Source organism: Diadema setosum, chromosome 3 (genome assembly GCF_964275005.1).
Source record: "Diadema setosum chromosome 3, eeDiaSeto1, whole genome shotgun sequence".
Classification (NCBI taxonomy): Eukaryota; Metazoa; Echinodermata; class Echinoidea; order Diadematoida; family Diadematidae; genus Diadema; species Diadema setosum.
The window spans coordinates 44966155-45038243 of record NC_092687.1 but is presented as its reverse complement, the minus strand read 5'-3'; the positions used below and the strand labels follow the sequence as shown (position 1 = coordinate 45038243).

The 72089-nt window shown below is 35.8% G+C and overlaps 3 protein-coding genes across 3 annotated transcripts in view; 2 read left to right on the top strand and 1 right to left on the bottom strand.

The window, feature by feature from the left end:
* The first annotated feature begins 35577 nt into the window (after window positions 1-35577).
* LOC140226415 (uncharacterized) lies at window positions 35578-44099 on the top strand. The gene is made up of 4 exons (XM_072306891.1): window positions 35578-35715; window positions 37761-37835; window positions 40480-40713; window positions 44040-44099. Exons 1-4 carry the CDS (start codon window positions 35578-35580, stop codon window positions 44097-44099), a joined length of 507 nt encoding a protein of 168 aa, XP_072162992.1.
* Window positions 44100-48559: 4460 nt separating this feature from the next.
* On the bottom strand, window positions 48560-51695 carry LOC140226414 (uncharacterized). Its single transcript, XM_072306890.1, has 4 exons — window positions 51540-51695; window positions 50466-50543; window positions 49184-49429; window positions 48560-48634 (listed from the first exon to the last, which is right to left on the bottom strand). Exons 1-4 carry the CDS (start codon window positions 51693-51695, stop codon window positions 48560-48562), a joined length of 555 nt encoding a protein of 184 aa, XP_072162991.1.
* Window positions 51696-70786: 19091 nt separating this feature from the next.
* LOC140246921 (uncharacterized) overlaps window positions 70787-72089 on the top strand; it is a 3049-nt gene continuing 1746 nt past the window's right edge. The window contains exon 1 of the mRNA XM_072326242.1: window positions 70787-70969. Within this exon, the coding sequence (XP_072182343.1) occupies window positions 70787-70969 (183 nt within the window). The remainder of the gene's footprint in view (window positions 70970-72089) is intronic.

Sequence of the window (72089 nt, the reverse complement as noted above, 5' to 3'; positions counted from 1 at the left end):
AAAAGCTGATGAGTTGTACATGTCATTTCATGGGTTGGCGATACTGAAAAAATGATTAAAAGATATCAAATTTCTTAATAAAGTAAACAAAGTAAATTTTCAAAATGACGTCATCAAATTTCAAATTCACTCGAGCGTATCTCACTTAAATTTCGCCAATTTTCACCCAGATTTCAGTATGTTGTAGCTTATGAAATGTTCTTTCATTAATGGAAAAACAATATTTTGATTGGATAGCGTCATCACCTCGTAAAAATGGATTGAAAGTATCCTTGTAAAATTTGACCAGTTTACGTGTTATCTCTATGGGAGAGCAGTTTTTCTGGCAGTGAAAATTGACATGACTATCTTTTTCGAGCACTAGCTCACTTATGCTTCGGTGAATTTTTGCCAGATTTTAGTATGTTGTAGCTGAGACTTTGGGCTATCGTAATGTGCCCTCCATTTTTTCATACGACGTCGGCATCACGTCGAAAAACTTGGTTGAAAATTGCATGTGGTTTCGATGCAGCGTCATTTTGCTTAATACACAGGGCCTATGGAGCATGAAATATGTCATTGCATAGCGCATCCGACTCGTAATCCTAAGGTCCCTGGTTCGATGCTCACCCCTGCCAGTTGTTTTTAAATTTTTTTAAACACTATTTTTTCTTCTTTTTCTTTAGTTAGTCTTAATCTCCTTTCCTAACTTTATCTTTTTCTGATTTTTTTCATGCTTCTCCTTCAAATTTCTATAAAAATAACACATTTTTTCTTTGTTTTTCTTTCTTTCTACTACTTTCTGTGCAATAGATGAACAACAACAATGGCTATTAATCCCATATTTTGCACATGTTTTGTTCATGTCACGTACATTATTTCATAAAATAACAATTACTTGATCGGACACCATCTTGGGTATGTAAATTAGGGTCAAAGGTCATAAATGTTTCATCCTGTATCTTGGTGAATACATGTCCTATCTCTCCCATATTTTGCACACGCAAAGACCATGTTACAAGAATCATTTCACAAAATAACCACTTTTTGCTCAGATGCCATCATGTCTGTGCAAAGTGCGGTCAAAGGTCATATATTCTTCTTTCTGTATCTTCATTATGACGTGTTATCTCTATGGGAGTGCAGTTTTTCTGCAAATGAAATTCGACATGACTATCTTTTTCGAGCAATAGCTCACTTATGCTTCGGTGAATTTCTCCCAGATCTTAATATGTTGTAGCTGAGACTTTGGGCTATCGTATTTTACCCTTCGTCTTTTTCATACGATGTCAGGATCACGTTAAAAAACGTGGTTGAATTTAAAGCTTATCTTCAATGTATTGAGATGTTTCTTTTCTTTCTGCAACTTTCTTTGCAATAACTCAAGAAAAACAACGTCTATCACCCTCAAATTTTGCACATGTTTAGTTCATGTCACGTACATTATTTCATAAAATAACAACTTCTTGATCAGACACCATCTTGGGTATGTAAATTAGGGTCAAAGGTCATAAATGTTTCATTCTGTATCTTAGTGAATACATGTCCTATCTCTTCCATATTTTGCACACGCAAAGACCATGTTACAAGAATCATTTTACGAAATAACCACTTTTTGCTTAGATGCCATCCTGGCTGTGCAAAGTGGGGTCAATGGTCAAATATACTTCATTCTGTATCTTCGTTAGAGTGTATACGGAATTTGGTACCAAAGATGGCAGGTCTGACTCGCATTTCTAAATGAGATTCCAAATATCACACGGCGAATGTCCCTAAACACAGATGAAACCTGTATGGTCATGCCTAAATTATGTATTTGTTGCTGTATCTTCGTTATCTAGTGTATACAGAATTTGGTACCAAAGATGACAGATATGACTCCCTTTTCTAAATGAGAATCCAAACATCACACGGCCAATGTCTCTAAACACAGATGAAACCTGTATGGTCATGCCTATTGCGATCAGACCTCGAATCATTGATTAAAAAAAAAATCGGATCACCTTAATTTGTCAGTAATGACAAATTACAATCTCTAGTTTTGACATTAGAGCTGAATTTTATTCCTTATTTCCATAAATTTGCAGGTTATGACTACAGGATGGTTTCTACTTCCTCATACCACATGGACAAAAGATGCTTGGCATTTACCTGCCTTCACCTTGTTAGGAGGGCTATCAGTATATACACCTGCCTATGAGGACTTGACCATCCAAAAAACTTATTTACACACCTGAATGGAAAATGATATTCTTTACCCATTCCTCCCGCTCGTATTTGTTAGAGTCTACAAAGCTACAAAAAGCTGTCACGTACCATGTTTGAACGCCCTACAAATGAAAGAAACAATAATATATCAAAACTATGAAATACATAAACTTGGTGTCAAAACTTAGTAATATTTAAACCTGGTTACGAGGACTAAAGCCATATACACCTGCCTATGATGACTTGGCTATATGAACCTGATCACCATGGTGTAATGTGATGAGACAAGTTGGAAAGCTAAAATGTCCTATTACATATGGTGCACTATATTTCAAGTCGTATCACACAAACCATCTTTTCCATCCAGACTTGACCATCCAAAAAACTTGCCACACCTGAATAGAAAATGATATTGTTTACCCATTCCTTCTGCTAGTATTTGGGAGAGTCTACAAAGCTACAAAATCTTGATTCTTTTACAGCGTTGACAGGGAAGTCACAAGTTGGTGAACCAGCTAATGTAAAGCAGTCAAGGATTACATGTATTCCATTTTCACAGGTAAAAGTGACATTAAACGATGCAAACTTTTGATCAGATGTGAGGTATCAACAGAGGGTGTGCTGATGGTTTCACAAGCTCTTGGTCACACAAGAGAGGCACCTTAATGAGGTCAGCAAAGGTGCAAATCTACTGAGCAGAGCCTTGAAAGCTGTCACGTACCTTGTCATAATGCCCTACAAAAGAAACAATGATTATAGTAATATCATGAAATTTGCCAGCTTGGTGTCACAACTTAGTAATATTTCCACATGCTTACGTGGACTAAGGGCATATATACCTGCCTATGAGGACTTGGGTATATTGAAATGATCACCATATATCTTATTTGACAAATTGGTCTACAAACCTGTGCTATCACAGATTGTAAAGTCGTTACTAAACAAATCATATTTTCATGGCTTTGAAGGGCGTGGCAATTGTCAAAGATCTAATAACTAATCTACCTCACATGAATACTTCTCAAGTCAATATCACCTAAGGACATTTTCGGTGTCATTTTGACATTAGAGCTGAATTTTATTCCTTATTTTCATAAATTTGCAGGTTATGACTAGAGAATGGATCTCTTTCCTCAGACCACGTGGACAAAAGACTCATGACATTTACCTGCCTTCACCTAGTTAGGAGGGCTAGCAGTATATACACCTGCCTATGAGGACTTGAGTATCCAAATACACCCGTTAACCCATTCCTCCCACTAGGTTTGTAGAGCCTACATTACTGCAATGAGAAGATTCTTTTAGCACATGGACAGAGAACAATAAGGTTGCTGATCCACCTGTACAAAAGCTGTCAAGCACTACATGCATCCCCTTTCTACTGTTAACTATCATGGCGAATCAAACGATGCAAACTTTAATCGAGTGCAAGGTATCAAAGTGTGTCCTGATGGGCTCAGAAACCCGTTTGTTCCACACAAGAGAAACACCTAAGGGGTCAGAAATGAAAAAAAAAATACTGAGCACTAGATCTGTGATAGCTGTCGCGTACCATGTTTGAACGCCCTACATATTAAAGAAACAATAATTTATCAAAATTATGAAATACATAAACTTGGTGTCACAACTTAGTAATATTTACACCTGCTTACGAGGACTAAAGCCATATACACATGCCTATGATGACTTGGATATATGAACTTGATCAGCATAGTAAAATGTCACGAAGTTAGTTGGCAAGCTAAAATGTCCTATCACAATCATATGGTACACTATATTTCAAGCCGTATCACACAAACCATGTTTTCCCGCTTTTAGAATATAGGGCAATGGAATCGTCAAAGAGCTGATAAATAAACTACCCACCATGGATACTATTATAGATATTAGCACATAGGGAAATTTCTATAGTTGTTTTGACATTACAGCTGAATTTAATTCCTTATTTTCCTAAATTTGCAGGGTATGACTACAGGATGGTTTCTATTTCCTAAGACCACATGGACAAAAAATGTTTGACATTTACATGCCTTCACCTTGTTAGGAGGGCTAGCAGTATATACACCTGTGTATGAGGGCTTGACCATCCAAAAAATATATTTGGCACACCTAAATATAAAATGATATTCTTCTCCATTATTCCTGCTAGTTTTATGGAGAGTCTACAAAACTACAAACGAAGATTCTTTTAGAGCGCTGATAGAAATAAGTTGGTGAGCCAGCTGGTATAAAGCAGTCAAGGATTACATGTATTCCATTTTCATAAGTAAAATTGACATTGAACAATGCAAATTTTTGATCAGATATGATGTATCAATAGAGTGTGTGCTGATGGTTTCACAAGCTCTTGTTCACACAAGAGAGGCACCTTAATGAGGTCAGCAAAGGTGCAAATCTCCTGAGCAGAGCCTTGAAAGCTGTCTTGTACCTTGTTGTAATGCTCTACAAAAGAAACAATGATTATAACGATATTATGAAATTTGTGAGCTTGGTGTCACAACTTAGTAATATTTCCACATGCTTATGGCATGGTGTAATGTCATGAAATAAGTTGGCAAGCTAGAATGGCCTATTACCGGTGCCCTATATTTCAAGTCCTATCACGCAAACCATGTTTTCACGGTTTTGTAGGGCATTGCAATCGTCAAAGAGCTGATAATTAAACTACCCTACCTGAATACTTATTGAAGTTAATAGCACATAGGGTCATTTCTGGAGTTATTTTCACATTACACCTGAATTTAATTCCTTATTTCATTAAATTTGCAGGTTATGACTACAGGATGGTTTCTACTTCCTCATACCACATGGACAAAAGATGCTTGGCATTTACCTGCCTTCACCTTGTTAGGAGGGCTATCAGTATATACACCTGCCTATGAGGACTTGACCATCCAAAAAACTTATTAACACACCTGAATGGAAAATGATATTCTTTACCCATTCCTCCTGCTCGTATTTGTTAGAGTCTACTAAGCTACAAATAGCTGTCACGTACCATGTTTGAATGCCCTACAAATGAAAGAAACAATAATATATCAAAACTATGAAAAACATAAACTTGGTGTCACAACTTAGTAATATTTACACCTGGTTACGAGGACTAAAGCTATATAGACCTGCCTATGATGACTTGGCTATATGAACCTGATCAGCATGGTGTAATGTGATGAAACAAGTTGGAAAGCTAAAATGTCCTATTACATATGGTGCACTATTTTTCAAGTCCTATCACACAAACCATCTTTTCCATCCAGACTTGACCATCCACAAAACTTGACACACCTGAATAGAAAATGATATTGTTTACCCATTCCTTCTGCTAGTATTTGGGAGAGTCTACAAAGCTACAAAATCTTGATTCTTTCACAGCGTTGACAGGGAAGTCACAAGTTGGTGAACCAGCTAATGTAAAGCAGTCAAGGATTACATGTATTCCATTTTCACAGGTAAAAGTGACATTGAACAATGCAAACTTTTGATCAGATGTGAGGTATCAACAGAGTGTGTGCTGATGGTTTCACAAGTTCTTGTTCACACAAGTGAGGCACCTTAATGAGGTCAGCAAAGGTGCAACTCTACTGAGCAGAGCCTTGAAAGCTGTCACGTACCTTGTCATAATGCCCTACAAAAGAAACAATGATTATAGTAATATCATGAAATTTGTGAGCTTGGTGTCACAACTTAGTAATATTTCCACATGCTTACGTGGACTAAGGGCATATATACCTGCCTATGAGGACTTGGGTATATTGAAATGATCAGCATATATCTTATTTGACAAATTGGTCTCCAAACCTGTACTATCACAGATTGTAAAGTCGTTACTAAACAAATCATATTTTCATGGCTTTGAAGGGCGTGGCAATTGTCAAAGAGCTGATAACTAATCTACCTCACATGAATACTTGTCAAGTCAATATCACGTAAGGACATTTTCGGTGTCATTTTGACATTAGAGCTGAATTTTATTCCTTATTTCCATAAATTTGCAGGTTATGACTAGAGAATGGATCTCTTTCCTCAGACCACGTGGACAAAAGAGTCATCACATTTACCTGCCTTCACCTAGTTAGGAGGGCTAGCAGTATATACACCTGCCTATGAGGACTTGAGTATCCAAATACACCCGTTAACACATTCCTCCCACTAGGTTTGTAGAGCCTACATTACTACAATGAGAAGATTCTTTTAGCACATGGACAGAGAACAATAAGGTTGCTGATCCACCTGTACAAAAGCTGTCAAGAACTACATGCATCCCCTTTCTGCTGTTAACTATTAAGGCGAATCAAACGATGCAAACTTTAATCGAGTGCAAGGTATCAATAAAGTGTATCCTGATGGGCTCAGAAACCCGTTTGTTCCACACAAGAGAAACACCTAAGGGGTCACAAATGCAAAAAAAAAAATAAATAAATAAATAAATACTGAGCACTAGATCTGTGATAGCTGTCGCGTACCATGTTTGAACGCCCTACATATTAAAGAAACAATAATTTATTAAAATTATGAAATACATAAACTTGGTGTCACAACTTAGTAATATTTACACCTGCTTACGAGGACTAAAGCCATTTACACCTGCCTATGATGACTCGGCTATATGAACTTGATCAGCATGGTGTAATGTCATAGAACAAGGTCGCAAGCTAATATGTCCTATTATATATGTTACACTATATTTCAAGCCCTATCACACAAACCATGTTTTTCCGGTTTTGTAGGGCATTGCAATCGTCAAAGAGCTGATAATTAAACTACCCTACACGAATACTTATTAAAGTTAATAGCACATAGCGACATTTCTAGAGTTATTTTGACATTACAGCTGAATTTAATTCCTTATTTCCCTAAATTTGCAGGTTATGACTAATGGATGGTTTCTATTTACTCTGACCGCATGGAAAAAAGATGCTTGACATTTACCTGCCTTCACCATGTTAGGAGGGCTATCAGTATATACACCTGCCTATGAGGACTTGACCATCCAAAAAACTTGACACACCTGAATGGAAAATGATATTCTTTACCCATTCCTTCTGCTAGTATTTGGGAGAGTCTACAAAGCTACAAAATCTTGATTCTTTTACAGCGTTGACAGGGAAGTCACAAGTTGGTGAACCAGCTAATGTAAAGCAGTCAAGGATTACATGTATTCCATTTTCACAGGTAAAAGTGACATTGAACAATGCAAACTTTTGATCAGATGTGAGGTATCAACAGAGTGTGTGCTGATGGTTTCACAAGCTCTTGTTCACACAAGAGAGGCACCTTAATGAGGTCAGCAAAGGTGCAACTCTACTGAGCAGAGCCTTGAAAGCTGTCACGTACCTTGTCATAATGCCCTACAAAAGAAACAATGATTATAGTAATATCATGAAATTTGTCAGCTTGGTGTCACAACTTAGTAATATTTCCACATGCTTACGTGGACTAAGGGCATATATACCTGCCTATGAGGACTTGGGTATATTCAAATGATCAGCATATATTTTATTTCACAAATTGGTCTGCAAACCTGTACTATCACAGATTGTAAAGTCGTTACTAAACAAATCATATTTTCATGGCTTTGAAGGGCGTGGCAATTGTCAAAGAGCTGATAACTAATCTACCTCACATGAATACTTGTCAAGTCAATATCACGTAAGGACATTTTCGGTGTCATTTTGACATTAGAGCTGAATTTTATTCCTTATTTCCATAAATTTGCAGGTTATGACTAGAGAATGGATCTCTTTCCTCAGACCACGTGGACAAAAGACTCATCACATTTACCTGCCTTCACCTAGTTAGGAGGGCTAGCAGTATATACACCTGCCTATGAGGACTTGAGTATCCAAATACACCCGTTAACACATTCCTCCCACTAGCTTTGTAGAGCCTACATTACTACAATGAGAAGATTCTTTTAGCACATGGACAGAGAACAATAAGGTTGCTGATCCACCTGTACAAAAGCTGTCAAGAACTACATGCATCACCTTTCTGCTGTTAACTATTAAGGCGAATCAAACGATGCAAACTTTAATCGAGTGCAAGGTATCAATAAAGTGTATCCTGATGGGCTCAGAAACCCGTTTGTTCCACACAAGAGAAACACCTAAGGGGTCACAAATGCAAAAAAAAAAATGAAGAAATAAATACTGAGCACTAGATCTGTGATAGCTGTCGCGTACCATGTTTGAACGCCCTACATATTAAAGAAACAATAATTTATTAAAATTATGAAATACATAAACTTGGTGTCACAACTTAGTAATATTTACACCTGCTTACGAGGACTAAAGCCATTTACACCTGCCTATGATGACTCGGCTATATGAACTTGATCAGCATGGTGTAATGTCATAGAACAAGGTCGCAAGCTAATATGTCCTATTATATATGTTACACTATATTTCAAGCCCTATCACACAAACCATGTTTTTCCGGTTTTGTAGGGCATTGCAATCGTCAAAGAGCTGATAATTAAACTACCCTACACGAATACTTATTAAAGTTAATAGCACATAGCGACATTTCTAGAGTTATTTTGACATTGCAGCTGAATTTAATTCCTTATTTCCCTAAATTTGCAGGTTATGACTAATGGATGGTTTCTATTTACTCTGACCGCATGGAAAAAAGATGCTTGACATTTACCTGCCTTCACCATGTTAGGAGGGCTATCAGTATATACACCTGCCTATGAGGACTTGACCATCCAAAAAACTTGACACACCTGAATGGAAAATGATATTCTTTACCCATTCCTTCTGCTAGTATTTGGGAGAGTCTACAAAGCTACAAAATCTTGATTCTTTTACAGCGTTGACAGGGAAGTCACAAGTTGGTGAACCAGCTAATGTAAAGCAGTCAAGGATTACATGTATTCCATTTTCACAGGTAAAAGTGACATTGAACAATGCAAACTTTTGATCAGATGTGAGGTATCAACAGAGTGTGTGCTGATGGTTTCACAAGCTCTTGTTCACACAAGAGAGGCACCTTAATGAGGTCAGCAAAGGTGCAACTCTACTGAGCAGAGCCTTGAAAGCTGTCACGTACCTTGTCATAATGCCCTACAAAAGAAACAATGATTATAGTAATATCATGAAATTTGTCAGCTTGGTGTCACAACTTAGTAATATTTCCACATGCTTACGTGGACTAAGGGCATATATACCTGCCTATGAGGACTTGGGTATATTGAAATGATCAGCATATATCTTATTTGACAAATTGGTCTCCAAACCTGTACTATCACAGATTGTAAAGTCGTTACTAAACAAATCATATTTTCATGGCTTTGAAGGGCGTGGCAATTGTCAAAGAGCTGATAACTAATCTACCTCACATGAATACTTGTCAAGTCAATATCACGTAAGGACATTTTCGGTGTCATTTTGACATTAGAGCTGAATTTTATTCCTTATTTCCATAAATTTGCAGGTTATGACTAGAGAATGGATCTCTTTCCTCAGACCACGTGGACAAAAGACTCATCACATTTACCTGCCTTCACCTAGTTAGGAGGGCTAGCAGTATATACACCTGCCTATGAGGACTTGAGTATCCAAATACACCCGTTAACACATTCCTCCCACTAGCTTTGTAGAGCCTACATTACTACAATGAGAAGATTCTTTTAGCACATGGACAGAGAACAATAAGGTTGCTGATCCACCTGTACAAAAGCTGTCAAGAACTACATGCATCCCCTTTCTGCTGGTTTTTTTTTTTTTTTTTGAACCTATTGCTGAAGAAGAAATTATAGATATTATTAAGAATTTGAACGATAAAAAAAGTTCAGGATATGATGGAATTACAAATTTTCTTTTAAAAAATGTTTTAAACGAAATCATTACTCCTCTTACATACATTTTCAATCAATCCTTACTTAATGGCAAAGTCCCCAATAAGATGAAGGTCGCAAAAGTTGTCCCTATCTTTAAGAAGGGACAGAAAGATTTGGTGAATAATTACCGACCAATTTCTTTGTTGACTTCAATCTCTAAAATTCTCGAAAGGGTGGCTTACACACGATTATTAAAATTTCTCACAAATCATAACATTCTGTCGGATTCTCAGTTTGGTTTTAGAAAACATTACAACACAACCCATGCTTTACTTTCTTTTATAGACAAGGTAGCTCATGCTATAGATAGTTTTGAACATACAATTGGAGTTTTTCTTGATTTTTCTAAAGCTTTCGACACGATAGATCATGAAATCTTGTTTTATAAATTGTGTCACTATGGAATCCGCGGTACCCCATTAGAATGGTTTAAGAGTTATTTAACAGAAAGAAAGCAATTTGTTAATATCAATAGCCATGATTCGCAATTAAAGCCTATTTCATGTGGAGTCCCGCAGGGCTCCCTCTTGGGCCCACTTTTATTTATAGTATACATAAACGATCTTCCAAAATCATCGCAAATTTTGTCATTCATTTGTTTCGCCGATGACACAAGCTTGTTTTTTTCACATCGAGACCTTAATGCATTAATAAATATGATGAATACTGAGCTCAAGTCCGTGCAATCCTGGATTTATGCGAACAAATTGTCCTTGAACATAGAAAAAACTCATTATATGGTATTTAGTAATTCTTTGAATGTTGTTCCATATGATATCAAAATAAATGATTTATGTTTAAAGCAGGTTAATGACACAAAGTTTTTAGGGCTTTGGATTGACCAAGAATTATCCTGGAAAACTCATGTTAATTTTGTAAGTAAAATTTTGTCTAGAAATATTGGGATTTTGAATAAGCTAAAACATTTTTTTCCTGTTCATATTTTGCAGAGTATATATTCTTGTTTAATATCTCCACACTTCAATCATGGAATTTTGGCGTGGGGAAATGCAATTCACTCATTACTAGATTCCCTTCTCCGTATTCAAAAGCGTGCAATAAGAATCATAAACCACGCCGGATATTTTGCCCATACCAATTGTTTTTTCCATCAAAACAGAATTCTGAAAATTTCAGACTTATTTTATTATAATCTCGGAATTTTCATGTATAAACTAACAACTAATGAATTACCATCTGTTTTTATCCACATGTTCAAAAGGAATCGTTCTATCCACTGTTATCCCACTCGCCAGAGTGACGCCTATCACCTTCCCCGTACTCGCACTATTTTTGCAAAGAAGACATTATATTTACTGGACCCAGATATTGGAATGATCTCCCTCTAGATATCACTTCTTCCTTATCTTTATTCACCTTCAAACGCAAATTAAAACAGTTATTACTTAGTGGATACACACTAACAAGCCTTTAGCAACCTTTTTACGCTCCCAGTCTTTTGTCCTTGTCCGCAGCACCAAGTTACTTAAGTTATTTCATGGTACCGATACATCTTTTAATAATACAGCATTTTTGTTATTCAAACACTGCGAGATTTGTATGCAGTCTGATTTGTGCGATATCTATGTGGTTCATTAGTTTATTACTCATCTATTTTTTTTTTTTTTTTGTATTGGTGTAATTTTTGTTGGACAAGACAAACATATCCGTTCTCCGTGTAAAATTATATGCCTATGAACTCGGGAACCTACAGTTTTACAAGCTTTAAACCTTTTATGTAGGCCCCATCATATTTCTTATACTTACTAGTGACATTTTCATACGATGTGACCATGTACATTTGTGTCAAGTATATTTTCTTTTTCTTTTTATTCTACAATCAAAAGACATGATTGTATATATTTTGTACTCTTGTTTTGTTGTCAATAATTTTGTAATGTCATCATTGAGAAAATGGAAATATGAAATAAATTTGAACTGAATTTGAATTTGAACTGCTGTTAACTATTAAGGCGAATCAAACGATGCAAACTTTAATCGAGTGCAAGGTATCAATAAAGTGTGTCCTCATGGGCTCAGAAACCCATTTGTTCGACACAAGAGAAACACCTAAGGGGTCACAAATGCAAAAAAAAAGAATAAGTAAATAAATACTGAGCACTAGATCTGTGATAGCTGTCGCGTACCATGTTTGAACGCCCTACATGTTAAAGAAACAATAATTTATTAAAATTATGAAATACATAAACTTGGTGTCACAACTTAGTAATATTTACACCTGCTTACGAGGACTAAAGCCATTTACACCTGCCTATGATGACTCAGCTATATGAACTTGATCAGCATGGTGTAATGTCATAGAACAAGGTCGCAAGCTAAAATGTCCTATTATATATGTTACACTATATTTCAAGCCCTATCACACAAACCATGTTTTTCCGGTTTTGTTGGGCATTGCAATCGTCAAAGAGCTGATAATTAAACTATCCTACACGAATACTTACCAAAGTTAATAGCACATAGCGACATTTCTGGAGTTATTTTGACATTACAGCTGAATTTAATTCCTTATTTCCCTAAATTTGCAGGTTATGACTAATGGATGGTTTCTATTTCCTCTGACCGCATGGAAAAAAAAATGCTTGACATTTACCTGCCTTCACCATGTTAGGAGGGCTATCAGTATATAAACCTGCCTATGAGGACTTGACCATCCAAAAAACTTGACACACCTGAATGGAAAATGATATTCTTTACCCATTCCTTCTGCTAGTATTTGGGAGAGTCTACAAAGCTACAAAATCTTGATTCTTTTACAGCGTTGACAGGGAAGTCACAAGTTGGTGAACCAGCTAACGTAAAGCAGTCAAGGATTACATGTATTCCATTTTCACAGGTAAAAGTGACATTGAACAATGCAAACTTTTGATCAGATGTGAGGTATCAACAGAGTGTGCTGATGGTTTCACGAGCCCTTGTTCACACAAGAGAGGCACCTTAATGAGGTCAGCAAAGGTGCAACTCTACTAAGTAGAGCCTTGAAAGCTGTCACGTACCTTGTCATAATGCCCTACAAAAGAAACAATGATTATAGTAATATCATGAAATTTGTCAGCTTGGTGTCACAACTTAGTAATATTTCCACATGCTTACGTGGACTAAGGGTATATATACCTGCCTATGAGGACTTGGGTATATTCAAATGATCAGCATATATCTTATTTGACAAATCGGTCTGCAAACCTACACTATCACAGATTGTAAAGTCGTTACTAAACAAATCATATTTTCATGGCTTTGAAGGGCGTGGCAATTGTCAAAGAGCTGATAACTAATCTACCTCACATGAATACTTCTCAAGTCAATATCACGTAAGGACATTTTTGGTGTCATTTTGACATTAGAGCTGAATTTTATTCCTTATTTTCATAAATTTGCAGGTTACGACTAGAGGATAGTTTCTCTTTCCTCAGAACAAATGGACAAAAGACTCATCACATTTACCTGCCTTCACCTAGTTAGGAGGGCTAGCAGTATATACACCTGCCTATGAGGACTTGGGCATCCAAATACACCCCTTTCCACATTCCTCCCACTAGTTTTGTAGAGCCTACAATACTACAATGAGAACATTCTTTTAGCACATGGACAGAGAAGAATAAGGTTGCTGATCCACCTGTACAAAAGCTGTCAAGCACTACATGCATCCCCTTTCTACTGTTAACTATTATGGCGAATCAAACGAAGCAAACTTTAATCGGGTGCAAGGTATCAATAGAGTGCGTCCTAATGGGATCACAAACTCGTTTGTTCCGCACAAGAGAAACACCTAAGGGGTCACAAATGCACACACACACACACACACACACACACACACAAGTTACTGAACAGACGTCATGTGATAGCTGTCACGTACCATGTTTGAACGCCCTACAAATGAAAGAAACAATAATATATTAAAACTATGAAATACATAAACTTGGTATCACAACTTAGTAATATCTACACCTGGTTACGAGGACTAAAGCCATATACACCTGCCTATGATGACTTGGCTATATGAACCTGATCAGCATGGTGTAATGTGATGAAACAAGTTGGAAAGCTAAAATGTCCTATTACATATGGTACACTATTTTTCAAGTCCTATCACACAAACCAACTTTTCCATCAAGACTTGACCATCCAAAAAAACTTGACACACCTGAATAGAAAATGATATTGTTTACCCATTCCTTCTGCTAGTATTTGGGAGAGTCTACAAAGCTACAAAATCGTGATTCTTTTACAGCGTTGACAGGGAAGTCACAAGTTGGTGAACCAGCTAATGTAAAGCAGTCAAGAATTACATGTATTCCATTTTCACAGGTAAAAGTGACATTGAACAATGCAAACTTTTGATCAGATGTGAGGTATCAACAGAGTGTGTGCTGATGGTTTCACAAGCTCTTGTTCACACAAGAACTGAGCAGAGCCTTGAAAGCTGTCACGTACCTTGTCATAATGCCCTACAAAAGAAACAATGATTATAGTAATATCATGAAATTTGTCAGCTTGGTGTGACAACTAAGTAATATTTCCACATGCTTACGTGGACTAAGGGCATATATACCTGCCTATGAGGACTTGGGTATATTGAAATGATCAGCATATATCTCATTTGACAAATTGGTCTGCAAACCTGTGCTATCACAGATTGTAAAGTCGTTACTAAACAAATCATATTTTCATGGCTTTGAAGGGCGTGGCAATTGTCAAAGAGCTGATAACTAATCTACCTCACATGAATACTTCTCAAGTCAATATCACGTAAGGACATTTTCGGTGTCATTTTGACATTGGAGCTGAATTTTATTCCTTATTTCCATAAATTTGCAGGTTATGACTAGAGAATGGATCTCTTTCCTCAAAACAAATGGACAAAAGACTCATCACATTTATCTGCCTTCACCTAGTTAGGAGGGCTAGCAGTATATACACCTGCCTATGAGGACTTGAGTATCCAAATACACCCGTTAACACATTCCTCCCACTAGGTTTGTAGAGCCTACATTACTACAATGAGAAGATTCTTTTAGCACATGGACAGAGAACAATAAGGTTGCTGATCCACCTGTACAAAAGCTGTCAAGAACTACATGCATCCCCTTTCTGCTGTTAACTATTAAGGCGAATCAAACGATGCAAACTTTAATCGAGTGCAAGGTATCAATGAAGTGTGTCCTGATGGGCTCAGAAACCCGTTTGTTCCACACAAGAGAAACACCTAAGGGGTCACAAATGCAAAAAAAAAAATAAATAAATAAATACTGAGCACTAGATCTGTTATAGCTGTCGCGTACCATGTTTGAACGCCCTACATATTAAAGAAACAATAATTTATTAAAATTATGAAATACATAAACTTGGTGTCACAACTTAGTAATATTTACACCTGCTTACGAGGACTAAAGCCATTTACACCTGCCTATGATGACTCGGCTATATGAACTTGATCAGCATGGTGTAATGTCATAGAACAAGGTCGCAAGCTAAAATGTCCTATATTATGTTACACTATATTTCAAGCCCTATCACACAAACCATGTTTTTCCGGTTTTGTTGGGCATTGCAATCGTCAAAGAGCTGATAATTAAACTACCCTACACGAATACTTACCAAAGTTAATAGCACATAGCGACATTTCTAGAGTTATTTTGACATTACAGCTGAATTTAATTCCTTATTTCCCTAAATTTGCAGGTTATGACTAATGGATGGTTTCTATTTACTCTGACCGCATGGAAAAAAGATGCTTGACATTTACCTGCCTTCACCATGTTAGGAGGGCTATCAGTATATACACCTGCCTATGAGGACTTGACCATCCAAAAAACTTGACACACCTGAATGGAAAATGATATTCTTTACCCATTCCTTCTGCTAGTATTTGGGAGAGTCTACAAAGCTACAAAATCTTGATTCTTTTACAGCGTTGACAGGGAAGTCACAAGTTGGTGAACCAGCTAATGTAAAGCAGTCAAGGATTACATTGTATTCCATTTTCACAGGTAAAAGTGACATTGAACAATGCAAACTCTTGATCAGATGTGAGGTATCAACAGAGTGTGTGCTGATGGTTTCACAAGCTCTTGTTCACACAAGAGAGGCACCTTAATGAGGTCAGCAAAGGTGCAAATCTACTAAGTAGAGCCTTGAAAGCTGTCACGTGACTTGTCATAATGCCCTACAAAAGAAACAATGATTATTGTAATATCATGAAATTTGTGAGCTTGGTGTCACAACTTAGTAATATTTCCACATGCTTACGTGGACTAAGGGCATATATACCTGCCTATGAGGACTTGGGTATATTCAAATGATCAGCATATATCTTATTTGACAAATTGGTCTGCAAACCTGTACTATCACAGATTGTAAAGTCGTTACTAAACAAATCATATTTTCATGGCTTTGAAGGGCGTGGCAATTGTCAAAGAGCTGATAACTTATCTACCTCACATGAATACTTGTCAAGTCAATATCACGTAAGGACATTTTCGGTGTCATTTTGACATTAGAGCTGAATTTTATTCCTTATTTCCATAAATTTGCAGGTTATGACTAGAGAATGGATCTCTTTCCTCAGACCACGTGGACAAAAGACTCATCACATTTACCTGCCTTCACCTAGTTAGGAGGGCTAGCAGTATATACACCTGCCTATGAGGATTTGAGTATCCAAATACACCCGTTAACACATTCCTCCCACTAGGTTTGTAGAGCCTACACTACTACAATGAGAAGATTCTTTTAGCACATGAACAGAGAACAATAAGGTTTCTGATCCACCTGTACAAAAGCTGTCAAGAACTACATGCATCCCCTTTCTGCTGTTAACTATTAAGGCGAATCAAACGATGCAAACTTTAATCGAGTGCAAGGTATCAATAAAGTGTGTCCTCATGGGCTCAGAAACCCGTTTGTTCCACACAAGAGAAACACCTAAGGGGTCACAAATGCAAAAAAAAAAAATAATAATAAATAAATACTGAGCACTAGATCTGTGATAGCTGTCGCGTACCACGTTTGAACGCCCTACATACTAAAGAAACAATAATTTATTAAAATTATGAAATACATAAACTTGGTGTAACAACTTAGTGATATTTACACCTGCTTACGAGGACTAAAGCCATTTACACCTGCCTATGATGACTCGGCTATATGAACTTGATCAGCATGGTGTAATGTCATAGAACAAGGTCGCAAGCTAAAATGTCCTATTATATATGTTACACTATATTTCAAGCCCTATCACACAAACCATGTTTTTTCGGTTTTGTTGGGCATTGCAATCGTCAAAGAGCTGATAATTAAACTACCCTACACGAATACTTACCAAAGTTAATAGCACATAGCGACATTTCTAGAGTTATTTTGACATTACAGCTGAATTTAATTCCTTATTTCCCTAAATTTGCAGGTTATGACTAATGGATGGTTTCTATTTACTCTGACCGCATGGAAAAAAGATGCTTGACATTTACCTGCCTTCACCATGTTAGGAGGGCTATCAGTATATACACCTGCCTATGAGGACTTGACCATCCAAAAAACTTGACACACCTGAATGGAAAATGATATTCTTTACCCATTCCTTCTGCTAGTATTTGGGAGAGTCTACAAAGCTACAAAATCTTGATTCTTTTACAGCGTTGACAGGGAAGTCACAAGTTGGTGAACCAGCTAATGTAAAGCAGTCAAGGATTACATGTATTCCATTTTCACATGTAAAAGTGACATTAAACAATGCAAACTTTTGATCAGATGTGAGGTATCAACAGAGTGTGCGCTGATGGTTTCACAAGCTCTTGTTCACACAAGAGAGGCACCTTAATGAGGTCAGCAAAGGTGCAACTCTACTGAGCAGAGCCTTGAAAGCTGTCACGTACCTTGTCATAATGCCCTACAAAAGAAACAATGATTATAGTAATATCATGAAATTTGTCAGCTTGGTGTCACAACTTAGTAATATTTCCACATGCTTACGTGGACTAAGGGCATATATACCTGCCTATGAGGACTTGGGTATATTGAAATGATCAGCATATATCTTATTTGACAAATTGGTCTGCAAACCTGTACTATCACAGATTGTAAAGTCGTTACTAAACAAATCATATTTTCATGGCTTTGAAGGGCGTGGCAATTGTCAAAGAGCTGATAACTAATCTACCTCTCATGAATACTTCTCAAGTCAATATCACGTAAGGACATTTTCGGTGTCATTTTGACATTAGAGCTGAATTTTATTCCTTATTTTCATAAATTTGCAGGTTATGACTAGAGAATGGATCTCTTTCCTCAGACCACGTGGACAAAAGGCTCATCACATTTACCTGCCTTCACCTAGTTAGGAGGGCTAGCAGTATATACACCTGCCTATGAGGACTGGAGTATCCAAATACACCCGTTAACACATTCCTCCCACTAGGTTTGTAGAGCCTACATTACTACAATGAGAAGATTCTTTTAGCACATGGACAGAGAACAATAAGGTTGCTGATCCACCTGTACAAAAGCTGTCAAGAACTACATGCATCCCCTTTCTGCTGTTAACTATTAAGGCGAATCAAACGATGCAAACTTTAATCGAGTGCAAGGTATCAATAAAGTGTGTCCTCATGGGCTCAGAAACCCGTTTCTTCCACACAAGAGAAACACCTAAGGGGTCACAAATGCAAAAAAAAAAAATAAATAAATAAATACTGAGCACTAGATCTGTGATAGCTGTCGCGTACCACGTTTGAACGCCCTACATACTAAAGAAACAATAATTTATTAAAATTATGAAATACATAAACTTGGTGTAACAACTTAGTGATATTTACACCTGCTTACGAGGACTAAAGCCATTTACACCTGCCTATGATGACTTGGCTATATGAACTTGATCAGCATGGTGTAATGTCATAGAACAAGGTCGCAAGCTAAAATGTCCTATTATATATGTTACACTATATTTCAAGCCCTATCACACAAACCATGTTTTTCCGGTTTTGTTGGGCATTGCAATCGTCAAAGAGCTGATAATTAAATTACCCTACACGAATACTTACCAAAGTTAATAGCACATAGCGACATTTCTAGAGTTATTTTGACATTACAGCTGAATTTAATTCCTTATTTCCCTAAATTTGCAGGTTATGACTAATGGATGGTTTCTATTTACTCTGACCGCATGGAAAAAAGATGCTTGACATTTACCTGCCTTCACCATGTTAGGAGGGCTATCAGTATATACACCTGTCCATGAGGACTTGACCATCCAAAAAACTTGACACACCTGAATGGAAAATGATATTCTTTACCCATTCCTTCTGCTAGTATTTGGGAGAGTCTACAAAGCTACAAAATCTTGATTCTTTTACAGCGTTGACAGGGAAGTCACAAGTTGGTGAACCAGCTAATGTAAAGCAGTCAAGGATTACATGTATTCCATTTTCACAGGTAAAAGTGACATTAAACAATGCAAACTTTTGATCAGATGTGAGGTATCAACAGAGTGTGCGCTGATGGTTTCACAAGCTCTTGTTCACACAAGAGAGGCACCTTAATGAGGTCAGCAAAGGTGCAACTCTACTGAGCAGAGCCTTGAAAGCTGTCACGTACCTTGTCATAATGCCCTACAAAAGAAACAATGATTATAGTAATATCATGAAATTTGTCAGCTTGGTGTCACAACTTAGTAATATTTCCACATGCTTACGTGGACTAAGGGCATATATACCTGCCTATGAGGACTTGGGTATATTGAAATGATCAGCATATATCTTATTTGACAAATTGGTCTGCAAACCTGTACTATCACAGATTGTAAAGTCGTTACTAAACAAATCATATTTTCATGGCTTTGAAGGGCGTGGCAATTGTCAAAGAGCTGATAACTAATCTACCTCTCATGAATACTTCTCAAGTCAATATCACGTAAGGACATTTTCGGTGTCATTTTGACATTAGAGCTGAATTTTATTCCTTATTTTCATAAATTTGCAGGTTATGACTAGAGAATGGATCTCTTTCCTCAGACCACGTGGACAAAAGGCTCATCACATTTACCTGCCTTCACCTAGTTAGGAGGGCTAGCAGTATATACACCTGCCTATGAGGACTTGAGTATCCAAATACACCCGTTAACACATTCCTCCCACTAGGTTTGTAGAGCCTACATTACTACAATGAGAAGATTCTTTTAGCACATGGACAGAGAACAATAAGGTTGCTGATCCACCTGTACAAAAGCTGTCAAGAACTACATGCATCCCCTTTCTGCTGTTAACTATTAAGGCGAATCAAACGATGCAAACTTTAATCGAGTGCAAGGTATCAATAAAGTGTGTCCTCATGGGCTCAGAAACCCGTTTTTTTCACACAAGAGAAACACCTAAGGGGTCACAAATGCAAAAAAAAAATAAAAATAAATAAATACTGAGCACTAGATCTGTGATAGCTGTCGCGTACCACGTTTGAACGCCCTACATACTAAAGAAACAATAATTTATTAAAATTATGAAATACATAAACTTGGTGTAACAACTTAGTAATATTTACACCTGCTTACGAGGACTAAAGCCATTTACACCTGCCTATGATGACTCGGCTATATGAACTTGATCAGCATGGTGTAATGTCATAGAACAAGGTCGCAAGCTAAAATGTCCTATTATATATGTTACACTATATTTCAAGCCCTATCACACAAACCATGTTTTTCCGGTTTTGTAGGGCATTGCAATCGTCAAAGAGCTGATAATTAAATTACCCTACACGAATACTTACCAAAGTTAATAGCACATAGCGACATTTCTAGAGTTATTTTGACATTACAGCTGAATTTAATTCCTTATTTCCCTAAATTTGCAGGTTATGACTAATGGATGGTTTCTATTTACTCTGACCGCATTGAAAAAAGATGCTTGACATTTACCTGCCTTCACCATGTTAGGAGGGCTATCAGTATATACACCTGCCTACGAGGACTTGACCATCAAAAAAACTTGACACACCTGAATGGAAAATGATATTCTTTACCCATTCCTTCTGCTAGTATTTGGGAGAGCCTACAAAGCTACAAAATCTTGATTCTTTTACAGCGTTGACAGGGAAGTCACAAGTTGGTGAACCAGCTAATGTAAAGCAGTCAAGGATTACATGTATTCCATTTTCACATGTAAAAGTGACATTAAACAATGCAAACTTTTGATCAGATGTGAGGTATCAACAGAGTGTGCGCTGATGGTTTCACAAGCTCTTGTTCACACAAGAGAGGCACCTTAATGAGGTCAGCAAAGGTGCAACTCTACTGAGCAGAGCCTTGAAAGCTGTCACGTACCTTGTCATAATGCCCTACAAAAGAAGCAATGATTATTGTAATATCATGAAATTTGTCAGCTTGGTGTCACAACTTAGTAATATTTCCACATGCTTACGTGGACTAAGGGCATATATACCTGCCTATGAGGACTTGGGTATATTGAAATGATCAGCATATATCTTATTTGACAAATTGGTCTGCAAACCTGTACTATCACAGATTGTAAAGTCGTTACTAAACAAATCATATTTTCATGGCTTTGAAGGGCGTGGTAATTGTCAAAGAGCTGATAACTAATCTACCTCTCATGAATACTTCTCAAGTCAATATCACGTAAGGACATTTTCGGTGTCATTTTGACATTAGAGCTGAATTTTATTCCTTATTTCCATAAATTTGCAGGTTATGACTAGAGAATGGATCTCTTTCCTCAGACCACGTGGACAAAAGACTCATCACATTTACCTGCCTTCACCTAGTTAGGAGGGCTAGCAGTAGGTCCTATATACACCTGCCTATGAGGACTTGAGTATCCAAATACACCCGTTAACACATTCCTCCCACTAGGTTTGTAGAGCCTACATTACTACAATGAGAAGATTCTTTTAGCACATGGACAGAGAACAATAAGGTTGCTGATCCACCTGTACAAAAGCTGTCAAGAACTACATGCATCCCCTTTCTGCTGTTAACTATTAAGGCGAATCAAACGATGCAAACTTTAATCGAGTGCAAGGTATCAATAAAGTGTGTCCCGATGGGATCACAAACCCGTTTGTTCAACACAAGAGAAACACCTAAGGGGTCACAAATGCACACACACACACACGCACACACACACACACACACACACAAGTTACTGAACAGACCTGTGATAGCTGTCATGTACCATGTTTGAACGCCCTACAAATGAAAGAAACAATAATACATCAAAACTATGAAATACATAAACTTGGTGTCTCAACTTAGTAATATTTACACATACACTGTATATCTATTCTTGTGTGAAAATTATTTGCTTCAGAATGGTCTCATATTCAAGTAATGTGTAGTTTAATGTTTCCAGGTAAGCGTCCCTGGTCAGTGACGGGACATTAATCTGCACATTACTTGAATATGAGACCGTTCTGAAGCAAATAATTTTCACACAACAGTAGATAATGTACTCTTAAATAAATCCTACAAGGATTGGAACAATCATCCCTCAGCATTCCCACTGATTCCCACTGATCGGTTACTAGCCATCCCCTTTAAAACGGGATATCAAAAAATGCTGACAATCTGATTTCTACGAAAATGGAAATCCCCACACCCCTTTTGGTGAAAGGTCCATGAAAAGTGAAGACATATCATTTTCGCAATATATGGAAAAAGTGCAACCTTTTCATCAACTGTTTGGGCACTGGGAGATGCCATCAGTGTCCACGGAGTTAAGATCAGACATGATGCTGTCAAAGTGTGATCATGTTATACATCAGCAGCAAATCTCTCCTGAATTGAAAGACAGGAAATGGTAAAATTATGTTCATGTATACACCGATGGCTCAGAAACTTTCAAAGTGTCCGCTGCTTTTTATATTCCTCATTGGAAGTATGCACAAGCAAAACGCATACAAGACTTTACGTCTGTGTATACAGAGGAGAACTGATTGCCATTGTCATGTCTCTGATCTGGTTAGAACAAGTCTCGAATCTGTACGCTGGATCAGTGGTTATTTTTTTGTGATACATTCAGTGTTTTATAGGTTATTAATTCAAATAAGCCGGAAACTTTTGTAAGTGAAATTGTTATAAGACTTACGGAATTGAAATATAAAGGATTTAATAAATGTAAATTTTGAATGGATACCCAGTCATTGTGGTATTAATGGAAATGAGGTTGCGGACAGAGAGGCAAAAGCTGCTTTATTTCGAAATGTTATTGATTTTATTATTGAAAATTCAATTCATTTTTTTTTTCATACTTCTCATTTATGAACATTACAACAGAAACCAGACAAGTTCTTTTACCTTGTGAACAATGTGCAGAAAACAAACAATATACATGGTGATAACACAGTAATTACATGTAATGATAACTGGTCAAAATCGAAATCGAAATGGGGTTGATCAAAGAGAAGTATGACGGGACCTACATGAAAGCTAGCTTGTTTGGCTGTAAGCCCCGAGTAATCAGTGTTTGTGAAAAAGAAACGGAGAACGGATAGAAGACCAGAATGATGATGTAAGGTTGCCAAATTTTATGTAATAAAAAAGAAGAAGAAAAAGGAAGTAGAAGAAAAACAAACAAACTATACATTAATATGAACTTACTGTGACCGAGCCATCATTATTATACAGCCTACTTTGGTATATATACTATAAACTATTGTTGCATTAAAACTTTCACCAGGATATGATCAGTAAGACACAAAAAGTAACATGTACAGCTATTAAGCCATTTGGTGCCTGCCGCCAAGCTCTGCATAGAAGGTTAGAGAGGGGCAGAGGGAAAGAGGAAGAGAGGGAAACGAAGTAGAGTGTGGAATTGCTAATGATGAATTCAGAGAGCCCGATGGCAAGACCCTAAATGGAATCTGTAACGTGTTGACAAAATGTTTGATTGGACAATAACATACCACAGTATTACATAAGACATTACGACTGTTCAGTGTCTGAAAAATTTGCACTCAATAAAAACTCTTTTAATTTACGTTTAAAGGAATATGAAGACGAGCAGCTTGTTATTTCGGGGGAGAGGTCATTCCAGTATCTAGGGCCCGTATACATTATCGTTTTCTTAGCGAAAATTGTTCGAGTACGTGGAAGGTGAAATGCGTCACTTTGGCGGGTAGGATAATTATGAATCAAATAGTTTTTTCTGAACATGCTAGTAAAAACATCCGGTAATTCGTTGGCAGAAAATTTGTACATAAATATGCCGACGTTGTAACTGAACAGATCTGATATTTTCAGTATTTTATTTTTCAAAAATAAATCATTCGTGTGAGACAAATATCCGACATGGTTGATATTTCTGATGGCACGTTTTTGAATACGGAACAGTATATCAAGAAGATTTCTAGTTGCATTCCCCCACACAAGAATACCATAATTAAGGTACGGAGTAATCAAAGTAGAATAAAGATTAAGCAGAATTTGACTTGGAAAAACGCTCTTAAGTTTATTAAGAACACCCGTATTTTTAGAAAGAACATTACTTAAATAACTAACGTGGGATTTCCAAGATAAATCACTATCAATAAAAAGCCCTAAAAATTTTATACTACTGACTTGATTTAATTCAGTTTCATTAAACTTAATATGAAAAGGAAGGGTTTTAAGACTATTGCTAAAAAGCATACAATGAGTTTTATCAATATTAAGTGACAATTTGTTGGCGTATATCCAAGATTGCACAGATTTAAGTTCTTTATTCACTGTGTTAACAAGAGTATAAGGATCTCTGTGTGTAAAAAACAGATTGGAGTCGTCAGCAAAACGTATAAAGGAAAGAATTGGCGAGGAACTAGGAAGATCGTTAATGTACAAAATGAACAATAGTGGGCCTAGTAAGGAGCCCTGTGGAACACCACATGAAATTAACTTTAACTGAGAATCACGGCCATTTATACTCACAAATTGTTTTCTGTTTGATAAATAATCTCGAAACCAGTCCAAAGCCTTCCCACGTATACCATAATGTCGTAGCTTGTAAATCAAAATATCGTGGTCAATTGTGTCGAAGGCCTTCGAAAAATCAAGAAAAACTCCAATAGTGTGGGAGACATCATCTATAGCATGAGCAACTTTATGGATAAAAGTGAGTAAGGCATGGGTCGTACTGTGGTTTTTCCTAAAACCAAACTGGGAGTTACAAAAAACTTCACACATTTCGAGAAATTTGTGTGTGCGCGTATATACCAACCTTTCAAGAAGTTTTGAAAATGAAGTTAACAAAGATATAGGGCGATAATTTGTCACAGATTCTTTTTGTCCTTTTTTAAAAATTGGTACTACTTTAGCTATTTTCATTTTTTGTGGAACTATGCCAGTAGATAACGATAAGTTAAAAATGTGTGTTAATGGTATAACTATTTCATTAATGAAAATTAATATGGCATAATGTAAACATCAGAATATCCGCTGAAGTTGATTAAAAAAAAAACCAGTTCGCTAAGCAACCAGAAGGAACAGTCTATTATGAATAAATTGAGAATGGGAAACATTTCTTTAAATTATGATCTGTTTAGATTGAATATGCATGAAAATGGGATGTGTCCGAATTGTTCACAAAAGTAATGTTTGAAAGAGTGACCCATTTTTTTTTTTCTGTGAATGTCCAAAGTATATAATAGAAAAAAAGTATGTTATTAGCAGAAATAGATATCACTGATGAGCGTCATATTTTGCTGTTTGTAGGAAGTACTTACTTAAAGCATATCCGTGCTTTTATTCAGTATGTCCAGAGGACTAGAAGATTCACTCTAACACATAATTTTGTGAGATAAGTATGTTTTGATTTAATTATTCTGCACACTGCACACAGCCCAGATATTTGCTTTATATCTTAGTGTTGTTTTGTTTTCTAATTCATGTAAATTTGTGATAAAATTCGCGTTAAATACTCCCAAATAATCACGAGAATCGATCGAGCCCCTCTCGTGTATTGGAGTGGCCTAGGCAGGCGGACGGCCAATCACGGCCTCTCCTTGCTGAGAAGTCTGCTCAAAGTACCGAGCCGGGCTGGCCACAAAATACGATCGTCGATTGGGCAGCTCGAACGGAGGCCAGTGAGGTAGATTTATTTGATGTAATATATAATATTTGAATTATTTTCAATAAAATGAAAATAATTTAAGGTAAAATTTAAATATTTAAAGTAATTAAATGAATATAGATTTCGTGTAAATATTCTTAGAGAAATGATAAACGCCAAATAAATTCAAATAACAACAACAACAGAAGCCTTGCCTTGGTATGTCCACAGGTGTTCTGTTAGTCTTTGTTCACGGCAACGAAGGAAATATCCAAAGGTTATGATGCCCACGGGTCTTCTGTTGTAAACACGGTGCGCTTAGTCTTTATTCAAGGTTATGATACAGTGTATCCCTTTATCTAAAACAAACTAACAAGCAAGCAAGCAAAGAAACAAACAAACAATTCCTCTTACATTTTTTTTCGTAATTTGATTTCTTTTAATCATTCATCATTTTACAGCGAAGGGAGTATCCAAAGGTTATGATACAGTGTATATCCCTTTATCTAAAACAAACAAACAAACAAACAAACAAACAAACAAACAAACAAACAAACAGTTCCTCTTGTATCTTTTTCGTAATTTGATTGTTTTTCCAATTATTCACCATTTTCAGGTGAAAACGCGAATGCCACTCCAATTTGTCGCTTTATTTCCATCCAACAACGAAACATAATGCAACTACAATGTACCGGTACACTTCAATGAATTATGATAAATAATAATAATTGTAAAAGAGCATAGTGTCTTCAAAAGATAGATCTGCTTAAAAAGAAAGAAACAAAGAAAGAAAGAAAGAAAGAAAGAAAGAAAGAAAGAAAGAAAATCATAGTCTTCACAACATTAACCTTTATGTTTGAAGACGGGAGGGGATCTTTGTCCCTCGCTCAAACGTGAAGATGAAGCAAAACTTGCTGCTGTATAGTGCCGGGGATACAATCGCACTGCGCGGCAATGGACATAATAATTTGCATACAGCATGATTGCTCATACTTGAAGTTACAGTGATGCATTCATATAAGTGTTGCTTTTGTCACGTAAAAGTAACATGATAGTCACGTTTAGTGAGAGAGAGGGAAGAGAAAGAAAACAAAAGCAATCATCTACGAAGCATAACATTCTATGTGCCCTTTCAGGGCATGACGTTATAGAGAATCATGATTTACCCAATATAAAATGAACAATGAACAACAGAGAAGAGATGAATCCCACCAAAGATCAGAGGAGCACAGTAAAACTGCAGGTGCATCCGCAGAGACTCGGAAATAAACATAATAGATACAACAATGAATAAAGAATGAGTTTTTAGGGGTTTCTACACTCAGCAAAAAAAAAAGAAAGAAAGTCAACGCTTTGTCAAGTTTAGATTTCTCATAGAACATTTGCCTGAAAGCTAATGTATTATATACCATAAAATATTAAAGGTAATTTAATTGGCTATAAACCTGGTAGGTCAACAAATACGGAAACCTAACGCATGAGTGAACACCATTGTTTTTTTTCTCTTCTAGGGCACACAAGTAAAAATTGCAAAGCTGAACAAGTTGTCATTCATGCGTATGTGCGCTTCCATAGAACAATAAGAATAAACAACAAATTTCACACTAAAAGAAACATGAATTAAATTGCAAAAATACACCTTTTATCTCTATGATATCTTTAAAGCCCAAAGGATCAATGAAAGCTAAAAATAATCGAGGAAATAAAGCATCTCATGTCAAACAATCTACATTTAACTGAAATAAGAGACGAAGTAATAACTAACAAAATGATAAAAATTTGAGGGGTTTTGAAATAGGGAAATTCGATTGTTGAGAATGATAAGGGCGTTAAGTTGCCACTAAACCCAAAGTGTTCAAGTTCATTCTCAACAGGCTTAATAATGTTTGGTTCTTGAAATTGTCACGTGGATTTGAAATCACTAGAACAAAATAAATGAATAGATAAATTCTGCACATTTATGCTTATTATTCCCTATGTCAATTGAAGTTTGACGTGACAGAAAATTCTTATATTTCCCCTTTAGGTTACCACTTCGTTTTTCTTAGAGGTTATGAAGAGATTAAAAGAACAAAAAATTATTTTCCTTATTTCATTCATGTCTCTCATTGTGTCAAACTGGTCCTTTGTTGTCAATGTTATCGTGAAGGGCATTTGCAAATGAAAGAGAACATGCCAATTTTTGCAATTTTTGATTTTGCGCCTTGGAGGACAAAAAGGAATGTGCTCACTCATGCGTAACGTTTTCTTTTGAATTAACCTATTAGCTAAAATATCTAATCAATTGACCTTTAATAAGGTATATAAGACATTGATTTCATAAAAATCTTCAATGAAAAATATGACCTCAAAAAAGTGTTAAGTTTCTCTTTTTGCCGAGTGTAGATGACGTAGCACTGGTACTGTGAGATCATCATTTTTTTTTACTGCTTTTTAAAATTGATAAATAGACTTGGTGTTACTTAACTCAAGTGGACGTTTATTGGAAATAATATGTGGGCCAGCATGTCGTATGGATTTGTGTGCTAAGATTTGTATGTAAATGCCGCTATTAGGTTCGGATTATGTCACTTAAAGTACGCTGATATTATATTGATCTTGAAAAGCCAAAAAGTGAGGGGCTCCCTAGGGAGGTGAGAAGAACATCTCCATTTTACACTATGCATCCGTTGCTGAGGTTCTTATCCGATAATCTCCAAATTTCAAACAAAATATGATTAATTTGTGTTGACCCTTTCTGGTTATCACTGCAACCAGCATACAAAATCAAGCTGTGAATAGTTTTTAATGCTTTCCCAAAGGTGTATGATTGGGAGAAGTCTCTAGCATAGCTCGATATGATTTCGTCACAGGAAATATGAAATGTGATTACTAGTAGATAAATTTTGTTTGTTTTTTTTCTGCGCACTTTGATTTTACATTTTCCGAGGTAATATTTGTCCTAAATAATACTATTTCACAGCAACGTCTCCATAACAGTTGTGATAGCGCCTGCTAATCTGCTTCAAAGCAATAATGTACAGTCGGAACCACAACAAGGTCATTTTAAGGAAATATTCATTAATTATTAAAACGGTTATAGCGCCCTCTTTAATTTTGTCTTTATTTCTTATGTGGTAATTACCTCTTTCTTGTAAGATTTGGCCCTTTAAATGCACTAAATTTGTCAAAACAAGGCTCATATATAATGTTATTTTGTCTTTATAGATTTGAAATAACAGCACAATTTGATTCTGTTTTACCTCGCATGCCCAATTCATGATTTAGAACAAAGTGGTTGAATGCTATTTTGATATTTTTCTTTGTTTGTAGCGTATTTTGACTGAGTGTACTCCAATCCGGCATTTGGCGAAATTTTGATGGTGTCATCATAATTATGCTGACTATATGTGCAAAATTTCAGAGGAATTGGATGAAAAATCTTGAAATTATGAAAGTCACGCTCTGCCTGTCTTTGGTCACAGAGCGTCAAAACCGGTATTTGGTATTGGTCGGGATAATGGCTGAAATCTATCACCAAGTTACGCACTACTCTGGAAATGCTATCATAGCAAAATATAATCCTTAAATATATGCTATGAATTATCAAAATGTACAACTAGAACTTGCTATATACTTCAGGTGGTACCAATAACCAATTTTTAGGGTCTTAGCCCATGGACTGATACCGGCAAAGAGCATCCTAGCCTTGAAATTTTGTATTATTATGTTTTTATTGTTATCCAGGCTTACTAAGAGCTAAACACATACTTTATGTAAGATTTATTTCTTATTCAGTTGTCTACCTACATCACGAAGTGCCTTCGGAGGAGTTAAGTTTTCTTGTTGTCCGGTATATGTACAAATGTATGCATGCGTGGACAAAGTGGGCCTATAAACTTATCGGTGCGTATGTTCAAAGTCAAAGGTATAAGGCAAAAGACCAAATTCTGCAAAAGTCAATGTTTCCCCTGTATCTATTCGTGTATTACCGGGTAAAGATTATCTACGGACATTTTTTGGTCATGAGCTCTAGAGCTCTAAGTGAAACGTTGAAGTTCAAGTGAACTGAAATGTTATAATTCATTTTTTTTTCTCCATATCTCCGAAACGGCTCAAGGAATCTTCATGAAATTGATATATGCATATACATCCTGGCGCTGTTTCTCATGGGACTTCAGGGTCATTGGGTGAAAAGTCACATTAAAAGGCTTAAAGTATTACGTGATGCTGGAATTAATCTTTTTCCGTATCTTGGAAATTACTGGGTGCATTTTGATCAAACATGATGATTCCGAAAGGAAAAAAAATATGCCATGGGATTAAATGCCAAGTATAAAAGTTAGAATGGTGCAATCGTTATTCCTTTTATTTTGAAATAACTGTAAATGTTGTCACGAAAATGGATTCTAATGGTTAAGGATTGAAATAGGGTATAAACTTAAAGTGCTCAAATTCCTAAATGTCATTTTAATATTTTGCCAAACATATGAAACTGTCGTCTCACACTGCTATTGACGTACTCTAGACATATTGGTATATAGAACCATGTGATATGATGGTGGATGGATCACGGAGCGAGATTTTTACTGGTACAGTTTCATATGATATCTAGGAGTACATAAAATAAGATTAAGCCACTCATTTTAAGTTATTCAGGGTAAAGTAATCGTGATCTATACCATGATATGGGCACAGATTGGTTTATACCTGTCTATGAGGACAAGTTGATTATATACCTGTCTACGTGGACAATTTAATATACACCTGTCTATGTGGACGATTTCATATATAACCTGTCTAGGAGGACCAATGGCAGCCTAACCAGGTATCATACAGACGCATAAAATGGCATGTCATCGAAAATCCTGCTAGAATTAAGGCGCTATATAACGATATATAGCTTCCTGAGACAATTTCTCATCTGAAACATATTGTCATTTTTCATAAAAGTAGGGGGAAGTACGAGTCAACCTACACAGGTCTCATACAGAAGTCCACCTAACCCTAGCTTTGTATGTATATATACATATATATATATATATATATATATATATATATATATATATATATATGTATATATATATATATATATATATATATATATATATATATATATATATATATATATATATAATGTATATATAATTATACATACTGTACATATCATATATCAGATACTTTGGCATGAAAGGCTTTTCCGTTCATTGTACAACGGAAACCCATAGCAAAGACATACTGAGCATACAGCCAAACACACGCTAACACATTACATTACAATACATTCCCAAGCTCATTATCAAGAAACAGCTATGACCAGTCAGGTACTCAACACAAGGATTGTTTGAAAGACTCTACCCTTTATTGTCCCCCGGCTCATGCTTTGTTATGTCCAAGACGCTTTTCTTCCCTGGCGCTCAGGGCTTGGCTCAGACCTCTTTAATAAATGTACGGGAATTTTCTTACTGGGGTTGTAGACAAGGGCGTGTACCCCCTTTTATCCGTTCTGAGTGACCGCACACGCGGGGCCATATGAAGCAAGCTGCAAACATCGAGAGACAAGAGGGCCTGTGTGTGTCCGCAAGGAATTCCTACTGAAAGAAACTAGCACTCTCCAACCTCACTGCATTGTGCGTGCTCTGTGTGTATGTGTGTGTGTGTGTGCATTTGAGCGTCACGAACGCGGCGTATTATTCTATTCTCTGTAAGTGTAAAGATCCGTTGGTAAAGTCCAGTCACAAGTTCTGCTGGTGGAAAGTTAGGCGAAGTGACGCCGGGAAACTTCTGAATCACCAGAAAGAAAAGCGACTCGGACCTCAGCCATCAAGTCGTATCTAGTCCTGAGTTTCTAGAGTTTTAGAGAAGGTAAGAAGCTGCCTATAGGCAAGTCACCATGCACCTAACAACTGTTTCTTCTTCACGTACCTATCGATTTCCTTTACAATCGAATGCCGGACAACACTTGTACCAGGCGTCGCAAGTTTGTGTGTACTTCATTTCCACTATGCGGCCAATGACCAGTGTGAACCGCACCCAAATTCCAGACAAGTGAAAGTGTAACATGGTTTTCACACAACTTACATAGAGACTCACAAGTTGCACTCTTATTGAAATTACGCATTCGCCTTCCGCGACCGCATGCCATATTTATACGGGAGGGTAAATCTTTGGGATCCGTTTAGTCCCAACATTTGAGACATGTTACTATAGGTAGTTTGTTATTTTTCACTCATTAGCTTTAACTTTCTTAGTCATCACCACATGCTCTACGTGTAAACTTAATGTTGTAGTATGCGAATGCTCTTTTCGACTTTTGTAGCAAATGAAACTGTGTTTCGCATGCAGTTGTGACCATGATAAATATAGTGTTTTATGAATACTTTGCATGTATGTGTAGGAGATAGAAAGAGAGAGATGTTATGTAATATCTTATATACAGTATACGAAGATTTTATCGCAAAAGGAGCTAACTCCATCATTGTTATGTTGAGATGTTTGTGATTAAAGCTGCTGACAAACAGAAAATAATAAGAACAAATGGGATATTTTTAATCATAACTTCTCGAATATTCCTTGTTATGTTACAAGTGAGGTACAGTTGTATCCTCATAAAGGACCACTGGTGTTATTTTTGCTTTATCTGACGACCGGCATACATGTGCACTTTATAATGTTTGGAAATGGCGCGTAGCTCATTTTACAGTGAAGCTCTTCATACCTTATACATGTACACTGTATAATGTGTGCATGTTTGTGTGCGTGTGTGTGCGTATGTCTGTGTGTGAGCTACGTTTTTAACTTCCACGATGATACAATTTACAGAGAAACAAAGATTCCTTAAATGTATCTTACAATCAAATAGTTGACATTTTTAGAGTGCCTTTTCCACTGGATACAGAGCACTATGAGATGTCATCCCTGTTCGCCATAGGAGATAAGATATATACACAAACTGCAGTGACAGTACAAGTGCAGTGTATATAATATATATATTTTTTGACATATATCCATCAACATACAAGAAATTATAGAAGGCTTTGCAGGAAAGTTGCAATCAATTACCCTGCCTCCAAATCAATCAAGTCTTTTAAAAATTGATCGAAAATTTGCGAAATTTGCAATAGATACAGTGTATATGCAATCAATATAATTATTGCGACTAGACTTTTTTGCAAACCCCATTAGTCGTCCTTCTGACAGTTAACACGTAATTAGGCTTCTAGTAAGGATAATATGATTATCTGAGAGTATTTCTGTCTTAAGGACTGTAAAAATAGTATAAACTACACGTCTGTCATCAAAGTAACTTGCTTACTTTACAGCCTGCCTACTTGCTTACTCTCATGTCTTTTCCTGGTAAGAATCGCAACTAATGAACATGAGGTCCATGAATGTAAGGGCATGCAAACCATTTATTGTGTACAATGCCATCACGCTCTTGCGCCAGTTTTTTTCACCACTGTTTAGAGAGCAAAGCGGTTAATTTGTGTCAAGTAAGCGTGCATTCTGTTTACGGAACAAACACAAGGTCACACAGTGTGTTTTATGTGAAAATGTTCAAATCTCACACATTTTGAAATTGGGACATTGTCACATTGTGTGACCGTGTATTTGTTCCAAAAGGGTTATCACGCATTATTTTCGATAACCTGAATCACTAAGTTGTTAATGCATATAATGTTGTTGCCTTGGATTTGATTAATATCCAGTGTTTATACAGCGGCCTGTGATTACAATTCATAGTACAATGTACAGGCCTATACTTCCACAGGGCGATCACCTAATTTTCCAAACAGGCGACGAGTCGCCCCTCACTGTAATTACATAAGACCATTTTCTTCTTTTTCTTTCATCTGGCCATTGTATTGAAAGACGTGTCATTACCTGCTTGTTTTGAGACGCGACTTTGTATTGAAGTACGGTCCATCTTTACCACGGCAGATGCTCTTAATGAAAGAGAGTCCGAAGAACAGTTCTTTCACGTGAATAACACGCATGAAGGCTTAAAGCGTGTACACGATATTATAACTTGGAGATTCTGCAGTCCCATTAGGCCCAATAAGTTGTGTACAGGGCTTTCCAGGTTGTGCATGCAAGGGGTTCGAGACTGAGCATCAATTGCAATAATCTATGCCACTGGACTTACATGTATAAAGGGGTCGTATAGTTTTGGTTGAAACCTACACTGCAACTTCAGGTTTAAAACATATTTAGTTTTCTTGGGAGACGATGAGAAACCTCTTATGAAATATGGAAGACAATCTGCAATTCCAGCTATAAAGAGCATGTAATTCCAAGAAGGATTTAATGTTTATTTGATAAAAATTGGTTTTGAAATGGCTGAGATATCCAAAACAGAGCAATCCCAATAAAAGGTGGGACCCACCTTTCAATATGATAGCTTTGCTTTACTTTGTTTTTGGATTTTATCAAATAAACTTTGAATTCCTCTGAGAGTGGTATGCTCTGTATCATTTCATTAGGTGGTTTATTGGAATGTCGCAAAAAAGTTATGAGTCCAATTCTCATCTCTACTATAATACTACACCACCCTTTAAAGCATCAACCTCTGCCTGCTTAATAGACTTAAACAAGCAAAGCAATCTATCAAAGTGATACCTCTACCCTTCTCTCTCTCTCTCTCTCTCTCTCTCTCACGCACATACACACACACACTCTCTCTCTCTCTCTTTCTCTCTCTCTGTGTCTGTGCACCCAGAGTATCATGTAATTTTGTAACACTATTCATCTTGACTACAACGTTTGTTTTCCTCTTCAACTTTTTCCGACGAAATGCATCCGCAGAAAAATATTTATGACATGCAAAATATCGATAATCATCATTAAAAAAAAACTCTGGACTTCATATAATGTTTACATCTCGAAAATAAGTTCTGTAAAACACTTTGTGCAACACTGACCACAACAGATCATTGTTCATGTTTGAACCTACAAGATCTAAAGCATTATGGTTCAGGTAACAAAGAAACCACTGTATGAACACAAATTCATTTTCGTTCCGAGAAAGATACCTCAATGAAAGTTGACTTTCAGGTACAATGGCAAGGCTTTTTATAATTTTATCCATCAATTTGTTATACTTGAATAAGTTATATTCCGACTTTCTTTTGAAATCAGTCACTAAAGGATACACATTGTGTACACGTACGTCATCCACTCTAAATCACACAAACGTTGATTTGGGTCTAATTGTCATCATAGTGTGCCTGTCATTATTTTCATGACTATCATTATGATGATGATCATCATCATCATCATCATTATCATCATAGTAATCATCATTCTAGCATTAAAGAGAGGAATAAGATTCTAAAGGTGTCTTTTTCTTCATGTGAGCAGTATTTCCTACAAAATACTGTTTTATGTGACATGCATTTTTCTTAATTGTTTGTTATTTGCTTTTTCTTTCAGGGGCGCCGATTCTATAAACACAAGGCAATACTTTACAGAGGGACTTTGTGTTTCTGATTTATATCACTAAGACTCGGCACAATGTTCAGACAAAAGTTTCTGGGATTCACGGGAGGCGTGATGATCGCCTACGGGATCATCCTCAGCATCCAAGGCACGTTTGCCCCGGCAACGTTCTCACACGCCGCCGCTGGAGTACCGCTCTGGTGTGGTCTCTTGGTGAGTGCAAATCAATATTGACAGGTTGCGGTGAAACAATTTGGGGAATTCTCCTTACATTCCATTATTGCTTGTTATCATTAATGATGTCATTTAAATGAATTGTCCAATTTTCTTCATACTTCAGCTGACGGGTTCTTCTCATATTGCTGTTTTCACTCACCCCACATTCATATTTGCCTTTTGGCTTCCATGTAATTCCTTGTAATTAAGAAAACACGGCGAGGACGTCTCGTGATTTGCATTTGTAGTGGAATGCATCCCCTTATAATTATCAACATCGACTAATCAGCTAAATTTGCATTTCTTGTTTGATTAACTTCAACAAAATAAGGAAATAACAATGTTATACATTGTATACAGCACCATGCATGATTGCGTCAGTGCTGGACTAAAGGTGCGTTATGACTGCATGTGCTAGTCAGTATGAGTTTGTGTGCATTCTACGTCCAATGTGCTAACTCTTTGTGTGCCGCGTTGTATGTGACCCGGCCTCCCCCCGTGTGCCACATGATTTCGATTCCGCAACCCATGAGCCCTTTTAAAAATCATTCTGTAGGCCTATACTTTTCAAAGCTATGTAACTTTTAACAGAAGTGTTTAAGCCAGATATATACATGTAGTGAGCAAAGTAGTACAGAAGCTTGAAACTTCCCAGTGCTGTACAATTTAATGATAACGTTTGTCTTTTTTTTCATACAAATTGGCAACATTCAAAACAAATACGTTCAAGTACACGATTAATTGTGCGTTTTCACGATGTTATACCTGTTCTGATTTTGACATCCACAGCTAAGAACCCCTGTACTGTTGGTTACATCTAAACTTCACTGCATCGAAACATTAAAAAAAAAAAAAAAGAATCGTTCAGTCTGCCCTGTCACGGCATTGTAGAATACCTGTGCCCTTTACATACACTGTATATTAATTATTCAGGACATACAGTGTAACACACCCCATTTGTATACCAGTCTACAGACTGTCCATTGTATTTGCATGTATTTGCACAAAATCCCCATTTTCTTCTTCAAATTTGTCGAGTGCAGAAGTGTTGACTCGCTCGAACTTACCATCTTGTTTGCTCAACAATCGGGAATATTATGCAGGCAATGACGTGGGAATTACTATGTAGGCTACCCAAGGGTGTATATTTAACAGCTTATGCATTCCCCGAGTTCATGCCATGCATAGTATGCGAATAAATTCTGTAATATCATGTCGATGTTTGGCTTATTCTTGAAAAATATGCTAGATTTGTAGTCCAACTACAACACTCACCGACAAAACACCAAAACATGACTGTGTGATATTCATCAAACAACATGGCAACACGAATGTCCAAAATGGAGAGACATGAAAACGTAAATTTACGCTCACTTGAACATAATGACGGATATTGAATAGAATCAACTTGCATAATGGTTATGAAAGCTTTAGTGATGAAATCGTTTGCAGTAATTTGAATACAGTTTACCGCCATATGCACATCTAATCAGGCTACTGTAGACTGTTTTGTCGAGTTACCTCGGACATACATGTTTATGGTACGTGTAATACAATTCAAGGAACTGTGAGATTGTGTTTCTCTTTCTGCGGTTGCTTCCACTACTAGTTTACTACATAATATGCTACTACCGTTATACTGTCACTATTATCATTCTTCACTGAAGCATGGAGCTACCAAGGATCATCTATATCAGCCAATACCCTTTTTGTGCCTCTCTTGAAACTCTGCTATATGTGCTGTCCTTCCTTTCCAGTATACACTTTGTTATCGCTCTTTTCGTTTGCATATTACACTGTACTTCTCTGATTGCCATATGCCTCTATTTGATGCAAGTGCGACGACTTTTCAGTTGTTTATTTTCTTTTCTTTTTTTCACAAGAAATAGAAATGAAATGACCGGTTTTAAATGCACCTGTTATAATTAATTTGTTTCGATATCACAGTGTGGTTACATCGTATGAGATAACATATAATGCAGACAGAAATGAATGCACTGTCTTCTATTATCCTTTTTCTTTCTTTCTTTCTCTGTGTTCAGTTTGTGATGACAGGTTGTGCAAACTTGGTGCAGGCTTTCGACAGAAAGAGGAAACATCGAGTAGATGAGATGCCGGTAAGGAAATGAATGAATGAATGAATGAATGAATAAACAAATAAGTAAATAAATCAACATAAACAATTAAATAATATATATATATTTGTATAAATATTAATTATATATATATATATATATATATATATATATACGTATATATATATATATATATATATATATATATATATATATATATATAAAGAGTTTGTTCACAAAAACCAATAAGTCCATATTTGCCAAATGGAACAAACTCTTCATATATACACACACACATATATTATGTTATATCTATATATATATATATATCTATAAATATACATACATATTATGTGTGTACATATATATATATATATATATATATATATATATATATATGGTTGTGTATATATGTATATATGGTTACTCTTCATATATATATATATATATATATATATATGAAGAGTTTGTTCCCAAAAACCGATAAGTCCATATTTGCCAAATGGAGATATTTGCGATTAAAGGTCAAGAAAAATAAAGAGAATAATAAGAAAATTTTGCTTCTTTTGACCATAACTTCAAAAATGTACCTTCGTATGTAGTGACCAATATATCATTTAAAAGGTATTATTTTGTACTTTATGACAGAGACCGTACTTCAAAATCTTAAAAAAGGACTTATCTGTTTTGGCGAACAAACTATTCATATATATATGAAGGGCGTGATCGCAAAACGGGATAAATGTTATTTTCAAACACTTCCAAGTATAAAGTCCACCATCCGATAGAGCAACATAAATTCCTTCCTTTGATTGTTACATAAACACAGAATGTTCTAGATGTTATGTTAATAATACCCAACATTTTCTTATTGCCTGTGTTTGCAAATATCTCAAATAACCAAGAATTGATTTAACTCGTTGTGTGCTTAAACTCGTCTGCAAACATTACGTGGCGCCACCATAATCTTCAACCGGTACATTCCCTGCTCCTGCTTTTGTTGGCCACTGAATCGCCATGCTTTTTTTTTTTATTCCTGTTAAAGATATTTTTTACCATTTGCAGATGAAACAAAAAACACACATCTGGTGCCTAAGAATATTTCTAAAATGTGAGTTAGTGATAGAAACAACCAATGTAAAAATGTTGCTCAGTATAATCAATGTAAAGTATTGTTAAATATACAAAATGTGAGCAATAATTGTATTACTTTTTTTTTCTAGAATAAACCGTCTACACTGATAATTTATCGCCAAATTACAGTGATATCTCCTTACTATAGGCTTTGTTGTGACATCTTTAGATGGCAGGATGTTGTCTGATACAACTGACCTACACATATGCATTATGTGATAAATCGAACATTTTCAAAATCACTGCCCCCAATGCTAAACTATACCTTTAAACCAGTGTGTTGAATCACCCTGCCTTATTAAATAATTCAAGGGTTATCGTGCACACAAAGACTTTGGGCGCCTCCCTTTCGTAGACGTCCGTGACACACCTATACTCTCTATTGTCGAATACGAAGGAGAGAGCTGTTTGGCAATTTTCCACAAAGTAAAATGCCTGAAAATGCTCGGCATGATTTATCCCCCCCCCCCCACACACACACACAGACACACGCACAAGCAAACATACATTGTACATTGTAGGGACACACATGTACAGTTTATATACACACTTTTGCATTGTAAGTACACACGAAGAGAATCCACTAAGCTGGAAAGAAATAAACGAACTACAAGCAAGAAAACAAAACGAAATAAGATTACTCTTTGGAACATAAATCGTCTTTTGAATGACTGAGCTTATCAAATCGGAGTGTTGTGTATTATAATGAATCCCCTTTAATATTACGTTTAGGAGTGGTATGACTTTTAAAATAAATGTATTTAATTAAGCATAACAACTTTGAACACTGACAAGTTAAGATGCCATGCTGTCGTATAGTTTTGCAAGAGTCACCTTATTTTGTTTTACATATCATTTAGGCCAGGTAACTTGTCTACTGTTGTTAGTATTAGTAAATTGGTTTACGACTGAATCGGACTATAAAGTAGACCTGATGTATATATATGTTACCATGTTCTTTTTTGTTGTTGTTATCGATCAATACATGGAATGAGAAAAAAAAAACACTGATTATAATGTTATTACAGTACCTGCTATTGTAATATTGACCGTTCACCACATGCTACATGATGAGTGTTTTGTTGTAATTGTCTTCCTCGTCGTCATTGTTGTTTTAGTTTAAAGCTGGGTAGCTGCTCCTATTACATTGACTATTATCACAGTAATGATTAGTGTTTTTGTGTGTTTACTTTCTGTGTGTGGGTGTGTGTGTGTGTGTGTGTGTGTGTGTGTGATTTACCTCTTTAACTGCTCATGTAGGCCTATAGTTACTCTTAACCTTTACCACAGTGATAATCAATGTTGTTGTTTTTTTTTTTTTATTTATGTGCGTGTGTGTGTATGCGTTAGCAGTTTATCCTTAGCTGAATATTGACTTTTACTACAGTAATGACCAGTGTTTGCATGTATTTGTTTGTGTTTGTGTGCCCGCCCGTTTGTGTGTGTGTGTGTGTGTGTATATATCCTTTACCCTAGTTACTGTATTTTATCCATTACCACAGGATAATGTAATAATCAGTGTTCTTTTTATTTTATTTTATTATCCCTACAGTTTTCCTTTACTGTCATCCTGTGTAACTTCGTCGCCCTTCTCGTTGCTGCCCTCTGCATCGGTTTTCTGACGTGGGGTGCGTGGGCCACGCTCGATGACGGCGTGCAAGTCGGGGAGGAAGCCGCGGTCGAGCTCTACACTGCCGTCGTCATCGCCTCCATCTTTATCCTCGTGCTGTCGATGACTGCTATGTTCGTGGACTGCTGCTCGCTATCGTTCGGGCCCCCTGCCGAGGTGAGAGACTTTTATTACGTAAAAGCCTACCCAGAAAATGTATCAAACTAGTTAATGCATTTAGAGCGAAGTCCATTTGCGTTGCATCTACTCGGTTATGTATACTTATACATATCATTTCCATTTTAGCAAAGTATCAAGATTTCATAGAGTACTGGTATGTATTTTATACATTTTCCTCTATATTATGTACGACTATGTACGACTATGTAAAGGTGGTTGTATTCACAGTCCAAAGAACTAAACAATTTTGTTATATCTATGACGGATGCATGACTTTTGTCTACAATTGTGAACAATTCAGCGATTTCATTGTCATGGTATTAATACGCCATGAGTGATGATGCTAATAATAATTATGCGGTGAAATTGAAGGGGTCGGTGCATTATAGTGCTAACCCACACAATGTTCATTTTGAGATAATCGCTTTTGAAAGTTTGGAAAAATCCATAAATCAGGTTAATGACTCGAGAAGGCCAATTTTTTCGTATATGAACCTTTACATACTCAAGATTGAATAGTGTCTTGGGGAAATTTACTACACTGATATTTTGGTGGATTCAAGAGGATTTTTCAAGTCACATTTTGAATTTGTGGCTTAGCACTTTATTGTAGCCAAATCCGTCGTGTATACAAATACTCTTTATTTTTTGAAAACTCACAAAATATCAATATCTCTTCGCTAAAAATGGAAAATTAATGTAATATTTGAGTTTCCCTCCTATGTGACGTGAAATTAAAATAAGATATACTTGTTTTTAACTGTCTGTGTTGTATAATCTGTGTGAATTATGAAGACGAAATTTGTATATATTTCAGACGCACACACGAGCACAGAATCAATGATATACGCATAAAGACATCTTGATATGTGGATAGTAAACAATTTCAGCAATTCAAGTTTTAAAAGACAAAGAATTCAGTGTCATACAAAATAATAATATGATTTGTTGGGGGGGGGGGAGGGGTTATATCATTGAGGATTTTACATTTTCCGTGTACCTAAAAGCAGGGAAAGAGTCCCTTCTTCAGCATTATGCATATAACGCATTTTAAATTTAGAGTGTCTAGATCAGAGAAAATAAAGTAAAATGGTACATATCAACATTATTCCAGAGATTATCATGTGTTTTGTTAAGGAGAATAAAATACCATAAAGTAGCCATTAAGGCCTTGTTTAGCCATATTGGTTTTCTTGTTTAGGGTATCAAAATCACCAATAGTACTCTAAAATCCTTCTTTGTATGAAAACGAATTTACAAAAAAAAAAAGTGTTGTATGAGAATTATGACTGTACATGCCATTAATCCTCTTCATGTTCGTTGGTAAATGCAGGCTGTGTGAAATTATGCAGGAAAGTTCTTATCACAAAATGATTCTGAATTACTAACTCTTAATGGTCAAAAATCTATGAAAAGAAAATTTTTAAAAATTGGGAAAAAATCTCTTTGGAAGCCTGAACAGTTATAGATTTCGCATATTTGGACAGATCATCCATGCTGAAATACAATGTGCCGAATAAGACCAAAATAGTCTACGTATTATACCAAGTTGGTGTGTTTATACACATACATGTACATTTTACCCCATATGCACGTTTTCAGACTACATTTGGATCATGAAGATCATTTAGGAACAAGAAAAAAAATGTTCTCATGTCAAAGCTGTTACGGTGACAAAAACATACACGAAAAAGTGAAAAATCTATATGCTTTCAAAAGTTTTATCAATCACAAATCTTCAAATTAATTTGAAGGAACCTTTCTTTTTTGCAAATTAATCTTGAAAACAACCCTGTGAAAAAAAAAAAAACCAAAACTCTGAAATTTGTAACAGAATACAGCAAATACATTTTCTCTCCAAAATGGGGATTTCTTCATAAAAGTGCATGATAAATACCGAGTTTGAAGGGTAAATTCAGTAGTGGAAAAAAGGGAGCTATTGACTCACAATTAAATTACGTTAAAAAACACTATACTATAACATTGATGCTTTAAATTCCGCTTTGATTGCTTTCAACGTTTATTGATTTAAATTGAGAAACCGGACAGAGGTATCAACTGTGAATTTTATACGACAGCGTTAGATTTGAAAAATAATGTTTGCAGTTATATCATAAATGTAACATCCTTTCAAAGGATGTTAAATATGTAAGTATCGTGTCTCGGTTATGTAAGAAACTACAAGGAAGCAGAGCTGTATTGACAGCGGCAGGATTTTTTTGAAAATTTGAGGTAATTTAATCGATATTAAGAATGCATTTTGTTTTTATCCATTTTCTACTGTCTATAGCTAATCCCCCTAAATATGGCTGTGAAAGCATAGCAAAATTGCACTTTATTCAAAAGAAGTTACAAATTAATCAATGACAATTTCAAATGTTGTTTCACTAGTGATCTAATTCTGTAAGAATTACTAACAGATAAGGCACATGTCCAAACATCCAGCTATCCGTACATTTTTTCTTTTTTTTTTTACCCATATGACCGTTTTCAGATCACACTTGCATCGGAAAAAAAAAATCGTAAATTTAGAGACAATACACTTATTACAATAAGCCATTTCGATGAAAAAAACACACATAACAAATGAAGATTTATATTTTGAATATATTTCATCAGTTATTTAACTACTGATTAATTTTGAGGAAGCTTTCCTTTTGAAGCGAAATGTCAGCATGAATAAAGTGCTAACCCACTAATGAAACTTTTAAGGTGCACAATGCTAAAATACTCCTAAAACCAGTGATTGTGGTATTTTCCTGATAAGTTCAAAAAATATAAAAAACTGGCGAAAAATGTCATGATCAGTAGAATTGGCATGAAAATAGTGCTAACCCCAACAGTACAAAAATTAACAAAAAATACTCATTAAATGCTTAAAATTTCATTAATGTTTATCTCATGTCCATTTTCATAACTGGCAGAAGAGTACAAGTTATGTTATGAATCAGAATCACTCATTTTTGTAGATGAAAAAGTTTCCTCACTCTTCAGATTTAGATATTTTTATGACACCCTTCTGTCTGCTACCATGGAGGTCGCCATCTTGAAAAGTGTGGCTTAGCATTATATTCCTGCCTATAAGATGTGATTAATTTTCGGGGCAAAAAGATGCTTGCATTAAAAACCCATTTATTGCTTAAATTTCAAGATGACATTTTTAGGGATTATAGAGCAGTGATTCAGGATGGTGTAAATGCATGTAACTCATTTTTCACCAAAGTGTGGGTTAACACTATAATGCACCGACCCCTTCAATTATAAATTTAAGGTGATAACTGACAAAACCATTTCATGTAAAATCATTTGCTTTTTCTTTGCAGCCGAGACCCTCATATTACGACTACCCACCAAGACAGGTTCCAGCCATTTACAAGGCGTAAAGAAGCAGGTAATATATCAATCCAATGATTGACTTAATTTGAAACATTACCTGCTAAATTACATCAACTGATGGGTCTGCACAACTCTGAGTATTCTGATTATCCTTAAGTTCGAGTTACCAAATGGCATATAAAAGCATATCTTTTTTTATTAATTTATACATTTCATCCTGTAACCATTATTGAAGATGAATGATTAAAAGCATAAACTAACTTACAAAGGACAAGATATAGATTTACAATGTACACGCGCAGACGTTTACGTGTATATGACTGTATTACATTTATTGATTACTTGATCGATTGGCTTTATTGTAGTAACATTGTTCTTTTTAAGAAAGAGTGACCGGTCTGCCTTTGTTTTAAGCGTGTGTAATTTTTTCATCTAACTCCGAAATTGACTGAAGGTTTGAAGGGGTGCCACTATCATTGAGGAATGACTTGTTTAAATCTCACTCAAAAAACTTCTGAAACCGTCCCGTAAAAAAGCCACGCGTCCTCATTTGATTCTTTTCAACTTTCTTTGTTCTTACAGGTAAATAAATTTATGAGCGGTGTCTTTGCTGTGTGAAGAAAGAATAATCCCCGACAGAGCGACTGGTAATAAATCTACGACATGACATCCATGCTGCGTCAACCCTAGAGTCTGAAAAATCTGCCAGCATAGTTGACAGCTCGTGACAGAAATATCAAGAAGAACTTGTAGACGCACAGCTGCTGAAGTGAGCGTAGTATTTGATGATAATGATTGCTGCGTTCGCTATTACCTTAAACTTTACTGCAATTTTTTTTAACGCCGCAAGTGCAAATTGTCAGCATCGTTTTCTTTTTAATTAGGACTCAATAGTTGGTACCAGATTTTAGATGTTGTTGGACCCCAAGTGAAGTTGGAATTACGGAAGCGAGGTCGAGATAATCCGGGGGCTGGGTTAGAAATGACAGGAGGTATATTGTCCCGATTTCACACAATAAAAACGATTGGTCTGCACCTGTATGATACGTGAGCAAATGGAAAACAACTGATTAGATAGGTACGCCATCGTTATAGGCCGAATATTATCATCAGGCAATCAAGTTGTATATAGTGAGTTTTCAACAGACTTGATTTTATTACCATTGAATAGGAAACTTCTGATTTTTACATTATTTAATCTTATCTAATACTGAAGAATCTGTCATAAATTGAGCAATCAAAGTAGGTCTTTATAAAATTCCACAACCAGAACAATAATGCAAAATCAAAACTGTCCTTCAAATAAAACACAAAGTTTCACTCTCCAATCATTATTATCGAACATCCACAATGAATACTAAAATTATGTTAAAAAGATATTTCGCAAACCGAAAAAAGAAATGGTTGGAGAAAATGTTTAAATTATTCATTGAAAGTACCTCTAAACATGTAGATACTGATCTAGATTTGACATTTAACATTTTCTTACATTGTATAGCTGTGATATCAAGTTAAAAAGAAAGAAAACAATGTTCGGGATACTATTTGCCTTAATAGAGTAAAGAGAATATATGCTAAACTTCTAAATGCCTCCTGTTGAATAAAGCTCGAATAAATTGAACAAACGTGATTGTTGATTTTATTTTGTAATTGAAAATCACAATCAAAATGTAATTAAAACATTCCTCTTATCTACAGTCTTTCGCTGAATGTATTTATAAAACTTTCAACAAAAGGAGAATACCTCACATTCGGCGTGTTAGAATACAAGTAAAACCTTTTGAATCTATTAATCAGTTTCGTGTATATATAAGAAATATTGATAAGATATGTGTATAACTTGTACACTCTCTTCTTATATCTAATATATTATGTACCTGCGTTTAATGTTCGTCTACCTATCGTACACCCTTCCATTCTTTCTGTGAAAATATAATCAGTCTTTAGCTTTCATAATAGGTGCACGTCATTAAAGGAAAGCAATATTGATAATCACTGTGTGTATATTTTGTATAAGGGAGACTGAGAACCTTTTTGTTGAATAATGCTATTACGCAATTCGAGTGACGTGAGACTGAAAATTGCGTCACTGGTGACGGTCTGTTTTGATTTTACATTTTAGCTGTTTCTAATAAAGTCTGCGCCAATATCAGAACAAAATCGCTCTAGTGAAGTGTTGTATTTCTTTGTTTTGAAAAAATAAAAACAGTGGGGAATATTTTCATTAAGATCTCTCTTTCCGCATAATTATTGGGTTTTTTTATGTACCATTCTGCAAACACGCATGAGCACATAAAGGCATACACACATATGTATGTACATAAATAAATATATACATATATAATATATATATATATATATATGTATATATATATATATATATATATATACATATAATATGTGTGTAGTCAAAGAGATAGGGAGAGAGTGAGAGAGAGACAAAAAGGTATGTGACGTTACCACTAATATAAGGAAGCGGTAGATACCACGAGGGTGATAACACAAATTACAGCTACAAATTTATTGATATATTTCTTGTTTCACTTGTGTACCAAAAGGACCTGGCCAAAGTACAGTTTTTTTTTTTTTTTTTTTTTTGAAGGAAGACGTTATACAAATTTAAACTCCACAATTAGCAAGTTTGAACTTTGAGTCTTAATTTTCTCTTATTCAAAAATGAATGCATCATCCGAAGCTTACAAGTGAACACCACTACAAGCCAAAGTAATCACAACGTAGACTGTTTATATTGCTCTCAAATAACCATCTATTGACAAAACCACATTTGGATGGAGAAGTATATCGTTGAGTTGATGCTATCACAGAATATTCCCTTCATTGGGTACATTTTGATGAAGATTATGAAAACCAGACTTTTGTTGTGTAGTGATTTCCATCTGTCGGCAATTGCCAAGTACACTATCTTTAACCTGAAGAGATATCCCAAATAATACACAAAGTAAATAGTTCCCTACTGCAGCTGAATTAAAGGCTGACTGATCATAAACAATCGTGTAGTACAATTACCGTCAATATAAGAGAATAACGACGGGTCGTTCATAAAATGGTAAAATGCTAAAAAGGCTTGTATGAAAATAAAAAAGGAAAGTAGTTAATTATACAAACTCTGATCAGAGGGAAGATAAATAGTTTGAAGCAGTCGCTTGCTTTACATCATAATACACACCGTTTCATCAATACTTTTTGCATAAATAGATCACCTGACAATTAAACTACAGTTTTTGTATACAATTTGTATAAAAGCAAGAAAAACACTTTTTGGCATTTTTTTTTTCTTCCCTAGAATGTAGACGGCTACACGAATAATATACGTTAGTACACTACCGAAAGACAAATCACCAACAATATACTATATTTAGTTTACTTTCATATACTAGATATGGCATAAAGAATTTTACGACCAAAATTGTATTCTCAAAATATCATGAAAGTCTTTTGACAGAAGTTACAATTAAGTTTTGATATTGTTCTAAAGTATTTGATTTTTTTTTTTAAATCATATAATTTGATACTTGGACATTTCATAAGAAATCGTGCAACATTTAAAATCTTACTTTAACCAAACACAGTCACAGTTTATTCAAAACATAGTAGTTATAATTGTTAGTATGCGATCGACAAAGTACTTCCAAGTTTCACATGCCAACTTGATTTCGGATAAGTTCATTTCATACCTTTCGATGCATGTACGTAACCTGTAAACGTTGCCTTAGTGACAATTAGGAAAGAAAACACCTAATACGTGCAGGTATCAAGTTAAAGCTATGCAAATAACAATTTTGAAATTTAACAATAGTTTGAGAAAAGATTTAGCCGCCGTCTATGTATATTTTTTGCTTTACCATGTATGACGGTAGATGCAGATGTTGCAATGTTCAATATTTGTCTAAAGGGGGAAAAACACCCGAATCTGTAATCATGCATTGAAAAGAAAAGAGGCGTTACTTTCCTCAAGATTTCCAAACGGAAAAACTGTCACTCTCCGTATCAAAAGAAGATAGCATGCTGGTGTAAAATGGTACTGTGTGCCGACTTGCATATGAGAAGATTGTGATTGACTGCGTCTTTATGTGACACCCGACATGCCCGATGTCCTCTTGGAAAACTCGTGTCATGTCAAACTCACCTAAGCAGAGTCTAAAGTCCACCGCTCACCATACGACTTTCGGTGGCACGACTCATAGACTTCGGATCCGAAATAAATCTCGATACCCTTATGAAAAAAAAAAAAAATGCGCTTGTTTATTTCAGATGAGAAGTCGCTCAGTCGTGCGACCGACAGTGGTATAGCGTGCTGCGGGCTTGACGCGACCTCTTTTTCGACTTATGTGAAATGCGCCTTACACAATAAAGTTATAGAGTTAAAGACGTTTGCGCATCCACCCAAGAAAATAAATCTCTTCTCCTTAACATATTTCTCGATTTTTGCAAAGTTGACTGCATGTAGAAAGGATTATGATATCACCACGTTGAATCGTCGGTCCGCCTAGTAGAGTTTAGCACCCGGGTGCATCTGTGGATAACGAGGGGGCATATCATAGCCGTCCAAGGGGTAAGGGTGCTGTCAAACGAAAATAGTGAGAGAAAAAAGTGACATAACATTATGGTCTTTGCTGAGTGAATGACAGCCTCAACGAATTAATACGTGTTTCATTTCCTTTCTCTGATTTTCTCATTCTCTAATTCTCTATTTCATATCTAAATGTGTTTCAGTCCTCCACGATATCATTCACGTAATGATAATAATTATTGTATTATGTAAGAATATTAAAACAAAGAAAAAACAATCAAAGCCAAAGTTATTCTACTTGGCAATTTTTTGATGACTTATTTTGCCTAACCTCAATTCTACTCAAAATCCTGTAAAACCATTATGACATTGTGATATAAGGCAAATTGCAAATTTACATAATTATGATTTGTTATTGTTGTTGTTAATCTTTTACACTGTACTCTTTTGATTTAGGATTGCATACCAAAGCACAAAAACAAAAACAAAAACAAAAACAAAACAAAACAAAAGTTTTCATTCCTTCCTTTCTCTTCTTTTTTTATTTTGTAGCATCGCCTCAAAATCGTAACAGACGACACTTTCAATGCATTCTATTACCTGCGATAGGGAAGGCGTGCTGAAGCAAACGGTGAAGCAGTCAGCAAAAAGCGCCATCAACGACAAGATACAGATGATAGACATGGCGGCGATCACGGTAGCAAAAGAAATCACGTAGATGTTGTGGTTGGCCCCAACACTCGAGTTGGCTGTTACGTCCTCAGCCATAGCCCAACTGAAGAGACCAATCACAACGCTGGATGTCAGGAACGCCACGGTATTGGCCATGAAACTTGACAGTGAGATCTGTGTCGATTTCAAAGTAATAAAGCATTAGCCGTAGGAAGGTATCGTTCGGTGGTCGTATTCAACTACCGTTTGGTGATATTATTTCAATCTCATAAATACTATAATAAAAAAAAAACTGTTTGGGTTTAAGCAAGAAAAGTGCAGCGACCTGCCATCAGTTGGTATGACATAGCGACAGCAAAGTTATTACTGCGCCAGTATTTTCTAAGTATTGATATGTTTAGAAGCTTGAAAGTATAATTAATTATGTAGCTCCCTAGACGTCCTAAACTTCTCAGAACTTAGAAAGTAATACAATGACCGTTTCTTCCTTGTCAGGTCTGTCCACTACTGGTACCTGACAAAAATATCCTTGTTTATTCTTATTCTTTTTTCCTATTCAAATTCTTATGCTTATTATTTCTATTCTTCTTCTTATTGTTATTAATATTATTATTATTATTATCATTATTATTATTATTATTATTATTAGTAGTAGTAGTAGTAGTAGTAGTAGTATTAGTATTTCTTTGTCTATATATTTATGTATTTATTTATTTTCACGACTTGTGTAGCATTTCACCATTGGCCATTGGCTTCCCAGAAAGAATAATTGCGTGGATAACAATTTCTAACAAATCATCACAAAACTTACATGTGCATGAATCTCAAAGTACTCAGGCTGCAGATTACTCGAATTTAAGTGCATAGAATTCTTTCAAACTGTTCTTTTACCGATAGATAGCCTTACCTGAACCAATGATAAGCACAACCATATTCATAATTTTTATGATAATTGTAATTATAAACTCCACGTTGGGCCTGTAAATGGGCCTACTTATAAGTATGTCTATCTATTCATTTGTTGATTTATCTATGTTATTTATTGCATGCAAATGTTCAAGTATCATGTATTTCAGTTACATTTCATATCTTAATGATATCCATAACAGAGTGTGTGTGTGTGTGTGTGTGTGTGTGTTTGAGAGAGAGAGGGGGGGGGGGGCGGTTGGGGAGAGACTGAACTTCAATGCTGTGATGGATCATTTCTTACCGGTAGAAACGAGTTCTTGGATTTCTTCTTTTTGCCGCCTAAAACTGACACGAGGTTCGCAGCACCGCACATCAGTATCTAGAGAAAGTCAAGCAACGAGAGATAATCTTTAGCGAAAGAAGGACAAGTTCACTTTCTAATGCAGAAGGTGGATTGAGAGGATGCATTAATATTTAAATTGTAGAACACATCAGAGAAAGTTTGAGAAAAATCGGACATACCGGTGAAAGGTTATGATTTAAAGTTTAAGTGTTAATACCGTTTGATGAGAAAACTACAATGGTTTGTGGTGTCACAATACATGAGTAGAAGGAAACCAAGAAAATATAATGAAAATTCAACACATGATCACTTTTCCCTTACGATAAAAAGAGCACTTGAATTGCCTCTTCCAGAAAGCAGGGGGAAAGATATCACCCTTAACATCCATCAGAAACATTAGTAAAGGAAATGTGTACATCTGTTGTACTTTATAATAAAATAAATACGTTTTTCAAAATACTGATTGTGTATACTGTTTGTGTTCTATTCAACAGGTCTCTCCCAATAGTAAGACTGAGTTCATTTGTTAAGTATTGCATGGACACTTTATTTACTATATCATTCCCAGACATCACGTCATGCATAATATGCAACGTCGGCTATTGACCTGGTATTTGCTTCCTTCATGTCTAGTAGCCGCTACTTTTATGTCGAATAAAACAGCATTATGAGGATATCTTCGTATACCGTCCTCCAATGTTAGAAACTGTAATGTTTTCCTTTTACGTCATGTTTAAGGCCTAAGAAAAAATGGAACTCGCTAAAAAGAAATAATAATAAAATAAAAAAATAATAATAACAAATGCATTTACCACCGCAAATGTGAGAATTAAAAAGAAAAGAAAAATAAAAAATGATAAAAGAAAAAACCAAAAGTTAAGACCCTCAAGAATCCACAAAAGAAAAAAAAAGTATCATAACGATAAAAATAGGTCGAGCACATGAACAGAAAGGTAAACATGATATTGTTTAAATGCCTCGCGCAACTCCTTCTGATCATCAGCTGTCGTGGAGGGCAGCAAACAAACTTACAATGAGACCACCCCAGAGCGGGATTCCACTGGCGTGGTTTTCTTCGGCCGGTGCTGGAACCGATAGCACGGCATCAGTAGTAAGCGAAAATACGGCCATGGTGAGGAGAATCTGCACAGCCCCCGTGAAGCCGATGAAACTTCTGCGAAAACCCATCGTTGGTGGCGTACTTTACTCAATGCGTGTCGGCACTTCGAAGAAAATCTGAAAAACGAATACAAGAATGGCAACAAAACTTTGAAATGAAAAAAGAAAAACAAACTATAAATAGCAAAACAAAGAAAACAAAAGAGACCAAACAGGACTATAGTGAAAGAAAAAAAGTGGCATAAGCAGTATGTGATTTCCTTTGGCACAGATCTTTGCATGATCCCATTTGCATTGATAAGTGACACTATAAGACCTACCTGACGACATTTGCATACATTTAATTTATTGTTTATTCAAAGAGCGTTTTGCAATCCAATATGCAAACAGAACACTTAATGCCATGCCGCACTTACTGCTCAAATACAGAACAATAAACTTATTGTATGCTGCTTTCTTGATAAAAATAAAAATCATAAAGACCCCCTCCCCCCACACAAAAACCCCATAACAAAACAACAACAACAACAACAACAACAACAACAACAACAACAACAACAACAATTGTTTGTTGTTGTTGTTATTGTTGTTGTCGTTGTTGTAACAGTCTTAAAAGTACTAATTTACCATTTGCAGATGAAACAAAAATCCAGCATTAGTGCTTCAAAATAGTTCTAACATGTGAGCTAGGCGTAGAAACAAGCAATGTAAAAATTTGAGCCTGTATAATCGCTTTTAAATATTGTTAAATATACAAAATAATATGGACAATAGCTTTAACTTTTTATGGGCCATGGTGAAAACCCCCTGTGTGCCACATTATTTTGAGACACCAATGCGGTTATGCTTTGAGAAAACATTCTGTTTTTCAAATCCATATAACTTTTACATATTTCAGTTAAAACCTGGATATGTCGTGAGCAAAGTTGTAAAGAAAATACCAAGCCTTACTTTGACGTAAATTGTATGCCAAATCTATGATTATTTCTTAATTCCGAATGACTAGTAGCTACATTACTGTAAAAGGATGACTTTTGCATACGTATAACAGTGACATAAACTTATAATTTACACGTAAATCCAGTACGAAACACTGCTTGCTGGTCAATCATTACATAAAATGCAAGCTATATATGTGAGAGGAACAAATCGCGACAAACGATGTTATTGTACCGTGGCATTTGGCGATTTATCGATCAGTTTGGGCGGGTTTGTTCGTTTGAGCAGAATATGCGAAGTTGGCATGCACGCAGTCGACTGAGTCGGGCGTGCGAACGTGGCACGTAAAGAGTTGACAGAAATTTTCCAGACTTAACCGTCTACAGTATCTTTTAAATGACAAAAAAAAAGTAATATCTTCTTATATTTCAGGTTTTATTACACAAATCTTATATAGTTGGATTTTTCTTTTTGTGATACAACTGACCTACACGAATGCATCAAATGTAATATCTTGAACATCTTTTTCCCAAAGGTAATCAAGACCTTTACACTCGACATCAGACTGACGGAGCAGGAAGGTTTTATAGCGGATGAGGGTCAGGAATTTAACAGAGCTTGTCTTAGGTTAGAATCCTGCCCAGTGCGTTCAACAATGTTTTGCCCACAACATTGCTCTTGACCCAGGTGTATAAATTGGTATCTGTTGATGCTGGGGTAACGATAATGAAGTAGAACCGTTGAGAAGAGCAATAATAACATACAAGAAGCTATCAATATGAAAATATGAATATGTATTATTCCTCAATGAGAGAAAAAAAAAATGCAAACACCTACCCCGGGCCGACACTTCATTCTATTCAAATTTGGTAGAGGTGTTTGCTGTAAGTGACTGGGTTTTGAGAAGCCTAAAAAAGTATCTACTGCGGAACATTTTTTCTTTCTCGCATATTCTTTCCGTTATTTCAAGTAGATGAAACGTTTTTGTTATTGTTGTTGTTTATTCTCATTTTAATGATTTAGAACGTACATAGACCATTCCGAGTCATATCTTCAGAGAAACCTCATTCTTATTAGAATCGCCCTCCCTCCCCCCCCCCAAAAAAAAGGCTGTATTCCCTTCTCATTTCTATCCATTTTTGTAAAATATCTTTAGTGCATTTCTATTAAAAGGCATAATATACTCCTTACCAGTCAAAATTAAGCACAAACAGTATAAAAATGATACTGAATCCTTCCCAGGGTGTTAATATAAGGGAGATACACACTCATGAATATAATATCGTAATACGTAAACATGTTCATCATAATATGAGTGTATAGTATACACAATCGCAAACGCAAGGCATCTATTACTGAGCATTTCAACATCACAATCATTTGAGAAAACAGATATTTTTTTTTTTACTTCATGCATTATGCTTATCTTTTACCATATGCGGGAGACAACAGCAGAAGTTAAAACAAGGCATGAAACTGAGAATTTCTTATCTCAGGTATAACTGAATCACTCATGACGTGTAAAACTATTATTATTACCATCGTCTAACAATATAGGATTTAAATTCTGTTGAGCCTATGGCTAACTCGAACGTTTATCCTCTATTCCTTCTCTTAAACTGTGAAAACAGACACAAAAAAGAAATGATGGATATCCCGATGGAAATGACTAAAAGATGGGAAAGAATTGAAAATTAGCATTATAAAAGCAATCATTAAAAAAAGCCAACAACAACATGTCTTGAGATTAAACATATTTTTGATACGAACATATTATTGGCGTGGCCTTTGTGAGTCTCAAAATGGAGAGTTTTTACTTCCGTTTTTTTTTTTCTCCACTTTTTTTCTATTTTTCACAAGAAACTGATATTGTTATCAACATTACGTTTACCTTATTTTTGTTAAAATTGTAATTCATACTCCTAGACCAAAAGAGAACAATGTGATTTTAGAACATCTTGTCCATAAATGTTCCCTGTCTACAAGTTTGTACTGTTGCCCAGTCAATGACAAGCAAAACTCTAGTAATACTGAGTTACATACTAATTTGTTTACACGAGGACAAACGCACATAGAAGCAAGGAAACACGCACAGAGGAATAAAAAAAAAAATAAACGTTTGATTGCTGCGTGTCGATTCGAAACCATTCACCCATAAATGGGCGCGGAAGGACTCGACTACTACTGCACTGACACACGAGCGTCGAACCGTACGCTCAACTTGGCTGTTTTCTAATTGGCTTGGCGGCAACGTTTTTCTCGAGCCTGTGCTGGTACGTGTAGTAGCAGAGAAAAATATCTGTTGTAAAAAAAGGATGTCATATTCCGGTGGGCTGTATTGACTTAGTTTAGCAAGAAGATTTGCAAGCTAGGACAGTCTGAACTGTCTCTGCGAATGTCCCTGCTATAAGAATAATAATATGGTCCCATTCCACAGGACTAAGTACTGACTTAGGTTAACAAAACGGCGTAACAACTTGAATACTCTGAACTGTCTTTACGATACTTTGTGTGCCATGTTCATTTGTATTGCCACAGGCCAATATCATTACTCATACTTCATTGTTAGAGACGTCTTTTTTCCTGTGTACCAAAATGTGCCGAGTAAATACCGTTTGCAGTCTATTGCTAGTCATCTCTACAGTCGAGCCTTAAGCATAGAGGACGGCATCATCATTAATTTTGTCAACTTTTTTGCAGGCGGGGGGAGGGGGGTGGACCACATTTGCAGGTGTGCACCATGCTTTTTATGGAAGAGTGAAGTAATTTTGCCTGGGCCATTAACTACCTGATAAATGGAACTTCAATTCGATGTCCTATTCGAGGTACAGACTGTTTTACATTAAAGAGAAAGACGTGATTGCACTCAACATTGCTCAGCAAGGCTCAATAGAACTCGAACCCGGGCTACGTGATCGCTATAAAACCACCTCGCCTTCGCAATGCTGCAAAATATCAAATGCGTGTGTGAGACGATAGTTTCCGTGTTGTCAACTTTGCCAATAACGATATGTTGAAGTCAATTTTATGCTCTTTTTAACCCTTTGCTTGTCTTTAAATGCTGATTGACAAGGAATTTCCCATAGTATTGTACACACTGTCCAAAGTCCCTGGCAGACAATGAGGTAATAATGAACTTGACTCTGCAGCCTATCGAGTCTGTCAAATGAAGTGTATGAAAATAAGCAATCCATCAATGACACGAAGTTGCAGAATTCCCTAAACTAAGGCTGTAGATTAATCAATTCACTACGAAATTCTGAACAACCCTTAGACTTTGCACAGACTCAGCACGTTTTCCGCAAGTCCCGAGTTAAATAAGGATTTATAAGTTTCAATTACAGGTCGTCGCCTGTCTGGCAAATGTCGCGGCATGTTTGCGTTTACAGACTGTAGTACCTATCTTATTCATTTTTCTTTTGTTGGAGAAATCAAAATTTTGTTACGACGTTAATGGTCACTGTAGGGCCTACTGACTAACCAGCTTATTATGGTTAAGATCAATAAACGTATAGGCCATGTGAGAGCTAACCCGGAGATGAAATTCAATACACACATTGAAGAAATGTGCTTGTAGATAATATCAGAGAATTTGACAACAGTATTTTGTAGGAAGTGGATGACACCATTTGAAACATGTAACGTTTCTCATTACTTCACCCCTTCCATACACAATGTATATCTCCTTCTGAGTCTATTGCAATATAATAATATACAGTTACTTGACTTTGAGTTTTTAAATATAGTATTGGCCAACTCATTTTATATGTAAAACCAGATGCATATACTATACATCTAAATGTGCCAAGTATAAAGTATTTTCTGTGTCAGTTGTTTCCTGTCTAAATTAGAATTTTTCTGTCTGCTGTATCATTTTTTCCAACTATCGATTTATCTTAGGTGGCAATGCAGACAAGAAAATTATAGAGTGTCTTCAATGTCAATGAAGAAGTCAAATAGATAAACGCAAGACATACCTTTGGGCTTTCAAAAGAAAACACAACAAAATATCGAATAAAACAAAATTGGCAGAATACAGTTCTTGAACATAATAGATAGTTTGTTGACAACATTTGGCAGAGACCAATACATCACCTATGCGTATAGAAAGTGTTTGATCGCAAAATACACACTTCAATCGTCATAAAGAAAGTTCATCATCAGAAAGGGCATGATAAAACCTGTCATATGATACCCCACTTGCATCGTTACAAGGAATAGACTTGAACTGATGATTAAGAATAGCCCGTATATTCCTATCGTTTTCGAAAGTTTTTAACAGATTTAATGGCAAACATCTCAACTCAACAAAATGACTTTAAGCTCTTCCTATTAAAAAATCTAAGCAAAATAAAACAAAACAAGAAGAGAAAGAACAGGAGCTGTAATATGACATGTAAAATGTTCAAAAAGAGGTTACAAGCAAAGCCAGGAATCAAAGGTGACTTATCAATGTATTTATTCATATTGCTGTCATTATACGCCGGTTAGTCGCAAGACATCAAAGTTCTGCAGACATGTTTCGTTTGGAAAAAGAAAGAGTTTGGCCCCGTAATCAAAATTGAACATCCTCGTGAAAAGGGGATTGCTTTTCTCCAAGCAAACATATTTTATGAAATTGTCTGTGGTTCTAAACTTACCTGAGAATATCGAAGTTGTATAATGTCTCCAAATGGATGCAGGTGCTATGATTCAGGCTTTCCCCCAAACAAAAGTCACAAACCCACTGCCAAATTCACCACAGTCAAACACTTATCGGAAAAGCGATGCCAATTTGCCGATCGAAAATATTTTAGTGAATATTACGAGGTACGATTTCTTTCTTTTCTCAGGTGTGATAAATGAGTAGGGGTCTATTAAGAACTTGATACCTCTCACACATGAGCAAACTTTCCTAATAATGGTCCCTGTAAGAAAAAAAAATCATGATCATATTTAGTGCGTTAGGTGATTTTGATTTCTGAGGCATTCTTCTTGTGAAAAAAGGAAACAAAATGGTATTCCCTATTCAATAAGTAAACATGAATCGCATCGCATACTGTTTGGAGAAAACAGTATGTATGCGTGCATTTATCGACACGCCTACAAACACACTTTAACCTATGCACTATATACGTTTATATTCATGTTCATTCAACATATACTCCTATTTTGCAAGATGTCAAGTGATATTGCTATCATTATTCCAGAGTGAAAAAAAAAATAAACCTAAAATGCAATAAAATTGGAACGCACAATCAAGATAAGCTTTGTGTATTCGTGTTTGTTGTATTTGACAACTTTCTTGCTTTCGAACATTTTACATCTCTTCTCGAAGAAATATAAAAACAGATTTCTCTGGATAAATCGTGTTAATTTATTTCCCATCATACAGTCATAGGGAAATAATGTGTATTCCCTTTTGCGAAATCTAGGGATATCCAACATTTATGAGGTTTTTAACACAAATCAAACTACAACCTCTATTATCATTTGAGATTCTTATCCTTACATGTTTGTAGGTGTCTCCACTTTCAAACGAGAAATTACTTCATGTGTCAAAACTTGAACAAATTGTTATAACGCTGATGCATGAATTAGCTGTTTTAAGATTATAAAATCGTAATTAATGTTTCGGCATCAGAAAATGGATTTAGAATGAGCTAATTCTTCACTTTTGTGGGTGATTCCAGATGCTTCTAATAATAAAGTTGATAGTCTTTTTAAGTTGAAAACAGAACAATTGACCTGTATAGGCAAGACTCTACGGCCTAAATCCTATTGTATGCGTGCTGAGCATGCTGTCCAATGCTCTGCGTGATCTACCTATAATTCTAGAATATTTGCTGGAAGATGCTACCATTTTGTTTGTTTCAGCCATCCTATTAACACTAATAATACCCAGGACGTTTCACCTCTTTAAAGAAATTAAAGATTTATATTGAATCTTATAGACAACATAATTTCAGTAAATATACTTTTTTATTGACTTTTATAAATGCTATCAATTTGTAAAGTATATCATCATCGCTACATTTTGAAGACATGATGATCTAAATGAATCACTTTATAAAAAGTAAAAAGAAATTCAAATGAAGAGATTGTTCGCAAAAACTGATAAGTCCATATTTGCCAAATGGAGATATTTACGATTAAAGGTCAAGAAAAATAAGAGAAGAAAGAGAATAATAAGAAAATATTTGCTTCTTTTGACCATAACTTCAAAAATGTACCTTTATATGCAGCAACCAATATATATCATTTAAAAGGTATTATTTTGTACTTTATGATAGAGACGGTACTTCAAAATCTTCAAAAATGGACATATCGGTTTTTGCGAACAAACTTTTCATATTCAGATTCAGATTCAGCGAACTTCACTCGACCCTACCAAATCTTGCGTAATTCTTACGATGTTCGAACGACGTTTGTACGGCCGCCTTTTTACGAAGAGAATGTTTCGTACAAAGTAAAAAAAAAAAAATAAAAAAAAAAATAAAAAATCTTACGGACGGTCTACGGACGCTGGTTTCTTACGGCCTTCTTAAGAAGTTACGAAATTGTCTAAAAATCGTTCTTACAGCGTTCGTACAGTTCTTAATGGTATTTGTGACCTAGCCATTAGGAAACGTGAAGTTTGCTAAGTTCTGTAAGAAAATTGGGTTAAAAAAGAGATTTCATTCATCCACGGGACATATACTTGCAAAAAGACAATGTGAAAAATAGATACACTCGAAAAGTCGTTTAACATGTGAAATAAAATCCATTACAACTTGGAAAGCAAAAGACCATACATGCAACCTTGGGAATCCTCCATGTTATTGTAAGATGATGACATTTATATCATTGTAGATGACTAATGGCCAAGAATACCGATTAACCTGAATCAGAAGATATTATTTTCACTCATTATAAATGTCAAAATTTCTTTGCAACTCATATAGACCCGGGTACACAGCTTCCTCGAATACCTTTGAAACTGTACGAAAGAGATTAAAAAATGATATATGCATGTACTTGTTACCTTCTATAAAGCTCTTATCATTTATGCAAACAACCTTTGCAGTTGTCATCACAGGAGATATCTCTGTGGAAATGAAGTTTAAACATCTAACACTTTTTCATCAAGAGTTATTAACCCCGCCAAAAAGTGTATTTTGTTTTAGCCGCTTATTATTGTAAATAACATTTCAAAAACACGAACACAGAAAATATTCGTAAACAATCATGTGATATTATTGCCTTTCCTTTCTCTTCACAATACTTTTATCTATACTACTGTCGACATGCTTGCCGGTAATGATTGTCACAGTTTTGGAGGACACGGCAATACTTTTTTTTTTTTCGAAATCTCTGCCCCATAAAACAAATCAGTCAAAACGGCAACGCTGCTCAGCAGACTGGAACTTCAAGAAGATCTGGGTGTGTCAAACGGGAGCTACGTCATGTGACCTGTTTTCTGAATTCACTCATGGGCGTGACAAATAATAATCCATTCCCACATTTCGCGAAATGGCAAATTTCTTCGTCGAACACTATACGTTTATGAATACAGCAGCTAATATGATATACCCCACTGAGTAGGCAAGGGCGATTTACTGATTATACTTTGCACTCCACCTGGATGCACCAGAACCTATGAAATTATCCACTTCCTATGAAATGAAGTGGAAATTATTATTAGATCATTATACAGTAGGCCCTATTTGTAACAATGGTATCTGATGGTTAAGATGTAATTAGTGTGACACTGCATATAACAATAGGAGAAGTTAAAGCAGTATTAAAGAGATCACAGCAGTGAAATTTCGAGTTGTGGTTGCATATACTGTCACCATCAGGTGTAGCATTTGGACCTTGAATTCTAGGTAAACATAATTATGAAGTGTTATCCTTGAAGAAAATGTGAAAAATACAAAATAAAAATCAAACAAACGGTGAGATCTAAGATGCATGATTGATCATGTTTGACAAGCCACGCCATAACACTGAGTCATTATGATTTTTTATCACGGAGACATAAACAAATAAAACTTCTGATGACAGCAAGCGTACAAAAACTCACAAACCCACTCACACATTAGACATGTTAATACATTCCCCGTTGGTGTTTCACAGTCTGCGATAATCCAAGATTATTTTGAACTCATCACCTCCTTTCACTGATAGAAGTACCCAACCCATATCAAACCAAACATTAATTCATAAACTGTGATCAACCACAAGTTAGTCCTACTTATTCCCCTTGTTACTCTGGTTGGGCCAACCTGATTTTGACATACTAAGTAACATGAGTTGCCGTGCGACTGGGGTGAGGACAGTATTACCTATATAGAACTTTTGTAAACTTTGCGAGTAGTGTACCCAACATATGAAATATCTCGAAGTCATTGACACAGCATACGCACTAATAAAGAAGAAACTAATGATAATAATAATGATGATAATTATTAATAATCAACAGCGGTTATATAGGGCATAACACACAGTGCATATAATGTCCCTATTGTAGAGTTTCTCACAAGCTATCCCACACTGCATCATGTAACCCAAGGTGAAGTACATTGGAGCCTCTACCGGCCTATCAACTCTGTCGTTTTACGTTTGCTCTGCAATATTCCGATTTGAATAGGGTGAGAATTGAAAAGACTGTTTCCCATGAAATTCCATGTCTTTGTACAGAGGGCTTCCCGCGATCTCTACAAAATGTGCGTAATTGTTGGTAAGGTATCCACCAAACTCAGCGAACCAGAAAGAAATATTTGCATTACCATTCACACAGATTGTTCGCTGTTATTCAGTAAGATTAATCTGTACAGCGCAATACGTGTATGTTTACAATATGAGTATAGCTTCTCTCTCTCCCTCTCTCCCTCTCTCTCTCTCTCTCTCTCTCTCTCTCTTCTGTTAAAAGATTGACTCCAAGGACAAGACCAGCAATAGATTCCAGTTATGCTGTTAAATGTTCCTAGGCGTGTGTGTTAGCATTATTGCTTGTGTGAGAGAGAAAGATGGCTATTATAGAGTGAAAAACAGGGAGAGCAAGGTCAACTCTGTCATTATTATAGTGCAAATTAAAGCTTGAGAAAGAGAGAGAAGGGGAGAGCGGAAAGAACTGAAATAAGAACCACTAGTTGTTTTGATAACAAGACACAATTAACGTATTTTCATTATTGTTTCCAGCCCGTTCTTCAGCTAAACTATTTACACTATCGAAAGGTAACAAACAAATAAACAAAGAAACTGATATTCAAATGAATTAGATGTGCATGGCTATGCGACTTGTTGTTACAGGAATATATTGTAAAGACGAATACCTGCTTTGTTTATCAGAGATGCTGTCAACATAGGCTGCTTGTCACTTTGTAAACATGTTTGTAAAAAAAACGGAATGAATGTGTGTCAATTACCCCTATAGAAATCACAAGAAATCAGTCCCTCAGAGATGTTAAAATGGTAAAACGTCATCATCATCATCAACAACAAAAACAACAACATCATCATCATCATCACCAACAAAAAAGCAACAACAAAACAGTTACATAGTGAGCTGTTATTAAAAAAAAAGTGAAATGAACAAGTAGTACACTCCAAAGAATGGATATCATTGATACATTCCTATTGAGAGAAACTTGTAAAGTTGTAAGAATGCAAAATAACAGTATGTGACACAAATACTGATTTTATTGGATCTGATTGACAAATTACCGTACATCACCATAAACAAACATCATAATTATTTTCTTATGAAATAATGCGAGTAAGCTGTGTGTTTTTGATAGAAAGTTGTTACACATGCATTCGATAGTAGGGACAAAATCGTAGTCTGAAGAAACAGGTAGCAAAAAAAAAAAAATGATACAGGCCAATATAGAGTGAACGTGATATAATGAAAACAAAACAACAACAACATTGTTTTTTCGTAATACCTTGAAAGTGCGGCATTCAATATACACAGTATGATTACATGTGATTTTGATACTTTCGATCACTAATTTAAAGAAGATGCTCTGATAAGTGCTTTTTCAATTATTTGTTTTGTGCAAAATTTCTTGCTAAAATGAGGTAGATGTAGCATATTATCACATTAATTTTTTTCTCACTTAATCAGTCCCCTTTTCCCATAAAAAAAAAAAAAAATATTCGTCTTTAAATATTTTGTTATGTTCATCAAATGAAATTCATATAGGTGGCTAATCAGCATAGCAATGAAATATAAAGTGTTACTTTGCTCGGTAGAAAACGATGAAAATTAACACTTTTGTAAGTAAAGGTTTAACATGTATAACATAACGTAGAGGCAAAAGAATCATCCGCCTTTTTATGTCATTGAACTCTTTCGCAGGAAATAAGTTTAATGTGCACTGATTTCACGCACATGAATGTATACATGGACATGAGATTAATGTGGCACCAAAGGGTTGAATATTAGTATCCAAAATTCAATTCAATTCAATTCAATTCAATTTTATTTCTGCCGTCCTATAGAAAAAGAGTGTCATGGACTGTTTTTGTGAGAAGTGGTTCTGGCACATTGATATACACATCTTTTTGAATCCTTTAATCCTTCATATCTCAGTGGGCGTGGCGAGTTTGACCGAGGGGTGTAACCATTATCATTGTTGTATCTTGAACTACATGTAGTCCTTCAGTTTTTATTGGTATTAATGGTTCACTGATTTGGGTCATTAACGTTATAATCTTAGTCGTTTCTGAATGTCGCAACGCACAATCCAAGTTTTCGGAGTCATTTGTAGTCGTTAGATTAGTGCAACTGTTACAATAATCATCGCTTAATATAATGTTTGAAAGTATTTGTTTCAGCAATATTAGGAAATAGATATGCATCAGCGACATAGGCCTGACATTCTAAGCGTCATTACATTGAATTTGCATAATGATACCATTAGAAGTATTGGTATTAGTGTAAGCATTCGGATTTCTTCTAAGAAAGTAAATTATGATAATCAATACGATAAAAGATGATTTCGCATTATCCATGTGCTAATGCATTTACCATATTGCGTTCCTGTCGTATTTATTATCGCTATGTTGATACTATGCTTCATGTAACTTACTGTAAATCTTTTACGGTCCAAATTACATTTTGCGAAGGATTCCTTCCAAAGTCAGCTCTTGCGCTGACGTACAATTTTTGTTTTCTTTATGAACTATATAATTGAAATGAAATGAAATAATATGATATGAAATGCAGTCGTGCACACTTTATTATGATTTTGCTGCATTCGAATCTACAGCAGCTTCCATCAACGTCCAGTCACGGTAGAGTGAAGCGTCAGAACGCGAGGTACTGATCACCAAAAAGGATGCATTTTTTTGTCTTTTATGAATAACTGCAAATTTCACCGGGGTGTACCATAGAGTTGACATCGACTCTTCTACAACGACCAGTACGCGTAATGCTTGCACTGCCAATGTAGGTTTGTTGAGTTCATTCTTGGCATGAGTAGTGCAGCTCAGCTTTGTTGTAGAACCCTACAGCGTTCACGAGGAGTAATCTTTTCAGAGTTCTAACGAATGCGGTCGTCTAGGCGTTGTTCTCTACTTGCACCAGAAAAAAAAAAGAAGAAGTCGGATACAATGAGAATAATATCCCGCCTCTGCAGCGCCATTCACTTCAAAAATATTTCATTTCTATTCCACAGGCATCACAGTTGATTTGCCAGACACAATAGATTTCAGTTCGTCACAGTAGACGTGACTCCAATCGGAACGATCAGATTCTTTTGACTCATGAAAATTCTTTTAATTTTGGGAGGTACTGTCATAGACCCTCAACAGCAGTGTGGCGCGACCGTACGACCTGGCGGAGCAACTGGCAATAACAAGTGTGTGGGAAATACGATGTTGTACACACGACGCGGGCAAACTACATGAGAGTCGGCTGTTCCAGGCAGCTTTGTGATCCTTCAAACGATTTCTTTTTTTTCCAAAGACAAAAATATTCTAGCTTTCAGCATGGGTAGTATCAAGCAATGCCAGTAGATTCCAGCTATTTCATAAATGTAAGCAATGTGTTCTCTCTTTCTGTTTCTTTATTCTCTCTCTCTCTCTCTCTCTCTTTCTTTCTTTATTTCTTTATTTCTTTCAGGATATTTTATACACTACATCTCTTATCGTCCGGAAACACTCTTTGTGAAAGATGATCTCCATAAGGAACAATGCACTCAGTTTGCAATAGCAATGTCGTTATAATGGACACAATATTAATGTCAATTAATATACATACATTCTTTGCCTCTGCACCGATTTTAAATACAGCTTACCAGACATTATTCTTTGGGCGTGTTTCGGCGTATTTACCAGAATTTGTGTGATTGGAATAATAGAACTTCTGACTTGTAATTTATTACTCCCTTCAGTTCTTTTTCCGGGGCAAGGAATATTTCAACTTCCTGGAAGAGAATAGAAAATATGCAACTGGCATTCTAAAGAGATGTTGAGTACAATGCCACAATATGAGACAACACTGCCCCTTTGGCTTGCGTCAGACATATTATGTGAGTAATGCAATCTGGCGCATGTACAACCAATATCTTTTGTCTTATTTTGACTATTGTTCCCCCTTCAAACTCATAGTACAATGATTTCTTGCATTATTTCATATTCATGTGCTATCATCGCTACATAAATAGTCCTTCAATAATCAATGACGCCATAGCAGTTGAACAATTTCAAGAATAACATGTATGTAATACTAACGCCACCAAACTTATGTGTGTGTTTGTGATGTATGTGTGTTTGTTAGGATGTGTGTGTGTGTGAGAGAGAGAGAGAGAGAGAGAGCGAGAGAAAAGGTACACATTCCCTGTGATTGACATGTAGCATTTCAAGGATAGTAGTATTGTTTTTTGTGAAGGTAAGGCAGGTGCTCCTGATTGTGTTTGGAGAATGAAAACATGACATAATAATGGAAATTACTGTCAAATTACGAATATAAATGCTGTAGATAAGTGATTATTTCTTCTTTCACTAATTCCGTATACTTATTAGGAGACGATTCACCTTTGCAGAAAATCGAAGCAAAATTGTATTTCTATATGATGATTATATTCGCAAGAGGTATCAAAAATAAAACGAAACACACAAAAAAAGGTATGCATTGCATTGGTTTGCCACAGTCAACAACACTAATAAAGAAAGACACCAATGTACACACATTACACTGAGAGATACGACAAAGAAATGGGTGTATATAAAAAATGGCTGGCATTCTTAGCATTTTTCTTGTAAATCAAAATGCACCCAGCATAACAAACACAATGATGTTTATTGTATATAGTCAATGTAACCTCCGTGACTTTGCCTTGGTTTGAACTATATAAATTATATTGATCATCTTAATTAATACCATTGTGTATGGGGGGGATGCAGATTATTATCTTTTTTATCGTCTACTTTTTCTTTTGTTTGTTTAGATCTTGCATGTGGCGAGAAAATGGGGGGGGGGGGGGCATGTAAAAAAAGATGGTTCGTGCTCACAAAATAGTCGAGATCGCATAGCTCCCGCTTATAATTCACGAATCGTTCAGACCGTTCTAGGGGCCCCTCTTATTAAATGAGAATGATTCAAGAGTGATGTCAAATCCGATATCTTGGTCTGTGGGGAAGAATCAAATATACACTAGTGGAAACCAATTTAAGAGGTAAGTGTTCACGCGAAATTATATATACATATCAGACATCATAGGCAGACTTGCAAAGACTGTAATACATAGCACACACGAAAGAGAGAGAAAGAGAGAGAGAGAGAGAGAGAAGCAATTTAATATAGTGCATAAAGAATACCGAATCCCTAGCATAATCAACAGTAGTGGAGTACATGCTTTGAATTATTTAAATCCATTGAGGCAGATTATGCTCCTATACACTGCCACAGATTATTCAATATTACTAATTCTTCACAACAAGTCTTTTCTTCCAAATCAGACCACATTCCGCCTACCCTCAGTTTGTTAGTTCCGATCTATAAAAGTAACCGCAATACGCCACAGACACGCCCTCCTCACAATGTACGCAACACGCGTCAGATCAGTACAGCGACTGAATTAAACGCCTTTGCAGCAGAGCGCGACTCAACACGAGAAGGGAACGGCACCAGCAGGGAATCGAAAAGTTCTCAAGGTGAGAAATTTTGATAATTCTAGCATGAATGTATCAACCTGTTGGTAATTGCCAAGGATATAGCATGTATTTCAGTCCTTTACTTTATCTTCGTCACGTTGTAAGCCACATCGCGGCAATGTGGAACTACTTCAGTCTATAAGAATAAAAACACCGCGGACGATATATTTGTCATAATCCACCCCGCACCCACGGGTCTACGAGCACTAATTAACATTCTTCTTACCCCAGAACCATTGGTTTCTTCTTAAGACATCTTTTAGGGCACATTGTCATAACTACACTGTACCATAATTACTCTGCTTCCTTTGAGATTGAGGTATTAGTGTCTTTGATAACTTACGTTACTTTAGTACGCACCAGCCATAAAGACTATGAGAAGCAACAACTTATCTGTAGTCATGTTATTCTATTTTCTAAATTATTTTCAATCTACTAGCATTGTGAATAGCACAAGAAGTTTTTTAGCATCATGATACTACTATTTGATAGTTGTAACTATAACAATGCGTCATCCTCTCCTGCTATCACTAGTTATTTACTGCTAACAGGGAGGTGAGCCGAAATTTCGACTCATAAATAGCACCTCTTTTCAATATTTATTACCAATTCTACATCACGTTGCGGATCTAACAATGTGTAAAGCGAAATAAATCGCACGGAGCAAGAGTGAACATTACATTTCTGTAAATTACACAGTAAAACTAATAAATGTCAACTATCAAATAACAATTATTATATGAATGATCAACTATTACACACCATCTACCAACTACCAGCATGAACAAGCAACTTTCAAATATAACCAATGGAGTAATCAACCTTTGACTCTCAACAAGCAGCTATATTAGCACCTTTATCAATCACCAACGTCGAACTATTAAAAATGAGATATAAACTATCAGGTATATAGCAAATATCAACGAGCAATTAGCAACACACACTAAGGGGGGAAAAGCTTTCAACTTTGCCCCATTAAAGGTGCAGACCAGTGGCACTGGTCTTGAAAGGTGCACCCGTCCTGTAAATCTGATCCCATTGTGACAAGGTGCAAAGTTAAACCTATTTTACTCAGAGTGTAGCCTAAAAACAAAATGTAACAAGTAATTAGCAAATCAACTACCAATTATCAAGAAATAACTAATAGTTATAAGCTATCAACAATAGTGTCTGCCAACTATAATATTAACCACCAAATACCAAGCAATAACAGCTCATTTACAGTAATGGAAAATATAATGAAAAGAGTGATAGAGACGAGGCCTACTACTTTTGCTATTGTCACTGTCATACATCATAGGCGTAATACCATTATCTTGATACTAGGCCTTGCCACCAAAGGTAATCATTATGAAAAAGAAAATTTGTCACTAAGTATACTCAGGGCCTTTGACAATTGTTGTTGTGATCTCCAAACCAAAATGGTGATTTAATCCATCTGTGTTTAGATGGCCTACACACAACTTCTATTAAGTTGTGCTCGATATACAACCACCGCAACTATTTACATTGTTTTGTTCTTTTAAGTGCGAGGCTGCTATTGTATTCGGATGAGGAAGTGATGGAAAGATAATGTTGACTGAATGAAATGATCATAATATACTTTTATGAAGTCTGCAGGGAGTAGAATAGTATCAATCTTATAGGGTGGTGTTATATCTTCACAAATAAGTTTATATCTCCATTTTGGCCTGTAAATCTGCGTTCTGCACAATGAGCATAGAGGAGATTGAACGTGAAACATAAGGTTGGATCCATTGAACGCAGAAATATTACTAGAAAACATCATTGAAGTCCGAGGAATATTTGACAATCCGATCAGAAGTTCTGTTTGTTTGCTTTTTACACTTTTGATGTACCATTGCTTTCTGATATGACTAACAATCAATCGTGACCTCATGCATTGAAAACGATGTAACAGGATCTGATATAAATCCACAAAATTTCATAATTTGTTTTTATGAGAAGGACGCCATCCCTCCTCGTGATACATGTGTTCAGGGTAAAATGATTTCCCCTCTTTACTGAAAACTGCAAGTCAACTGTAAGTCAACTGCTTTCTCATGGAAAAATGGAAATGTATGGAATTCTCATGTTCTCTTAATGAATGTTTTACGTCCGTGACGTCACGAAATGAAGTCATTCATCAATAGAAACTGATATCTTCTGAACGGATTGACAGATTTTCCTCTAACTTCACTGATGTCTTCTACTGATGGTGTTACATTCACCAATACACAAACACACACACACACACACACACACACAAACGCACACACACACACACACACACACACACACACATATATATATATATATATATATATATATGTATATGTATATATTTATATAGGCTACATATATGGTTTTAGTCTACTTTAATGATGATTTTGTATCCTACGTAAAGTGACCTGAAGAACGATAGAAAAGGTGTGAGATGGAAAATGCATTGGCATGATTTCGGCAATAAGGCAGCGTAAGTGGTTACCAATATGGAGGTACTTCCTGACTGTTTACCTATGACTACTAATAACCAATGCGTATATATAAACACGACAACACGTGCAAAATTGTGCCAAGTCAACTGCTCCCATTTCCCATTCTAAAAGTACGCAACTATTTTCTTTTATGTCAGAAAATGATATGTCACAAATGATCGAGGAAAAAAATATATCATATTTTGGTGTCACGTAATTCTGGTTAAAGGCTCCCTAACACGACAAAATTTGAGCTTGACAAAATCCACTCAATTTGCCCGGCTTGTAGATTGAAGTTTCGCTCCTGTAAAATGGTTTCCAGAAAACATGTATGTTAGTAGAAATGTTGTCCTAACTTTGAAAAAAAAACTAAAACAGATAATTATGTTTCATGTGTGTCGGTATGTTAACCATGCAAGTAAAATAGATATTTTTATTTTAATCTACCGTTTTCAAAAAGGGTACAGCCCTATTCCTGTCTCATGTCATCAAAATAAACATCTTTGCCAACTAGATATTGCACGTTCTTATGAATCTACCGTGAACAAAAGAGGAAAATACATTCCTCTTTGGCCCTCGAAATTTGAGATATTTGTAAAGATTCCTCTCTAAAGATAGATACCATTTAACCATTTGCAGAACTCACTGACTACTTGTTCATCACCAGGTTTTATAAACCCTTGTAAGCATTTCTTATTTTCTTTTACGTTTTCTGTAATGATTTGTTGTTCTTATTGTCTAAATATCATTTGAAGAGTTTGTTTGCAAAAACCGATAAATCCATATTTGTCAAATGGAGATACTTGCGATTAAGGTCAAGAAAAATAAAGAGAATAATAAGAAAATTTTTGCTCCTTTTGACCATAACTTCAAAATTATACCTTTATACGTAATGACCAATATATCATTTAAAAGGTATTATTTTGTACTTTATGACAGAGACCGTACTTCAAAATCTTCAAAAATGGACTTATCGGTTTTTGCAAACAAACTCTTCATTTAGAGATGTCTTGTACAACATGGTTTCATGTCAGTTCCAGTTGTCAGTTTCACTTTTTGAGGATGGCAATATGCGGCCGGATTCAAATTCAAATATATGCATTAAACAGAAACACAACTTGTAAAGATTCTTCCACTTCTCTGCATTTGGAATCGTCTCCTTTGGCGAAGTGACCCTTTGCATTAAGATCATGGAAGTGCAAAGACACATTATATATCATTGTAGTATAGTAAGACATAGTATATATATATATATATATATATATATATATATATATAAGATGTACAGTGAGAGGGAGAGAGAGAGAGAGAGAGGGAGAGACAGACAGGCAGAGAGACAGAACTACATATAAACAAATAGACACCTACTTTAACCTAAATAGTGATACCGGAAACCCTGAAAATACGACTTAAAATTCCCCCCCCAAAAAAAAAAACAAACAAACAACTATTTCGTATTTGTTCTACCATGTATGCTAGGAATATTCATAATACTATCTAGTGTTTTTCTATTATTACTGTTAATTTCCCCCGTCTATGTTTGTCTAATTCTCATAGGAATCGGAGAGGGAGAGGATAACAGACGAAGAAAACTAAAAAAAAAAAAAAAAAAAAAAAATCATGAAATTTCAGCAGAAAGTTCTAGGCTTCTCCGGAGGTCTCATGATCACATTTGGTCTCGGAAGTCTAATTCTGGGCTGGCAAGTGTGGTTGACTGCCGTGACACAAACGACTCCTAACGTGGGTGATGATGCGCCCAAAATAAACGCAGCTGCTGGTGTACCCATGTGGACTGGTCTCGTTGTAAGTTAATTATCGATTCTCGAATACTGTAACAGATAACTTCGCAAACACTCTATAACATATGTGACCGTGCATCACAAAACGAACAAAAAGTCGCACCCCTTGATTTCATGTGAGGACTCAAAAAAAAAAAGGTAAAATCGGTCATCCAAGTCAACATTTAGTTTTTCATATTTTCTTAAAGAACTACCCTTCTTCTACATTATTCTTAAGTTTGAGATCATAAAATGAATGGGAAAGTGCATTTTCAGTAGTTTTTCTTCAACCTTTTTTCTAGAGTAGTGAGATCAGGGGGGCGTTTCATGAAGGAACTTGTCGGATAAAATATCTGACAAGTCAATTATATCCGACAAGTTTTGAGAAAGTCTTTAGTCTGATTGGCTGATTTCTCTGAACTTGTCGGATATAATTGACTTGTCGGACATTTTATCCGACAAGTTCCTTCATGAAACGCCCCCCCCCCCCCACCCCCAAGGTAGGCCTATGTCTTAGAGGCCCCTTTTCATTTCTTGATAACCCTTTGCACACTCTTCAATTTCAAGTCTGATAACTTTTTAAGGGATAATTTTTCTGCTTTGAAAGTTGGCATTGATCATGGACAGAATGTGTTGATACAGCATGCTCAATTTCAATTTAATTTGATAATTCCTTCATTGTTGTTGCTCCAGTGGTTTACATCCTGTTTTTTTTTTTTTTTTGTCCCATTTATCTTACAGCTAGCAAGGTTTGATAAAGATTAAGCGCTTAAATAGACAGATAGACCCTGTACTTCAGAGCCTCTTTTCTCCGTTCACACTTTTCCAGAGTGTCCATTTTCTTTCCAATATTTAGAGAGGTTAGGAGAGTCCATTTGAATTGAGTTATACATCATTTTTAAAGCTTGGAGTCTGCTCTTTCAAAATCTGTCTTTAACTAAAAATCCATGTCTGGCGACTTTTTGTTTATTTTGTGATGCCAGGTCACATATGGGTGTATGGGTGTGTACATCTGCGTGTGTGTGTATCCTTTATGACTGTGGTGAATAATATAAGACCTGTTATTGTGTGTCTTTGTGTGTGTTTGAGAGAGAGAGAGAGAGAGAGAGAGAGAGAGAGGGAGAGAGAGTAAGGGTGTGTGTACG

Bases quoted from the DNA above. Each gene is read 5' to 3' on its own strand.
- LOC140226414 (XM_072306890.1), bottom strand. From the start codon at position 51,695: ATGGGTTTTCGCAGAAGTTTCATCGGCTTCACGGGGGCTGTGCAGATT. The intron at 50,544-51,539 runs GTAAGTTTGTTT...GACTTTCTCTAG, and splicing joins CGCTCTGGGGTGGTCTCATT to ATACTGATGTGCGGTGCTGC. The intron at 49,430-50,465 runs GTAAGAAATGAT...AAATCGACACAG, and splicing joins CCAAGAACTCGTTTCTACCG to ATCTCACTGTCAAGTTTCAT.
- LOC140226415 (XM_072306891.1), top strand. From the start codon at position 35,578: ATGTTCAGACAAAAGTTTCTGGGATTCACGGGAGGCGTGATGATCGCC. The intron at 35,716-37,760 runs GTGAGTGCAAAT...CTCTGTGTTCAG, and splicing joins CGCTCTGGTGTGGTCTCTTG to TTTGTGATGACAGGTTGTGC. The intron at 37,836-40,479 runs GTAAGGAAATGA...TTATCCCTACAG, and splicing joins ATCGAGTAGATGAGATGCCG to TTTTCCTTTACTGTCATCCT.